At 45.8% G+C, this 71,318-nt stretch overlaps 4 protein-coding genes across 5 annotated transcripts; 3 read left to right on the top strand and 1 right to left on the bottom strand.

The window, feature by feature from the left end:
- Positions 1 to 8,004: 8,004 nt before the first annotated feature.
- LOC109774034 (uncharacterized) lies at positions 8,005 to 9,595 on the bottom strand. Its single transcript, XM_020332756.4, has one exon. The coding sequence runs from the start codon at positions 9,377 to 9,379 to the stop codon at positions 8,177 to 8,179; it is 1,203 nt and encodes a 400-aa protein (XP_020188345.1). The 5' UTR covers positions 9,380 to 9,595; the 3' UTR covers positions 8,005 to 8,176.
- A 4,295-nt stretch (positions 9,596 to 13,890) lies between these two features.
- Positions 13,891 to 17,220, top strand: LOC109774033 (uncharacterized). 2 transcript variants are annotated; one of them, XM_020332755.4, is made up of 7 exons: positions 13,891 to 14,199; positions 14,333 to 14,474; positions 14,925 to 15,026; positions 15,444 to 15,559; positions 15,953 to 16,215; positions 16,314 to 16,404; positions 16,471 to 17,220. In XM_020332755.4, the coding sequence occupies exons 1-7, from the start codon at positions 13,900 to 13,902 to the stop codon at positions 16,843 to 16,845; spliced, it is 1,389 nt and encodes a 462-aa protein (XP_020188344.2). In that variant the 5' UTR covers positions 13,891 to 13,899; the 3' UTR covers positions 16,846 to 17,220. The 2 variants fall into 2 exon arrangements, with proteins under 2 accessions (XP_020188344.2, XP_040255134.2); XM_040399200.3 differs by lacking the exon at positions 14,925 to 15,026.
- Positions 17,221 to 18,197: 977 nt separating this feature from the next.
- LOC109774036 (uncharacterized) lies at positions 18,198 to 20,866 on the top strand. Its single transcript, XM_020332758.4, has 5 exons — positions 18,198 to 18,556; positions 18,669 to 18,749; positions 18,883 to 18,950; positions 19,924 to 20,117; positions 20,376 to 20,866. Exons 1-5 carry the CDS (start codon positions 18,375 to 18,377, stop codon positions 20,496 to 20,498), a joined length of 648 nt encoding a protein of 215 aa, XP_020188347.1. The 5' UTR covers positions 18,198 to 18,374; the 3' UTR covers positions 20,499 to 20,866.
- Positions 20,867 to 24,074: 3,208 nt separating this feature from the next.
- Positions 24,075 to 29,658, top strand: LOC109774032 (uncharacterized). Its single transcript, XM_020332754.4, has 5 exons — positions 24,075 to 24,508; positions 26,094 to 26,225; positions 26,323 to 26,390; positions 26,496 to 26,686; positions 29,262 to 29,658. The coding sequence occupies exons 1-5, from the start codon at positions 24,321 to 24,323 to the stop codon at positions 29,337 to 29,339; spliced, it is 657 nt and encodes a 218-aa protein (XP_020188343.1). The 5' UTR covers positions 24,075 to 24,320; the 3' UTR covers positions 29,340 to 29,658.
- The last annotated feature ends 41,660 nt before the right edge of the window (positions 29,659 to 71,318 follow it).

A 71,318-nucleotide genomic window follows, 5' to 3' on the forward strand; every position in this document is an offset into this window, starting at 1 on the left:
GCAAGGAACACTCGACAGCGGTCAAGAATATCCTGAAGTACCTGAAGAGGACTAAGGATATGTTTCTCGTTTATGGAGGTGACGAAGAGCTCGTCGTAAAGGGTTACGTCGACGCTAGCTTCGACACAGATCTGGATGACTCGAAGTCACATACCGGATACGTGTATATATTGAATGGAGGAGCAGTAAGCTGGTGCAGTTGCAAGCAAAGCGTCGTGGCGGGATCTACATGTGAAGCGGAGTACATGGCAGCCTCGGAGGCAGCACAGGAAGCAGTCTGGATGAAGGAGTTCATTACCGACCTAGGGGTGATTCCCAATGCGTCGGGCCCGATGACTCTCTTCTGTGACAACACTGGAGCCATTGCCCTTGCGAAGGAGCCCAGGTTTCACAGGAAGACCAGGCATATCAAGCGTCGCTTCAACTCCATTCGTGAAAGTGTTCAAAATGAAGACATAGATATTTGTAAAGTACATACGGACCTGAATGTAGCAGATCCGTTGACTAAACCTCTCCCTAGGGCAAAACATGATCAACACCAGGACGCAATGGGTGTTCGATTCATCACAATGTAACTAGATTATTGACTCTAGTGCAAGTGGGAGACTGTTGGAAATATGCCCTAGAGGCAATAATAAATGGTTATTATTATATTTCTTTGTTCATGATAATTGTCTATTGTTCATGCTATAATTGTATTGTCCGGAAATCGTAATACATGTGTGAATACATAGACCACAACGTGTCCCTAGTAAGCCTCTAGTTGACTAGCTCGTTGATCAACAGATAGTCATGGTTTCCTGACTATGGACATTGGATGTCATTGATAACGGGATCACATCATTAGGAGAATGATGTGATGGACAAGACCCAATCCTAAGCATAGCATAAAAGATCGTGTAGTTTCGTTTGCTAGAGCTTTTCCAATGTCAAGTATCTTTTCCTTAGACCATGAGATCGTGCAACTCCCGGATACCGTAAGAGTGCTTTGGGTGTGCCAAACGTCACAACGTAACTGGGTGACTATAAAGGTGCACTACGGGTATCTCCGAAAGTGTCTGTTGGGTTGGCACGGATCGAGACTGGGATTTGTCACTCCGTGTGACGGAGAGGTATCTCTGGGCCCACTCGGTGATGCATCATCATAATGAGCTCAATGTGACTAAGGCGTTAGTCACGGGATCATGCATTGCGGTACGAGTAAAGAGACTTGCCGGTAACGAGATTGAACAAGGTATTGGGATACCGACGATCGAATCTCGGGCAAGTAACATACCGATTGACAAAGGGAATTGCATACGGATTGATTGAATCCTCGACACCGTGGTTCATCCGATGAGATCATCGTGGAACATGTGGGAGCCAACATGGGTATCCAGATCCCGCTGTTGGTTATTGACCGGAGAGGCGTCTCGGTCATGTCTGCATGTCTCCCGAACCCGTAGGGTCTACACGCTTAAGGTTCGGTGATGCTAGGGTTGTAGAGATATATGTATGCGGAAACCCGAAAGTTGTTCGGAGTCCCGGATGAGATCCCGGACGTCACGAGAGGTTCCGGAATGGTCCGGAGGTGAAGAATTATATATAGGAAGTCCAGTTTCGGCCACCGGGAAAGTTTCGGGGGTTACCGGTATTGTACCGGGACCACCGGAAGGGTCCCGGGGGTCCACCGGGTGGGGCCACCTATCCCGGAGGGCCCCGTGGGCTGAAAGTGGAAGGGAACCAGCCCTTAGTGGGCTGGGGCGCCCCCCTTGGGCCTCCCCCCATGCGCCTAGGGTTGGGAACCCTAGGGGGGAGCTTCCCCCTTGCCTTGGGGGGCAAGGCACCCCTTCCCCCCTTTGGCCGCCGCCCCCCCTTGGAGATCCCATCTCCCTGGGCCGGCGCCCCCCAGGGGGCCTATATAAAGGGGGGGAGGGAGGGCAGCTACCTACAGCCTTGGGCGCCTCCCTCCTCCCCTGCAACACCTCTCTCTCTCTCTCGCAGAAGCTCGGCGAAGCCCTGCCGGAGACCCGCTACATCCACCACCACGCCGTCGTGCTGCTGGATCTCCATCAACCTCTCCTTCCCCCTTGCTGGATCAAGAAGGAGGAGACGTCGCTGCACCGTACGTGTGTTGAACGCGGAGGTGCCGTCCATTCGGCACTCGGTCATCGGTGATTTGAATCACGGCGAGTACGACTCCGTCATCCACGTTCATTGGAACGCTTCCGCTCGCGATCTACAAGGGTATGTAGATGCACTCCTTTCCCCTCGTTTCTAGTAGACTCCATAGATGCATCTTGGTGAGCGTAGGAAAATTTTAAATTATGCTACGATTCCATCCTAGATGGATAATATAATAGCATGGAACAATAAAAAATTATAGATACGTTGGAGACGTATCACGCCGTAGTACGATTGATGCCGCTGGTCGTGCTCGTCGGTGAACTGTAGGGAACGCAACAGAAACAATTATTTTTCCATCCTACGCACCAGCCCAAAACCACTATGAAGATGCTTACAAGGTTAGATCTGATCCGACTTGGAGTGCAGCGGAAGAAGACTTGACGAAGATCGCCGCTGCAAACTCCCAAAGTTAGGATTTACAACCTCCCAATCGCAAGAATTTTCTCCCTCAAACAAAGATCAAAAGTACGATCTCTCCACCTAGTTGCACATATACGGTGTCACGGATTCAGCGGTGCTTCGCCGCCCACAACTCATCACCACCAAAGACTAGGCGGCCTTGCGACAGAAGAGTAGCTAGAGAGATAGAGAAGACAGACGATTACATGCCATTGTTTGAGAGCCGAAGTGTTCAACTTGTGTGTGAATTTTGGATGCCCGCCTCCTCTATGTATAGACGGAGAGGGGAGGGGTGGGGTGGAAGGAGGCAGCCCAAAGCCCCCCACAAAATTCCCCACAAAAAAATTACATCGTATGTCTATCCTCGTATTATATAATGGGCCTAGGGTACACTGTAAACATAATACAACTCAAAATCTAATTGTACCATACCTTGTACACAATATTCGACACAACTTCAACATGATAAGCGTGTATGTGTTATCTTCTCATGCTTTTACTGGTGTGTGTGTGGGCGCGCGCGCGTAAGAACCAACTTCATATGCTGGTCTGACTCATTCTTCATTAGCGTGGTGAGACTAAACTTTCACATCCCTTGCCGTGCGTTACGTTAATGAGTTAGATGGGCCTTTAGGACTTATTTTGCAGGATGGATGGGCCTTTAGAATTTAAATTAGGAATTGTCAATGGAAGATTAATAGGTTAGGCCCAATAATTTGAACATACTTATTTATTCGAGTATTTGACAAAAAATACCATATTAGGGGTTGTCAGAATTACCACATTCAAAAAGTGACTGATAACTACCAGAATTTTCTAATTTTATGACTAAAAACTACCACTTTTGGAAAATGGCCAGTTTAGACGATTTAAACACGTTTATGACATGCGGGACCCACCTATCAGGGCTAACGTGGCGGCAAAGTTAGCTCCGTTTATTTTGACCGTTAAGCTGACCGTTATGACAGGTGGGGCCCATGCGTCATTCTTCTTCTTCTCTCTATCTTTCTTTGGCATTTTACCAAACACCTCCTGTGCATGGGAGGGAAGCAGGTCAACTCCAGTGACGCGCCCGCCGTGAAGACGCCCACGCTGCTCCTGACCGAGGAAGATGGTCCACATGGCGCCCCATCCTCGCACACCCAGGACGACAGCGAGGTGCGCGCCTCACCTGCCCGAGGTGCTTCGCCAAGGTGCTCGCGCTGCAGGAGCTGCTCGCCATGATTCTTGTGCGCGCTGCAGGAACTGCTCACCGTGGTGCTCGCGCACTGTGGCCGAGCCTCGTGGCAGGCGGGAGCCTCTATGTCCCGTTCAAGCGAAAGGGGATGAGGGTGTTGCGGAGCTCCGGCTCACACGCGGTCGTCGCAGGAGGCGAGAGCGAGGCCGGAGACGGGTGTTGCTGCTTGCGGCCGCTGCTACTGCTCCTATGTTGGAGGATGTCGTGGTGGTCTTTTTGGAGGTGGCAGCAAAGGACACGGCTCCGGCGGCCGAAAACACGGAGTGGCCTGCGGCTCGGTGGCGTGGGCTCGGAGTTCGAGGAGCGACTCCTGGAATACGCCGTGCGCGTCAGAGAGATGCAGGAAGCCGTCGAGGAGGCAGTCGACGGTGTTTGACCCGCTGTGTAGTGCGGCGAGGGCTCCAGGATGAGCAGGAGCTCGGCGTGCGCGGCATGGAGTGCGTCGAGGCGGTCGAGGCCCGTGGTGCTGTTGCTTGCAGCCGCTACTGCTGCTCCTTGCCGCTGACCACGAGCTCCAGCTTGAAGGGAGACCGGCGAGGGTGGCGGCAGCAAGGCCTAGAGCTCGCAGCACCTCGGCTTCGCGTGCAGCTGCGCGGGCTTCTCCTCCGGCACCCTCTGGCATGGAAGGCCACTGGAGTGCAGTGCGGCAAAGGCCACTGGAGCATGAGTGGGCGGCTGGGCGCCGGCTGAGAGCTGCACAGGATGATGTTTGGAAAAATGCCAAAGAAAGATAGAGAGAGGAAGAAGGATGACGTGTGGTCCCCACCTATCATAACGGTCAACTTAACAGTCAAAATAAATAGAGTTGACTTTGTCGCCATGTCAGCCCTGGCGGGCGGGTCCCGCATGTCATAAACATGTTTAAATCGTCTGAATTGACCATTTTTCAAAAGTGGTAGTTTTTAGTCACAAAATTAGAAATTTTTGATAGTTATCAGTCACTTTTTTAAATGTGGTAGCTCTGTGGGACGGCAACCCCTAATGTGGTAGTTTTTTGTCAAATACTCTATTTATTCCAACATCCCTATTGTAATAACAATTACCTACTGATCCCTATGTAGCACTACATGCTCACATTTATCAAGTTATCACCATGTTGAACAACAATTGTAATATTGATGATAACAATAGCTACAATCAATGGAACAACCTAATCAAAATCGTTGTTTAAGAATGAATAATTCAGCAGAACCTTGCGATCTTACAAAAATGGAAGTAGTTCTGCGGTCGGTTTGTCGCTCTGCCGCGACAGGAGCACATAAGACTGAATCTGAGTGAACCATACTTTGAAGAAAATATCAAGTTGGAGATTCTTTGTTTGCACTAGTGCGCCGTCTTGTCTGCAATTGGTTTGATAGCTGATTAGATATGCCTAGCAACTGCAAGCTCTTGGGCAGACGTCTTCAGATTTTTCTTCCCTATCCCACGCAAACTCTCCTCTTCCTCCAAGCTTCATCAGTGAATCTGTGGATTCGTCTTCCGTCTGCCTATCGCTCCGACATTCGGTGGCAAGGAGGAGAATTCCAGTGCCCCCGTTCCGGTTAGTAGTTTAAGTTAGAGTTTGACCGGAAAAAAAGTTTAAGTTAGAGTTTTTTAGTCCTCGCAGGTGCAACGCTCGGATGAATGATGACACTTTTTCTTCGAGTTTGCCTTCCAAGCACCGATACTCCTTGAGTTCATTCATCTGGGCATACTCGACGAAGCTCTGGCATAGATTGTTGTCGTCTTCTTGAGGCGGTAAGGTTAGGGTTTCTCGTCATATGCTGAGATTTTGGTGTCAGGTGTTTCAGATCTATTCAAGAGTTCAACAATAATGGCTACAACTCCAGCCGCTGGTCCTTAGGGCACATGCACGAAGACTTTTAGGCTATCATCAACAAGGGTGTAAGCTGGTTCCGATAGGGGAGCGGCGACAACGACACATCGGCGGTAGTGGTCGTTCGAGTGTCTCGAAATCTCGATATAACTTTTATAATGTTTAAGATGCTTTGTACTTTCAATGAACTTTGGTAAGACATTTGCATCTTTTAAAAAAAAACAGCTACAAGCTTGTCATGTGCTGTCTCTGCACTTCTCGTTCAGACTAGCTACCGTCGTCAGAAAATAAAAAATGAAGAATAATACACAAAATCTTCCCGTGCCAACGACCTCCACGAGGCCATGAGAGCATCTTCAGCCGTTGGCCCCCCAGGGGCGCCTAAAAACGCCGCCTTGCGGGGAGCCGGCGCAAAAAATCAGCCTGGGGACGAGTTGGTCCCCAGCCGCCCGCCCCAGGGCCGACCCAGGCGCGTTCAAAAAAGGCAACTATATAGCAAATTTTGGCCAAAGTTCGGCGAAGTTCGGCATATATTACATAATAGTCGCGGCTTTTTATTACATAATATATCCAATTAAAAAAGAAACCGGCTGAACGCGGAGTAGTCGCCGTCGTCGCCGCCATCCTCGCCGCCATGGTCGTCGTCGGGCTTCTCCTCCTTGACGCGGCCGTCCCTGGTGGACCCCTGACCGGCGTTGCCAACGCGGACTAGTGGCGGGGGCGCGTCGCTGTCCTCGATGACGACGACTCCTCCTTCGTCGCGGCCCCGGCGCCGCTGCGCGAAGCGCCGCAGGGCGGCGCACTGGCGCTCCCTCGCCATCTTCAGGGAGTCCGCGCGCGCCCATTCCAGGGCCGCGTCATCGTCGAGCTCGACGTCGCCGCCGTGCTCCGTCTTCACCGCGGGGAGGCCCGGCTCCGTCTTCACCGGCGCGAGCCCCGGCTCCGTCTTGGGCTTGACGAAGCGCGGAGGAGCCGACGAGGAGGCGCGCCGGCCGCCCTCGTTGATGACGATGCCGGCGCTGCGAGTGCGCCGGCCGAGCGGCGTCTCCGCCGCGGGCTCGGCCTTGACGCCGAGCAGCGCCGGAGAGTCGGAGGAGTGCGAAGGAGCGTGATGAGGAGGAAGAAGAGGAGGCGCCGAACCTCTTGGGCAACCATTGCCCGTCGCCTCGGCGGTGAGCCGTGGCCGTGGCGGCCGCCCTCGCCGGGAGGTATGCCAACGGCGGGTCGTTGCCGCCCTCGAGGTACGTCAGAACGCCCTCGAGGGTGCGGCCGGGGACACCCCACCACAGGTGGCGTCCCTCGCTGTTCTTCAGGCCGGCCACCACCGGGGCGCCGTTGGTGGACGCCATCCTCTGCTGCTGCCGGCGCTGGAAGTACGCCGTCCACGCCGCTTGGTTGTCGGCGGCGTACTAGGGGAGGGCGAGCTGGGCGTCGGTGAGGGAGGCGCGCACGACCTCGACCTCGTCGGCGAAGTAGGAGGGTTTCGCCACGGCGTCGGGCAACGTGGGAATGGGCACTCCCCCGTTGCTGAGCCTCCACCCCGTCGGCCCGGCGCGCATGTCCGGCGGCGCCGGGATGTTCGCCTGGAACAGGAGCCAAGATTCCTGTTCGCGGAGCGAGCGGCGGCCGAAGCCGTTGGCCGCCGCCTCATCTCCGAGGAAACGCTCGGCCATCGGGAGAGGGAGGGCTCGACGGCAGCGCAGGGGAGAGGGAGGTCTCGGCGGCGGCTCTCGGAAGAGGTAGAGCTCGGCGGCTAGGGCTGGTGTGGCCAGAGGCAAGGGAGGCCACCAGCTTATATAGCCGCGCCGCGCCCGTGTGTACGCGTGCGAGGGAGGGGGCGTCGGCGCGCCGCCCCGTGACGCGCCGCCCGTGAGGAATCAATGGTAAGGCTGACCGGCGGCAGCCTTGCTATTGATTCCCCGCGGGAAACTGAGGCGTTTGGGGGAAGACGACGCGCGGTGTCGCTGACGCGCCGGGCCTGCGGCTCTTTCGCGCCAAAACCGCTCGCCCCGGCGCCCCCACCGCGTCGGGTTCGGCCTGGGTCCGCCTGCGCTAATTTCGGCCCAGGCCGACGAAAATCGGGCTCATGGGACGTGACTGGGCCGATTTTTCAGCGCCGGCGCGAAAAAATCGTTTGGGAAGGCCTTTCTGAGGCGCGGCTAGAGATGCTCTAAGAGCACGTTTTCCCTTCAATAAGTTTGGGAGGCGGATGATGCGATCCACTCCCATGTTAGTTGAAGAAAAGAAAATGTAGGGTAAAGCAAAGAAAAGAGCAGCCGGCAAAGTGCAGTGTCTGCTTCCTAGACAAGAATACAAGAACATCTTCCTGCACCTCTATTCTCTATTCTTGTTCTGGGTTGATCTCTGTTCTTAATTGCACTTGAAGTAGAACCAGACAACATAACATATTTCGCGTTTCTTTGCTGCATTTCGCGTTTGAACTCGCAATCATCGGTTTTGAGATTACAAGCGACAGGTATCACACACATTTGGGGCGTTGATCGGGTAACACATTATTGGCGACTAGGATCAAAATTCAGCTCGGGGTCTCGGCACCGTCACAGCGGCAGCACAGAGCTCCGGGCACGGCAGTGCCGCGCGAAGAAGGACCTCGGGAGACCGCCGGGCGCGGGCCTCTCGGTGCTCGGATGGCCGGTCGCACCGCTTTGATGCTTCTCTCTGCCATTCCGCTCCTCCCCTTCGGGGGCCGCGTCAGGCAGCCGGTCCAGCGCGGCCACGTCTGCCGCCGTTGAGACCATCGCCGCGTTCATCGACGCCGCGCGCCGCACATTCCGCGGCAGCGGGCCCGGGAGCTGCGGCAATGGCTCTGGCTCTGGCGAATTGGGTTGCTGCTGCTCGTGCTGGTCTTCTTCCACGCGCGGCGCTTCCTGGTCCTCCTCGTCGTCTTCATGCTCCAGCGTTGAATCGCTCGCGGCAGCCGCTTGCTCGGCTGCGGCGTTGGCGTTCACATCTGGATCAGCCGATGGGTTCGAGTCGGACTCGATGCCGGCTCCGGCGGTCGTGGCGGCGGGGTCGATCACGTCGGAGCGGCAGAGCGGGCAGTTGACGTGGGCGCGGAGCCAGGTGTCGATGCAGGGGACGTGGAACGCGTGGCCGCACTTGGGCAGCAGGCGCACGAGCTCGCCGTCGTTGAACTCGCCGAGGCACACGGAGCAGTCGGCGGCGCCGAGGAGCCCAGACCCCGCGCGGTACCGCGTCACCGCGATCGAGTCGATCGCCGCCTCGTCGAGCCCGACGGTCCGGATGTACCAGACGTGGTGCACCACGCCGCCGCTGCCGCCGCCCTCCGGGTCGTCGTTCCCGACGTTGGTCGCGGCGGCCGGCGGCTGGGCGAGGAGCGCCTGCCGCCGCCGCCGCAGCTGCCGACGACGGACGGCGATCGAGGCGCCGAGGAGGATGAGGGAGAGGAACGCGAGCGCCGCGGCGGCGCAGAGGACGTAGGTGACGAAGCGGCGGCGGTGGTCATCGACGGCGCCGTACCCGTAAGTTCCTCCTCCCTGGTCACTCCAACCACCGCCGCCGTCATGGACGGGCGAAGGGGACGGAGCAAGGTCCGGGGGGGAAGGGAAATAGAAAGAAAAGGAAGGCGAAGGAGGAGGAGGAGGCGATATGATCGGCGGCGGAGAGGAAGGCGAGGGGAATGGGGAAGGGGTGAAGAAGGGAGGGGCGGGAGGCGTGGGGCAGCCGTACCAAGGATCGCAGTCGTCCGAGAAGAGGATCCGGCGGTAGTGGGGCGGCATGGCGTCAGGTGGGCGGCGAGGCCGGCGGCATCGGCGGTGGACTGGCGGAGGGGGGCGGGGAAAGTGGGGGGAAGGTCGTGGAAGTGCGCGTGCGTGCGTGCGGGTGATTTTCCTTTGGAGGCGGAGGAGGAGGCCGTGGACCGGGGCGGCGGCGCGTCGACTCGACTGGGGGAGGCCGGGCCGGGCGGGGCGGGGCGGCCACTACTTGGCATCTGGCAAACGGGATAAGTGGATGGTTGGTTGGTGGCCAAGTTGGACTTGGCGCGTAGAAAACTCGGCCCGTGGGCAGCTTTTCCGGCCGAGTGCGGGGCACCGGATGCCGGGCGGACGGATGCTTGCCTCTCCCGTCAATCTTCTGACTTCTTTTCTTCCAACCTGACGAGACGATGACTTGAGGAGTGACGTGGCCAGCAGCCCAGGATGAGCTGATGTGATGTGATGGTGCATCGAATGGCTGGTGGTACTACTTGTCAGTCGATCTTCTATATACGAGCGATCTGATCTGAAGTTCTCTTCTTTTTTCTCCAACCGAGCTCCATTTTGCTACCCGAGCTGCTTCGTCAGCCAACCGACGCGCACACGCAGTGGAGATTCGGTACGCGGGCGTGTGATTGTGTGGAGATGTCCTCTGGCTAGCACTAAAAACTCGTGCAGACTTGATAAAAAAAGAACTCGTGCACTTGCGCACCGACGGCCGCTCAGGTTCGTGCACGAGGCGGCTTGGTGCCCCGCTACGAGCGCCAGTTAGTTGACCGCAGTTCAGTCCTGTCCTCTACCGTGTCTTTTTTTTAATTTTTTAAGGATAAACTAGGTTTTATTGATAAAAAACCACATACAGTGGAATAGATCGTGGGGTTAGTCTAGCCATACATGACGTCCCTGACTCAAGCTCGAGCGGCTGGACGGCCTCGGTGCGGGAAAAAGAACGGGAGGAGCAACGTGCAATTCACCCCGTCGGCCACATGATTGAAGAAGAAATGAAGCAGCAAGGCTGCGGTTGGGGTGGCTCTGTTGATCCAGACTTTTGTATTTGGGTGGCTGCTGTTGATCTTGTGACTGGAGGAGCAAGGCTGGACGAGCAAGCTGCATTTTTTGCTTGTAGCACTCAGATCAGATGCAGACTTTGTTATTTGGGTGGCCTTTGTTTGACTGAAATCCAATCAGATCAGCTGCGATTTGTTTTTGACAGAGTGTTTTTGAATCGTTGATGCCATATGATAGTATCATATTTCCTTTGATAGCCATTGTGGATGTCTCCAACGACTTGTTTGGAGTCTGAAGCCACCACAAAATTATGTAACAGAAGGTCTTCTGCCAACGATAGTGCTTCTCTGCCTCAAGTGTCGCTGGGTCGTGTATACCGTGGATAACCAGGGCCGAGCTCCCCCCCCCCCCCCCCCCCCCAAATTACCTTGATCATCTCGACAGGCCGCGGGTGCAGTCTCGCCTCTAGATGGCATCGATACACCAGCATCCACATATGGATTTTAGCAAAGCCCGCCGGTGGTGCCTTCTGCCTTCGGTCACCCCTTGGTGCAGCTCTTGGGCCCGTGTTATGTGTTTGCATTGGTTCCTTTAGGATCTCCAGTTCTGTAATGTACCTGACAATGAACATTTGAGTAGTTTGTGGGCTTTGGAATATGCCCTCATAAATTGCCTTCTCCTCGAAGACCAGATAGCCCATAATAACAGCTATTTGAATGAACTGCATGTGTGAGAGGGAATCCATCGGCGAAAATAGCCAATGCCTTGCATTGGGTTCTGTCGTGGCGATCAGCTGCTAGGCTAACCCATCGTCCACCAGGGCCCAAGTACACCTAGCGACTGTACACTATAGTAGCGAATGCCTCCATGAATCCGGCGAGCCACATAAAACGCAAGAGGTAGAGTTCGTCATATGGTGATGGGCTCTCACGTCTTCCGTCGGGATTGAGTGCTTCGACAAACGCCAAAGGAACATTCTGATTTTAGTAGGAACATGTGTGTCTTCCAAGCCTTTTCCTCATTGTTAGTGCTTGATGACCCAGCGGTGCCCTCTAGCCAGGCCTCCCGCCTCTAGCTAGGCCTCCCGCCTCTGTTTAGTCGCCACTATCATTGTATACACAGACCGTACAAAGAATACTCCGCTTCTCTCAAAGTTTCAACCCTAGAAATCTTCCATGTTCCTTGCACACAATGGTATCCCCAATATGATTGGTACATCCATTGGCATAACACCTCATGTGCCCGCTGCCTATTCCAAGTTGCGGAAGTAACATCGATCAAATCGGCAACCAGGGCCGGAGGGTTAGTAACCAAGCACCATAAGGCCTCAACATCTCATCGCGCGGCAACCGATTATCCTCTCATATAATTGTTGTATTGCCATTACCAATCTATTTGATCAAACCTTGTTTCGGGATATCTCTGCCTTCTATAATAGCTCTTCAAATTTGGCTAGGATGGCTTCCTAGATTTGCATGCAATATGGATAAAGATGGAAAATAGATGCTCTTCAACACATGGGCGCTCAAAGATTCTGGTTGTTGCAAAAGCCTTCATGCTTGTCTTGCCAACATTGCTAGATTAAATAATTCAAAATCTTTGCAGCCCAAATCACCCATACCTTTCGTTTGCGTCATAACTTTCCAAGATACCCAACGCGGCTTGTGTTGGCTATCCTTGCTTCCTCACCAGAATTTCCTTATCAACATGTTTAGGTGCTCACATAGACCTCTAGGCAATTTAAAACATGACATGGAGTAAATCGGTACTGCCTGAGCCACTGCTTTGACAAAAACTTCTTTACCCGCTGTTGACATTGTGTGCTCTATCCAGCCTTGAACCTTACTCCATAACCTATCCTTCTGATATTTAAAAGCCCCATTCTTTGAATTCCCAACATCAGATGGCATACCCAGATATCTCTCATTAAAATTCTCATTAGGGACGTTTAGCAGTACTTTGATCTCACCTCACACTGCTTCTGGGACACCCTTACTGAAGTATATAGAAGACTTGTCATAATTTATCCGCTGGCCCGTGGTCAACAACTGGGAAACCTCATTAGCACCCACACCATTCGCCTTGAAAAACAGCAGACTGTCATCTGCAAATAATAAATATATTTTTTAGAAGATCCTCCACTGTGTCTGTGATTTTTTGTGGAGAATCTCCACTGTATCTATGTGGGCCAGACTTGCGGCGGTTTCGCGAGTGCCATGGGCCTTGTTTCAGAGGCCCAGGAACCTCGCCCGCAAGGAAAACAATTCGCAACCTTTTGGGAGGAGGGAGGCGGAGAACGTATCGTGTACTCCGAAGGATGGAGTACTCCAGCTGTTCCGTACACAACACATCCCTTGGATGAAATATATATGTACAGGATGTAACCTGGACGTTCCCCATCATACAAATTTACAGAAAGCACCCCAATACAAAGATAGAATAACTGTAACGTTCCTATCACCTAGCTCCAAAAGACGTGATGCCATCAGTTTTGGAACAGAAACACCACACACATCTTGTACCTCTGGTAGCTGATCGTTTCAAGATGTTTTCAGTACCATGCAACACATCCCCTAAAAATAGTATCATTCAACACATGTAAAGATGACATCAGATCTTCGGTACAGATTTACACAAAAAAATAAAAAGCTCTATGGTATAGCCAGTAGCATGAATTTTCAATATAGTATACAAAAACAAACACATGTTCCATAGGAAGTGCACACGACAAACATTCAGCAAGCTGATAACAAGGTAAAGCTATTTTGGTTTTATTTCAATGGAAATACTGAACAAATACAGAGGGGACTCATTATTCAGGTGCTTGAACATGTAGATGAAATTAGTTCGTCTCATGTACAGTGGGAAGCCATAAGTAGCTGAAATTCCACAATCACTAATTGCTGGAACATCTAGTCCAAGTAGAACATATCAACTCTTCTCAGTGAGTAATTTTCTTTTCCGCCTGATAGAGAGAAATAGCCACATTTTACCCAAAACAGAATTAGCTACATCTTAGGAGATCATTATAAACGAACAATGGGATTAGAACCAAAAAGCACAATACTAATAACACAAGGTCATAAGATCGAGGAGATTTCCATCGTGAAGGATTGAATCCAGCACAACATACTTGAAGAGTTGAGTTCTCTTCTACAGCGCCGGCGGATGGCAGAGCTAGTCGCCGGATGGGGTGGGGTAGGGGGCCGATGTGGAGAATGGCAGATGCGGGGATGGGGCAACTGGTCCACTGGATGTACGTCAGTGCCGTGGCGAGCTCGTCCCAGACCTCGCAGCGTAGCACTCGGCGAGGTGCGCCGCCTGTTCCTGAAGCCCTGGTCTGCTTGTGTTTGTTTTGTTCCAAATTGGGGGCAACAGTGCAACACATCTAGGTAGGTGATGGGTAGGTCGCACTTATTATGTACTAATACGGGGAGTTTTTTACAAAATTTTAATGGTGGGGCATTCCAGCTGTATCCCGTGCCTACGTTGTGGATCGAACCGTCGTGCTAGCCCAGGAGCAGGCGGAGCACTCGATGACCTGGAGCACAGGATATTTTCCCGAGGGAGGCGGAGCACTCGATGACCTGGAGCACAGGATATTTTCCCGAGGGAGGCGGACCACCCGACCTCGCGCGGCGGCGGCGGCGCCGCTCCCGCCACAGTTCGGTCCGAGGGAAGACCCCAATCTACCCCACCGGCGGCGCGGCTGCGAACCTATAATGGCCGCAGTCGTGAGCTGGTACGGTCCGCTGATCGACCTGTCGGCGGCCGCCGGCCACGTCGGTGGATTCGTACAGCTCCTGGCGTCCGTTCGCCGTGTCCTTCCCCACCAGGTAACGAGCAATCCCTACTTCCACTTAGTAGAAATAATAATCTTCTCCAATGGGGAAAAAAGGGAGTGATACGATGTCAACGTATCTTTGGCCATGTCGCTCCGAGGCTTAGAATCTGCTTCTGCTTTCCCAGGAGCAAAATGCTGCAACCGGAAGGACGTATCACAGAGTTATTCTGGAGGTTGGTGATGACACGAGGTCGAGCTTCTCCGTCTCTCTATGGTCCAACACTACTAGCTCGACGATAATCGCTGGCGATGTTTTACTGTTGCAGAGTATGGAACTGAGGATCCGAGGGGTCTCTCTTTTAATCTCAATTTTACCTGTGTAATGCTTTCAGTTGCAATCTACTCCCTCCGTTCCCAAATATAAGTCTTTCTAGAGATTTCAACAAGTGACTACATACGAAGCAAAATGAGTGAATCTACACTCTAAAATATGTCTACATACATCCGTATCTTGTAGTCTATTTGAATGTCTAAAAAGACTTATATTTAGGAACGGAGGGAGTAATACTGTACCTTCTTTTAATTGATAAAAATTTACAGTAAGTGAAACCATCCCCATTTGGTCTTTCGAATGGTACTGTAATTAGTTGTGTTCTCGGAAACACTTTAGCATAGAATGGCCCTTTTTGGGTCAGCTTGTTTCCGATTTATCATGTCCACATAACTTATGTGCATGCAAACAGCATCTGGTGTGACGTTCTCGTTCCTTTGCTTCAGATATTAAGATAGTAGAGTTTAGAAATGGCTTGGAGGGAAGGGCTGCTCAGATGTCTGCAGTCCAAATTTTGATGAACTCTAAAGATTTAGTGCAATCCGAAGGTATGCGTTTGCATTTGTTTTATTCATTGGTGCTCTTTGATCTTTACTGGCACTGCCCTGGTTGTATTACTTCAAAATGCGGTGACCCAGGAGTAATTACAACAATGTTTTTACCATCTTTACTATTGAGGAAATTGGGAAACATATATTAGACTAACAGTGGTAAGGGCTTTGTTGATGGGAAAAGGTGGGCATTATATTTGAACATTGGCCAGGTCTTGAAATCGAGACCTTTCCAATTAATTGTTCTTTCCATCTTATAAAAATATTCCTCTCTGCAATATTTTATCTAGATATTGCTTGTTTTGTGGGGCTCATGTTTATATTAGCATCTACATTTATTTTCCAGCAGATAATTGTGTCTAGAAGAAAAAGAAACTATTACTGGATAACTTAACACATGGGCTCTTTTATTAGGAATTGATGAATTCATAATTAATTGTAAAGTCGGCAATGCTACAAGATCAAAATTAAGACGAGTGTCAGAGTGGATCGTACACACCAAACGTACTCATGCGGAAAATCATCAGCAGGTACAAATTTGCCAAGGCAGTGTGATTTTAGTTTGATTTGGATAGGTAGCAATCTACATCTCCAATTCTTTCCTTCTGCCCTTACATTCCGCTTAAAGGTTCAAAAAACGGATTTCATTAACATGAGCTTGTTTATAAGATGGTCATAAAAATCCTTTGAATGTCACTCCTGTGTTTTCACTTCATCTTACATCACAATTACACCTGTTATGTTGATGTTAATAAATGAACAACAAGATCAAGGCATTCATGGTTTTACTCCATAAGTTCTCTATTGATAGAAGTAGATCATGATTATTTAACTTGTCTTCTTGTGTGGATAACTTATAACATTAACATTTTCTTTTAAAAATATATACTATGGAAGCAATAAAACTCCTATATTGACTGCAGGTGATATCGAAGAATTGGAAAGAAAGAATGAAAAATGATTCGGCAGACTTCTTTTCCATCTCAGAACTACTACCTCAGAGCAAACCATGTAATTTGAATATTTCTGCATCTATTAGCAAAATTGTGTTAATGGGTTCTCTTGGCCCTGAAACGAAGGGGCAATTGTCAGTCATTGAGAAACATACCTTGAATGGACATAATGATATCATCAGAGATTTTATTGCTGCTGGATGCAAGTTATGTGGTTTACCTCTATACCAAAAGTATGCAAATGCATGTCATCTTGTCAACATTTCATCAGTTATATGTCCCAAAATCTATATTGCTCTGCTTGTCATGATTTATAAAAATCTCTATGCAGAAATCTTCATGGAGACAGTACTTATCCAATTGATTGCCCAGATAATCCAAAGTATCTCCATGTTGTTGGCCAGATATATAAACCATTCATGGTAAGAGATCAAACAGTTTCTTTTGTTGAAAATAGATTAGTAAAACCATATCTTCATGATCTGCAGATGTATGTGCAAGACCAAACTGGACAAGTTCCTGTGCTTGTGAAGAATAAAGTTGCAGAGGCTCTATTTTCTAATATTAACGCAGATGATGTGTCCGAATGCTACAAGAGCCGGCACTGCATGCTGGTAGATACTTGTGAATCTGGCCAGTCAAGCATTTCTGGGATGCTAGATGGCACTGGCAAGACAGGCACTGCTAAAAGGAAGAGAACCAAAAGAAAGCTTGATTTTCATCTTATCTGGCTCATTGTTATGAAATGCCTGCTGAACCAAGGCAAGAACAGTCCATTCTGCATCCAGATTTCAGTCAACCCCGGGAAAAATGTTGAGGATGGACGGTTTGAACTGGTTTCTTTGACAATGCCAATACCATGAGATGGGAATTCTTCTTTTACCTCATATGTCGAACCATACTAATGGTCATTATGTGCTTCTATCTACAAAAAGGGAGCTTTGCTGCTTTGATGGTTTGCACGGTGACATGGTTAGGATGACAGACCAGACCAGTAATCTTCAGTTTTAGCATGATCGTGTCACGCTCGCATCTTCCGTGCCGTGCTCAGAAGCTGCAGGTGACAAAGCAGGCAGGGAAGGTTCTCCGCTGTGGCCCAACGGGGTTAGTGGTTCGGTGTGCCTGTGGTGTAGTGGCCCTATGGGGGCTCGGCAGGTGGCTATCTATATGTGTCTGTAACCTGAGACAGGCATCAAATGTGTAGACTCTGAATCTCATCTACTGTTCCCTGTCTCTCATTCTTGTTCTCTGCTTTCCCATCCCCTTCTCCTGCGCGCCAAACCACCTAGCCCCAGATCTCTGCATGTGCGATCTGATCTGAGAAAGAGAGGTTCGTCACAGATGGATTTACCAGAAGCTAGACCTGCCTCATTTATTGCCAATAAAATAGGGACACAGCCATTTGTAACAGACACGTAAGGAGCGACGCATTATGGTGGTGATGAAGATCTGATCTGGATCAGCTCAGCTCTGACAAACATGTTACTCAGTAGTTTTGGTCATTTTGCCGATGGTACACTGCCTGCAAAGAGAGCTTGTTTTTGCCTCTCCCCCTCGCAAAGAGGGCCTATCCATGGGTGGGGGCTTTTGGAGGCCGAGCTCCACGGAGCTCGTTTTCAAAATACAAATTTCCACAAGGTGAAAAAATTTGAAATTGTTTGTATACACTTTCACACATGTGTATTGCGTCTGTGCAAAAATTCAAAACCAAATACTTTCACACGTGGCGTATAGAAAAAAGACAAAAACGTATTTCTAAAATGGGCCAATTTTTGTTGTTGGGCCGGATTTTTGTTTTTTTGTACAGCCTACAAATCACACCAAATTCAAATAATTTTCTTACACGTTCGTGCGGAAATCTATTAAGTTACCGTGGATTTTTTTTTTGAATTTTTCTGAAACTTTGAAATATAAATTTTGATTTTTTCAAAATACTGAGCTCCCTGGAGCTTGGCCTCCGTTGGCATTTTCCGGCCTATCCATGCACTTCTCTATCTGTGGTTACTTATATTGCTAGCTTGGTAAAAGAAGAAGACACAACTCATACAAGAGAGACGCTGACAAGAGATGAATATGAAGTGGCGGTGGGTCTCCTCGCGGATGACGCGCGCGAGTGTCGGGTCCGGTCCGACTGCGTGCGGCGGTCAGACAACGAGGAGCGCGTGCTCTGCACTTTATGTTATCTTCGTGCGATGCGTATCGGTTGTCATTTTGTCCATTTATCATGGTTGGTACGCAGACTAGTGCACAGGAGCACTAGTATTTAAGCTGATGAGTAGAACTCCGCAGAAGAAAGCAACCCCATGAGATCGCCACAAGTTTATAATAAGCTCATAAAAGAGTAATTCAACTTCGAAAAAGAAGAAAGCCAGGCTCCTTTTAGATCTCACTCATGGCGATAGCCGTAAGCTCCTTGACCTCCGGATCCTTGGCGCCATACAGTCCGGAGGTTTCTCGGCAACGACGGGGCTCACTAGTGTCTGCATCGCCTCGTCGCCGGCAAGCCGTCGCCGGCATAGCGATCAAGTCGCGGGGCATCAACCGTGTCCAGCCGACGACCAGAGGAGCAACACAGTGAGTGTACTGACGTTGTGAAGACCCTGTCTAAGCTTCCTACTAGCTAGTATGTTGATGGCAGTATCTTACAAGATTGTTACACATGATGACATTCACCTATTTTGTTCAGGATCCCCGCAGCCGCAGCCGGTTCAAGCTCCTCTGGAGACCGACCAGGAGGAAACTTCCCAGTTCCCAACGTGCCTTCATGGTGAGTACGGAAGTGTTAACATGTACTCCCTTCGTCCCATAATATAAGAGCGTTTTTGACAGTACGAGTACTACCGTATTTCTGAATCTGTTGTCGATTTCCTTCACACATTGACGAGCTACGAGTTTCTCAGGGTCAAGTTGCTCGTCGGCGTCTTCTTTGCTGCAGTGCCTCTTTACAGACAGATGAGAGCCCTGGAAGGTAAATCCAAATCAGATAGCTTTACCACCTGATGCTCGTGGGCTACTACCTTTTCCATTAGTTCCGTAACAGACATAACATAGTCCCACGAGAAAGGAAAAGAGAAAGAGTGCCAAAACCTGATAGAGTACCAGCTACTACCGTCCAGAGAGCAAGACAACTGAAAAGAATCTGCGAATCAGGTACCGATATATTACCAGGTGCTACCGTCCTGAGAGGCTAAGGGCCCTAGAGATCGCGCGCCTTCTGCACCACATTCGGCGCCCATCTTCAGGATTCCTTTGTGAGCCTCCTTCTTCAGTCCTATCAGGAGGAGCACATAGGCAGAACCATTTTCAAAGGTGGGCAAACCACGCGATGTTCCAAACATACCTTGTTCCGACAATTCCAGATCACCTAGCAAGTAGCAAAGTGTAAGCGAGCACCCCAGGAAGGAAAGCCTGAGGCTAACCATGATACTGCCACAAGGAGTTAGGAGTTCGGACACGCATTAGTGCTCAAGAGTGATCTGATCCCACAATACCTCACACTACCCTAGACGTCAGGCGAGTAAAAGGGTTACCCTTTCTCACAACGGTCACAAAATCACAAAAAGGAGACCCTGGGCATTTCCTCTCTACATATTGTTTTTTCATGAGGACAAAATTTAGATACAGGTGCATAGAAATGTTTGAATTTTAAGAGGAATTTTATTCGTTTGGAGATACAAGCCAGCATTGTCCACACGAACTCATGAAAAGCTTGTCACACAGTAAAAATTGTTAAAAAATGCTTAAAAATTGATTTTTTTCAATCTTCAGTACATGTTTATGCCTTCTATGTGCATGAAATTTTTCATGATGAAATAGCACATTTTACTTGGAAGAAAAGAAATACAGTAACAGTGCTCTGAAAATAATATTCCCAAATTATGTCGATCTTACGTGCATCTTGATTTTAACTTCACTCCATGTGTGTAAATCACATACAATAGATAAGGTGGAGCAGACGGCAGAAGTTGCAATTGAGGTGGTCGAAAAAGTGGCTGAGGCGGCTGAGAAAATTGCTGATGATGTATCTGAAGCATTTCCCGGTAATGATAACCTCAAAAAGGCAGCATCCAGGATCAAGGCCGTCGCAGATGAAATTGAGAAGGACGCAGAGAAAGCCGAGGCCCTAATTGAGAAGGTTAGGTTAACTGCCTACTAATTTATTACTCCCCGATTTTAAGCTCAATGGCATTTTTAATTAGAAAAAGATCAATGGATTTTTAAAGGGAAAATCTTAATGCACTACATGACAACTAATCTCTATTTGGTTCGAGGAAATTAATTAAAATGTGTAGTGCTTACTATGTCAAGATATTTGACCTTTTATGTGTGGAGCTACTAACCTTTTTCCCTTTTTTTTGGAAGGACTAACATTTTTTTCCCTGGTTCAACGCAGGTCGATGAGATAGAGAAAGAGATGGATTCCGTAGTGGATTCTGTAATTGAGAAGGTCAAGAAGGAGAGATCATTGAGAAAGAACTCCGTGAGAGGAGACGATGTCAATAGGAAACAGAAGTAACACTTACTATTAGTAGGTGTTAACAGAGTATCGAGGCAAAATGCAGATATTACTTTGTACTATTCTTTTCCCTGTTTAAGATCATCACGGACCGGATTCCCGATTCCATTTCATAGAAACCAAACCAATGTTCAAGCACAAGGCTAACGCTTATCCGACTTTGAACTATTTTCGTAAGTGGTAGCTTTATTGGACCACTTTTAGCCTCCCATTAGGGACGAAATGGTTAGCTGCAATGTCTGTTCTTTGATCAGAAAGCGTCGCATTTGAATGATGGTCTTGCATCCATCAAAGCTTGCCGAGGAACAGTCTACACTTGTGTACCAAGAACAATCCATGACATTATATTATGTGCTTGAATTTTAATTGGGTCTCTAGCCACTCCTTTGGTTAGAAATAATGTACCTTACATACTCCACTTGATCATGTGCAAATGAGTATATTTTTCAGTTTAGCAAACATCTTATTGATTATAAGTGTTTCAAACATAGTAGACAGATGTTGCATATGTTCTTTTGGAGAAACACTATATATTAGTATGTCATAAAAGAAAACAATTACAATTCTTCGTAGATAAGGAGTTAGCACTACATTCATTAAGGACTGAAATGTGACAAGGGCATTTGTGAGCCCAAAGGGATCACAACATATTCATAATGCCCCACATGAGTAGAAATGCAGTTTTTGCAACATCCTCGGGTCTCATTTTGATTTGGTGATATCCATTCCTCATGTCTATCTTGGAAAATACTTCCGCTCCTTGCAATTCATCAAGTAAATATTCAACAATTGGGATTGGATACTTGTTTTAAATAATTTGAGAGTTAAGCTTTCTATAATCAATGGATAGCCTCCAAGTTTCATCCTTATTTTTTCACTAGCAAAGCAGGGGAAGAATAAGGACTGCAACTAAGCTGTATACCACCAACTATCAGGATTTCTTTAATTATTGTTTGCAAAATATCCTTAAGATGGTGTGGCATTCTATATGCTCTCTGAGTTACGATTTTAGTATCAGAAGTAAGTGGTATAGCACAGTCACAAGGAGGTGAAAGTTCTGTGAGCTCCTGAAATAAATCATTGTAATAAATCCAATAATTCCTCTATTACTGGTGGAAACTGTTGCTTGAAAGTTGACTCCTCTGAATTCTGATGTAGCAACAATGTACAAAAACAGCCCACATATTGCTTGCTCTAGTGACTTTTCAGGTGTGTTGGTAGCTTGTATTGGAGGGGATAGAGGTATGTTATCATCCACAACAATAGTAATCTTGTTCCTCCAAGCTTGTGATCTGCATCACGCCATCACCATTGTTATATTAATTAATTTCCACTGGACTATATCTCTTTAACCAACCAGCTCCCAAAATTATGTCATATCCTTCAGTACTAGAATTCTGAAAGTGTCAATAAAATTCTCTACCTGGATATGATAGTTTCAATTAAAGCAAGTGAATTCACTCCAAAGAACATCTCCACTAGCAATCAATACTTTAATTTTGGCAGTAGAAGCAGGAGAGCAATCTAGCTTGTTTACTACTTCCTCTGAGACTTAATGTAAGATGTTCAACTTACACTGTAAAAACGTCTTACATTAAATTACAGATGTAAAAGTAGAAGTACTTCCACTATCAATCAGGGCAGTTGCAATAATATTGCCGACCTGCACATTCATTGTAAACGTATTTCCAGCAGCTCCAATTTCCGTGGCAGCACACATAGATACTTGTAATACAACTCTTTCATTAGGTGGTTCCCCTTATTATTGTTCTGCCTCATATAATGTCACACAAATAATTTCACCGTCTGCATTTTCATGCATTGCAAGGCCTGAATCTATGCTCTTTGGCCCATTTTCGTTTGCGTTCAGAGTGCACTCGTTCCACACTCTTTTCGCATTTCACGTCCTCCTTAAGAACCGAGGGAGGATTACATTCACCGATTGGCCGGTCAATTTCAATCATTTACATACAAGTATTTGCCCCAATTGCATAGTTAGAAGGTAAACCACATGAGAGCCATTACTAGTGCCTCCATCTCTTTCGCATATGACAAGAAGCGAAAAGGGAAAAGATTGAAATCAGCCGACCGGCCGGACGATCGCGCCGGTCGTGCTCTCGCGCGCGTAGTTGTACACGAGACCCATCATGGCTCTTTCCCCCTACTTTTCTTCCTCCTGTAACGACCCGCATCAAACTCTCCTTCCCCTCATCTCCTTCCCCAGCTGCACCAGCACCACTCGCCAAGCGCTGCACAGGACGAGGCACCAGATGCTACAGGTGGGTGGATTTGCCGGTGCTGCAGACATCAGTGCCGCTCGCCGCGGGGATGCAGTAGACCAGGAGCGTTGCTTCTGCAGGGGCGGGGGTCACCGATGCTGTAAGAGAAGACCGGTGGCGGTGGCGCAACACGCGATGCTACATTGCTGTCTCATGATGTTGCGACCCTACGTGCGAGATGTGGCGCGCGGCGTGCGGCGCTGCGCGATGCTACGAGCTGAAGCGGCGAGGTGCAGTGTGTCTGTGTGTGTGAGCTGTGCGGAAGGCGAAGCTACAACCGACGCACTGGGATGTTGCGACCGTCAGCGACATGAGCTGCAACTGGCGATGACGCGAGCGACAAGCAACAACGGCCGTGCTGCAACCATGACAAGGGGAGCTATAACCATGACGACCGGAGCTGCAAGGCGGTCGACACATGAGGGATGAGTGCTGCAACCGCGACCCGATAGTTGCAAGTGGCAACATGCGGAGCTGCAAGGTCGTCGACACATGGGGGATGAGTGCTGCAACCACGACAACGAAGCTACGAGGGCATCAACGTCGGGATGGATGCTGCAACCATGGTCCGACGGAGCTGGGAGCGGTGCGGCTGGCGGAGATGCAAGCGACTGTACACGGGCTGCACCCGACCGGTGATCCTTTTTTTCCCGGCATCATAGGGTGCGCCCGAGGGGATACCCGAGCTTTGGGAGAGGACGACTCAGTGCGATTTATGAGATTTCATCTAATGACCATGGGCGCTTTAATCCGATGGTGGAAATGATGACCGTTTGGGAGCTGGTGGCGGTGGGCCGGCCCCTAGCGCCCCCCCAAACGAAAATGCTATTTCTTACATAATAAAGCGTTGTACAGTAAAGCACGCACTAGTGTGTTCCGATCTGTAATTGCTTCCCTAATTTTAGCTAACTGCCACAAAATAAACTACTCCGATCCCTCAATTTCATAATATAAGAGCGTTTTTTACACTACTCTAATAAAACTTTTTGTAAAATCCGAATGTATGAATAGCATTGCTGGGGCTGGCCCTGCCGGCTCCCCTGGTTCTGCCACTGCATGGCGTCAAGGACGGAGAAGGTGGGCGTTGAGAAGCTTGCGGTTCCATGGAGACGGAGATGAGAGTGCTGTCCTTGTTAGACCAATTCTAGTACACACAATTAATGTTTTTATTCTCTTTTGTGGTATAACATAATTATTGATGTTGTGAGAACGCCCCTTTGGCGGCATACCGTCGTGTTACACGCGAGTAGCCACGGGTACTTCCATATATAGGCAAAGGAAAGGAGCTGGAAAATGCAAGCTGTATGCATGGCCACAAGTGTGTGTGGACCCCTTATCTCTATCGTGCATGTGTACGTACATGACCTCGTGTTTCTCGCTGCATTGTCGTTTTATACGTACGGTTGGCGCAGACTGATGAGATATAAGTTGAGCAGAACCCTGCAGAAGAAAGAGAAAAATAAACGAGAAGATTGCCACAAAGCAACGTCGTCGAAGATATAGCTTCAACGTTGAACAAGTTAGCAGACTCCTTTGAAATCTCATGGCGATCCTCATGTCATGCGTTACTTCCAAAACGTTGGCGCCATGCACTCCAGAGGTTTCTCGGCAACAACGGCACACATGTATTTCTGTATCAGCTCACCGCCGGCAAATCCGAATCGGCTTAACCATGAAGTCTTGGGGCACCAGCTGTACCGTTCCACCGATGCGGATAAGAGGAGCAACACGGTATGTTCGTATGTTTTCTCTCTCTAAGCTTCTTTTTCATGATGCATCAGCTAGCATTTGTCATTCACACCTTTTCTTTTGTAAACATGTTGTTCTTAGGAGCCCATGCAAATTTATTCTTATTTTATATCTGCTGTTAACATGATACAAATGATATCCTCAAAAAAAGAAAAACATGATACAAATGAGTCAAGCAATCGCGATCTAGGCAAAACTGAATTAGGTGAACTGGATTATCACTTTTGCAGTGAACTAGAGAAATGTTAACTTTTGCCGGCATGATTATGATATATTGTTCTCCTTCCATATTCATCTAAATTTATAACTTTTTATGGGAAATTTTACAACTTTTTTTGGCCATGCATCACATCTAACCTATAGCATATAAGCAAGTTCGATATGATTGAGTGAGATTTAAGATCTTGTGGATTTATTAAGATGTTTCTACAACATACTATGTGACAATAGGAGAAAATGTTGTTCGCCCTATTTGAATGAAACCAAAACCAAGCGATGATATAGTAAATAAATTGGAACATGTTTTTAGATGAAAAGAGTAAGTAATATATGTATGAGTTTCTAGTAAGACGGGCACTACACATATTTTAATTGCCGTGAAAAATGCATGTGACTAGAGGCTAAAATCCGCTTGGCCACGAGATTAAATTATTTTTGTGTAGCAGGTTATTGTTGCCGGTTGTTTCCTTTTGGTTTTATCTATGTTGGTTTAGTTTCTAATTATGTTCTGGTGGTATTTTTTTATTTGTATATCGTGTTGGGTTGTTGTTTAAGATGATATTTATTCTGAGAAGAGGAGAGTGGAGTTGTTAGGTGTGTGATTGTGGTGTCCATACACATTTTGGTCTCTATGTCAACTGGTAGTTGTGAGCCCACTGGGAGCTCTTATTCCACGTTGAAACCGTGAAATTGCTGCTATAACACTCATATGGCGGCCATGAAGTTTTCGCTTGTTCACCTCAGCTTCCCACTCCGCTCGCCTGCTTAGTTTTTCTCTCGCTCCACTGCTAACTTATAAAAGGTGGGCTATCCTATTTTTTATTTGAAGAAGTTCATTAAATGAAAAGAAGTTTACATATTTTTTAAAATGGATTTGTAAAATGTTGTGAATTAAAAATTCATTTTTAAATCATTATTTTTGAAAGTATTCGTGGATTTCAAATAGTGTTTGCGATATTGAATAAGGTTCGCAAATTTAAAAATATTTGTGAACTTTAAAAAATTTCACGGACTTAAAATAATTTGATGAATCCAAAAAATATTCGTGAATTCTAAAAAAATGTTCATAGTTTTTTTTATAAACATTCACTACTCTTAATAAATATTGATGAATTAAATGTGAAAAAATAAATAGATAACTACAAGAATAGATAAATAAATAAAGTTTTTTTGTCTACATAGATAGATAGTAAGTCGTTTGTTGGCGAACAAGCATCTTATTAGCTTGTATGTATAATTATCTAAAAACAAAAACATTTGCGTACACTAGCATGTATGAAAAGTATAAATAAACTTTCCATCCTACTGTGCAAGGTCATTCCATAAACTTTCACCTGCTTTGTTTCAGAATTACTGCAGTTGGTTCCGGTCCTGGAGAACTGCCAGAAGAAAAATCACCAATACCCAACAAAGAGGCTGCAATTAGTTCAGACCCTGGGGAATTACCAGGAAAATCCCCGCTGCCCAACAAATCTTCATTGTGAGTACAGAAAAGTAATGAGCATTTCTTGTCCCATATGATGGAATTTGCTTGATCAAATTCCTTCTCACATTCACAAGCTATATGAGCTTCTCAGGGTAACGGTGGTCGTTGGTGGCGTCTTTGGAGCAGTATCCTTTTACGGACAGATGAGAGCAATGGAAGGTAAAAAAGTTCAATATATATCACCACTTGACGTTTGTATTATTTGGATCTTAATGTGCATTCTTACTTCAACTTTTCTCTTTGCGCATAAATAACATACAATAGAGAATGTGGAGAAGACAGCAGAGGTAGCAATCGAGACTATCGAGAAAGCGGCGGATGTGGTTGACAAACTTGCAGACGAAGTCATAGCATTTCCTGGTAATGAAAACCTTAAGAAGGCAGCCTTCAGGATCAAAGCCATCGCGGAAGAGATAGAGAAGGATGCAGAGGAAGCCGAGGCCCTAATCCACAAGGTTAGGTTAATTGCCTATGAACGTCTTACTTCCCTATTTGTCTTTTCGTTAAGTGCATTTTTTAGTTGCGTCAAGTATGCATCTTTGGTTTGTAGGAAAAGTGAGAAAAAGAAAAGGTATAGGAAAATTTTCTTTATTGACACTACTTAATTACCTGTTTGGTTCAATGAATGGGTCGAATGACAATAGATGATTCTTTTTTCCTTTGCTCTTCAGGGCCTCTTTGGTTTGCAGCTTTCTAAAAACATAAGAACATAAAATATAAGGAAATATGATAAAAATGTATGTGCAAAACATAGGATTGAAAAATACAAGAATTTTATTAACATGCATGTTTGGTTCACATGAATAGGAGAATCCTAATAAGCACATTCAGATCAAGGTTGAACCACTTGAGAATGTATAATTAGAAGGATATTATGCCACTAAAAACCTTGGTTTCATAATTCACGTATAGGATTTCCAAAAGGTGGTCCAAGTGCATTGGAAAATTTCCATTATTTTCTATTAAAGTTGAGATCAAAGGGAAATTCTATTTGTTTTTTCCTTTGCTTAATTTGTTTGAAAATAATGTGCATCATTGAATGAAAAATTGATGCTACTACTATTTTCCTCCATTTTACTTATGAACCAAATAGATCCTCAATGAAAATTGCCGGAATTTAACATTCATTTGGACCTTTTTTTGAATCCCACACACAAAGTATGAGGATGATTGGCCATTTCCATCCTATGATGCAAAGGCCGGTGTTATCCCCTTTTCGAAAACAAACAGGAGGATGGGTCTTTAGTGCCATGAGAAAATTTTAATTATATATTTTCACGTGGCTTGGTTTTTATTTGACTGTGTTTATCAGGATTTTCATTTTCTTCTGTCTTCATGTAATTCATTCATGTGTTTTCAAATCTTCTGTTTTTCATATATTTCTTTCTTATTATTGTTTTTATCTTCTATTCTTACCTTTTTTGAATTGAACTAAATATATCCTTAATCCAATGTCCGAATTCCTCTAGGGAAAGTTTTGGTTGTACCTCCATACCAGTGTACCCTCTATCCTCACCGTTCATTTTTGCATCAAAGTTCGTGCAAGAAAACTTCTCTTTTTTTGTTTATCCCACATAAATGAACATTTGAAATCGAAACTTTGCAGATCAACATCACACAAGTGCTACCATGTGCAGAAAAGTTTTCAGATTTTTTGGCGCAACATAAATTTTAAAAATGATACAATTCATCCAAAATTAAAAATTTGACAAATTTATGTTTCATAAAAAACACAGAGACATTTTATATAAAGAGTGACACTTGTGTAAAGTTGATCTACAAAGTTTCAAGGAAAAATGTTCTCTTGTTTGGAAGAAATGATAAAAAAAGAAAATTCTATATAAGGATATCACAAACCTTGACGCAAACAAAATGGTCTAAGTAGATGATACACTGGTATGGGGTAAAAAATCTACACTCAATCCTCTGACGTATGGCACCTTGCCATTGGGTGGCTGACATGTGGACCCGTATGCCAGTCACGCAATGGCAAGGTGCACCAAGTTGGGGAAGCTGTGTCCCTGCTTCTTAATCCAAGGAGTACCTAGCTCATGGTGTGGTGGTACCGGTGCAATCGCGCACAAGTTACCTGTTTGCTGTAGTCGTTGTCTTTGCTCGCAAAATTGATTGTACTGTATTTATTGTTGCTTAACTAACTCATGGTATGGTGGTGCAAATCACTACCTAGTGTAGTTCCTTGCTAAATTTGGTAGTTGGAGACACATGTTGATTTATGAGAATGTAGCCTACTCTTGCCCGGCACTGTGAGACATGCATAGAGCACATGTAAATATCAAAATGAATAAACCCATCTAATAAAGAGTAGAACAATAACTTTCCAGCAAAAAATGGTAAAATAAATATCGTCTGAAGCTCAATGGCATTAGATGGCAACTAATTAATAGCACTAAGAGTGTACTCTAGTTTTATCCTCTACTTAAACATTTTTTACATTAATAGCCCTATTTAGCAATTTTCACCTAGATTACCCCACTTAGCGAAAGTTTGCCCACTTTTACTCCTTTTAAATTTTTGAGAGTGATCTAGCAGGTATTTCCTCCTACCTTTTCTTCCATGTGCACGTAGAAAGGCTTAGTCAGACCGGGTTTTTTTACGGTCATCAGGTGTACATATACACCGCATTGTGCAACTGGGCAACTAAATAGTTGAACAGGGTTCATGAGGCGGGTCCAACTTAGAGACGAGAACTGGTTTAGGAGTAGAAAAAATGCAAAAGGTGGCACTCCATGTGTACCCAATGGCCGAGACCCACCTACTAGATCACTCCAAAATAATTAATGGAGTAAAAAATGGTAAAACTTTCACTAAATGGGGCAAAGATTGGAAACCACTTGTTAAATAGGACAATTCAAATGAAAAACTGTTACATGAGGTAATTATCGTATAAAAATGTCAATGTAGAAGGTAAAAATTGAAATTCACTCTAAAGCGTGAGGTGGTTACTATGCAAAGATGTTTGCTGACATACATCATTGATTCTATTCTAACTTTCTGCTTGGTTCAAACCAGGTTGAAGAGATAGAAAAGGAGGTGGATGCTGCAGTGGATACTTTCATGGGGAAGGGCATGAAGAAGGGATCGAGATGAATGGGATAAGAAATAAAAGTAACAGTTACTAATAGTAGAAGTTAACAAATAAATATAGGATCATCTTCTCATCGGATTGTAAGCCAGATCGATGCATGCAGGCTTGCACACCCCGGTTTTGAGTCCATTGTTTACCTGTGTCCACCTTCTATGTTAGAAAATACGGGGGACACAAGCATAGTTTCTACCGTGGCTATACCGAAACATACATGAAAAGTAGTCATATATGTACGAATAGAGCTTTCTTCTTTGTTGTTCAGATCTCACAATGAGATTGAGTGTGTACAATCTACCATGCGTATGAAAGTAGAATTCCACATGCCCTTCTTTCAGAGAGGGAAACTCTTTAGCGGGAGATCTGAATCCTAACACTCTTTTTTTTCTAAATCCTAACACATTGTTTCGTCCCCTAAATTCTGGACTTCTCTAAGCGTCGTCGTTACAATTCCTTGCACAAGTTTCTTGAGTGTGGATGCTTGGAGCAGTAAATATATCTGTTGGATTATCATATGGCTTAGTATGTTGTATCTTTACCTTTTTCATCTTTGCAATTCATGAGCACAAGAACATGTATGCCTCATGAGTGTAGTATTCACATAGCTAGTTTGAAGTTGTATAACACAAGCTGCATTATCTTCATAGATAGTGGTCGGTGCTTTGGCAACAATATGTTCACATGATGTTTTTATTCGGCGTGTCATTATCCAAAGCCATATACATTCTTGTGATGATGAACAATACAGTTTATTTTTGAAGTTTTCTATGTGGATGCAAAACTCTGTTTTGATGAATTCTAGAAAATCATAGTTCCTCCAATGAAATTACAGTACTCTAGGAAAAGTTTTCAGTGACAGGCCCTTAAACCCCTCCAACGACGGGTATCAGGACCTGTCAGTAACTTACCGTCAGTAGTGACTTACACACCACTGACGGGGGAGTGACATGTTCGGCGGGGATTGCTCATCTTTGATTGGCAACAAGACCTTAAGTGGAAATTCTTCTGAGGCTAGCTAGAAATCAACAATGAGGTTCACCATGGATGGGCATGCGGTGAAATCCCATCAACTACCAAAAACTTGGTGATCCATGATGGAATGTCAGTGAAAATTCGGGGAAATGTCATGTACATGAAACCATCTATGATGATCCATGTAGTGTGATCCTTTCTCCAAGCAATGGAATGCATGCCCCGCCCCATGTGATGGTGGTTACACAACTACTCCCTGCTTTGCTTCGGTTCCCATGAGACCGTGGCCTCTCATCCTTCTCCTCCGGTGTATCACTCTAAGCTCCTCTTTCCGTAGTGATGTACATGTGTGTAACTTTGTTCACAACTTACACATCCTCTAATGTACAAATCTACAAAATTATCACAAAGTGTTGTCTAATTGAAAAAATATATATGGCTACACACACATGTGAATAGTTGTACAATCTCTAAGAAACAATGGTCAAGTATCCAATTCAAATGGTTAGCTAGTAGATTACATGATTACTAGGAACTTAGTGTACCCAAATGGTATGTTTGCTGTCTATAGCCATACGGTAAAACAATGATGGCAACAATAGGAACATTTGAATTTCATGCCCAGTAAGTTGAAATTTAGTACCCTTTCGTTTTGCATGTTTGTGTGTCAATGAGCTTAGGTATATTTTACTTCTTGTTGTATGAATCTTATGCACTGAAATGGCATGAAACAATCAATGTGCAATTCAAGTAGCTTAGCTAAAAATGCTAGAATTAGCATACTTTAATTGCCATATTTTGTTGTAGCCTAGCTCAAAATTAATCATCTGTTATGGCAACTTAGTATTTTTCTCATTATTTTTGCTACAATTACATTGCTCCATCTTACCAAAGTGCACATTTTGTGTACACTACACAACTTTGTTGTGTTGTGAATTGCTTGAATGTATGCTTGTGAGAAAACTATTTGTATTAATTCATCTACTGATAAATTGATAAACTAAATGTTGTATCAGATTATACTTAATCTTGCATATTTCTATATGTATGAAGGTTATGCAAATCTAAACCTCGTTGATCTTTTATCGTTGTTGACACATTTCCTAAGGAATACATGTAAGTAGACGTATTTACTATTGTAGTCTGTATTACTTCAAAAACGTCAACCTGTATGTCCAATTTATTATGAAATATTTTCACTTGGTCCAAGCTTGTTCTTCTATTTTGATTGCTTGTGATAGGACCTTTTCTTATACACACACTCCACGATATCATATATAATTTTATGTTACTATGAAATTCTCACAAGGAACTAGTTCATATTTTAGTAAGTTGAAGAACGAAGATGTGAGCTGTAGATTCAAGATAGTGATGTTGACAAGGTGCTGAAGCAACCAGAGGGTGTTGGGATTTGGCAAAGTTAGACACCCAGAATGGGATCTGGCAAGATATTGTCAGGGCTAGATACTTGCGTGATCAAACTGTTGCGACCGTGGGGCCTCGTTTCTCTGACTCACCCTGCTGGAAAAACCTGCTGAAAATTAAGAAATTATATATGATAGGCAGGAAAATACATGTGGGGGCTGGCAACCTGACCAGGCTTTGGAAAGATTCTATCAATGGGCTGGCTCCCTTTCAGGAACAATTCCCTCGCCTATTTGACATATGTGTCGATCAGAACTGCACTCTGGATAAAATGGGGGATGTAGTTTGTTCCAGCTTCTTTCGTAGAAGACTGGACTCAGATCTTATGGATCAATGGGCGAATCTCCGCGATCAGGTCCGCGGCATGCGCCTGTCGGACACCCCTGACTCTGTGTACTGGGGCCTGAGCAAATCGGGCAAATACACTACTAAATCTATGTATAAGTGGCTAAAAAAACCCCTTAGTCGGTGCAACTTTAGATGGATTTGGAAGGCTAAGATTCCGCTTAAAATCCAGATTTTCCTCTGGCAACTCTCGCAAGATGCTATTTTAACGAGGCAAGTGATGCGACAACGCAAGTGGCCAGGGAACCCAATGTGTTCCTTCTGCCAGCAAGTTCAAACCTCTCAGCATTTGTTCTTTGATTGTCCTGTTGCCAGGATTGTGTGGCGATCTATTGGAGTGACACTCGGGACTGACCTTTGTCCTAGAAACCAATGGCAGTTCTTTGTGTGGTGCTACTCCTTCCTGCCCGGATATGAGTCTTTTTATACTGTGGCCTTGGGTGCGGTTACTTGGTCCATCTGGCTAGCACGAAACAGTGCTACTTTTGAGAAGAAGATGATCAAAACTCCTTTCGAGATTGTTTTTAGGGCGGTTTCCTTTCTTATTTATTGGGCAGGTCTTCAGGGCGGGGACGACGTCAAACAACTTCGAGCAGGGGTGGAGATGATTCGCAACGGGACTCTGATGCTGATGAGGACCTGTGATGCGACTGTCAAGATCGGAGATTCGAGCTGATCGTCCCAAGCGCCATGTCCTGCTACCTCCTTTTTCTTGTTCGTCGTTAGTTGCCAGCTGTGCGGTTTACAAACTCCCCTGGAACTTACTTGTTCTCAAAGACTTGTGGCTTTTGGTTGCCTTCTGTAATAGGGCTAGTTGTATGGTGCTACTAGGTTTTCGCCCCATAGCACTCGTTTCGATGGCGGGCGAGTGCGGTGGGTTTCCTGGTAGTGCGTCGAACTCGCTCTCCCCTTCTCCCTGTCCTTAGACTCTCTCTGTTTTCCAGACTGATGTATTTCCGTTCTAAGTAATGGAAAGGGGGTTAGCCCGGTTCGAAAAAAACCAGAGGGTGTTGGAGTAGCTAAAGTATTGTGACTGATGTTGTTGGTAGGTAGTATGCACGACCAGTGGACCTGATAGGAGGCATGTTAGTGATAGTTTCGTTATCTCTGACCTTAAACTACCAACAGGTGGCAGACCTGCTAAGTAGATGCTTAATGGCCTGCAAGCTCAAAAAAAGAAAAGATATTACATCACACCCATGAAACATGGCACCCTGAATGACTTGGATATCCAAAAACCCATGTGTCGTTGAGAAGAATAACAACGTCGAGGTTGTCTACCAACTGTCCTCGTCACCCCTTCTCCTCGATAAAACAACTCTGACTACAACACAGACGGGGCAACCAAGACCCCCCACCTCGTACGACGCACCTGATCCATGTCCACCTAAGCGAAACAATCAATCGAACATGTTGAGATCTAGGCAACTCTGACCTCAGTAATGATACTTGTAGTGGAAAGTAGCGGCCCTTACACCAATAGAGCCCAACCTATCCATCGCATGACATTGCTGATGTTTTTACCCTGGGCCGCTACAATTCCAATTTGAAGCTCAATGACACACCTAATGGTCGACAATGAAGGACATTTCATGGCCCCACTTCACTAGTCATCACCATTGCTACCACATGAGTCGCAACACCACTAGATACGAGGCAGCCGCACCCACATTATCGCCCGATCGCCTACCGACTGCAATTATGGGAGCGTCCATCCCTCAAAAGTGTGAGTGATTTTCAAGGCGATGCTGCAAAGGGGAAAAACATCGCGCGTACGACGCTGTCGCCCAACCCAAATGTGTCTTAGGTTTTCACACGAGAGCCATATCCCAAGGTAGAACGGTTGAAGATAGTCCACGGTGGCGGCTCCAAGAGGACAACGGTGCCCATAGGTGCAACCACTACTAGTCGACAAGAGCAAGGGAGGCTTTCGCCTAGAGCATCTTGACAATCACCCTCACGTTGTTGACCAATGCCGGTCCAAACCTCCATAGTTCTACACCCCCTCTTTCTGTATCAATCCCGCCACCACCATGCAAAAATCACCTTTGCAACCTCGTTGGCAACAATGCCAACGAGCATCATGGGTGAGCTGATTTGGATTGTAGTAATATCTTTTTTCTCCAAAGGCCTAGGATTTATGATAAATCTAGGTAAGGTTTGTATAAGCAAGCCATTGTTATCCCGTAACGTCATAGTCCAAGGACTAAACACAGACGTAAATTGAGCGGTTGTAAATAATAAGAAAAATAGGGCAGAGCAAAGGTTTCACCGGTAGTTGTGTACACTTGCTTGGGATAAAAAATAGAAAGTTTACATCAGTATGAATAATAAATAAATACTTTTTATATAGATAAGTGCTACTTCTTGAGTTTGCGCTGGTTTTTTCCTTTAAGAGGAAAGAGTGATGCAGCAAAGCAGAGATAAGTATTTCCATCAGTTTGAGAACCAATGTATCAATCCAGTAGGAGGAACACCCAAGTCTCCAATAATTGCACCTACACAAACAAACAAATACTTGCACCCATTGTGATAAAAGGGGTTGTCAATCCCTTCACGGTTAATTGCAAGGATGAGATCTGATAGAGATATGTATAAAAGATAAGTAAGTCCAAAATAAAGTAAAGATAAATAAATTGCAGTAAGATATTTTTGTATTTTTGGTTTTATAGATCTGAAAATAATATGGTGGTAAATAGACCCGGGGGCCATAGGTTTCACTAGAGGCTTCTGTCTTGAAAGAACGCATACGGTGGGTAGACAAATTACTGTTGAGCAATTGATAGAAAAGCGCATAGTCATGATGATATCTAAGGCAATGATCATGAATGTAGGCATCACATCCGTGACAAGTAGACCGACTCCTGCCTGCATCTACTACTATTACTCCACACATCGACCGCTATCTAGCATGCATCTAGTGTATTAAGTTAACAAGAACGGAGTAACGCCTTAAGCAAGATGACATGATGTAGAGGGATAGATCCAAGCAATATGGTATGAACCCCATATTTTTATCCTTAATGACAACATACAAATACGTGCCTCGCTAGTCCTACTGTCACTGGGTGAGGACATCGCAAGATTGAACCCATCACAAATCACCTCTCCCATTGCAAGAAAGATCAATCTAGTTGGCCAAACCAAGTCAATATTTCGGAGAGAAATACAAAGCTAACTTAATCATGCATAAAAGAGTTCAGAGAAGACTCAAATAATAATCATAGATAATCTGATCATAAATCCACAATTCATCGGATCTCAACAAACGCATCGCAAAAGAGTATTACATCGAGTAGAACTCCAAGAACATCGAGGAGAACATAGTATTGAAGATCAAAGAGAGAGAAGAAGCCATCTAGCTACTAGCTATGGACCCGTAGGTCTATGGTAAACTACTCACACATCATCGGAAGGGCAGCAAGGTTGATGTAGAGGCCCTCCGTGATCGAACCCCCCTCCAGCAGAGTGCCATAAAAGGCCCCCAAGATGGGATCTCACGAGAATAGAGGCTTTCAGCGATGGAAAAGTATTTTTGGTGTGCCCTCTGGTTTAGGGGGGATATTTAGGTATTTATAGAGCTGGAACTAGGGTTAGAAGAGTCCCGAGGGGCCCAAAAGCCTTGAGGGTACGCCCCCTGGGGCGCGGCCTCCAGGCTTGTGGCCACCTCGTGGCTCTTCTGGCCTCCTCCCGAAGCTTCGTGGTTGTCTTCTGGTCTAAGAAAAAACCTAAAAAAATTTCGTTCCGCTTGGACTCCGTTTGGTATTGATTTTCAGTAAAAGACAAAAATAAGGAAAAAGTAGCAACTGGCACTGGTTAATAAGTTAGTCCCAAAAATAATATAAAATAGCACCAAAATGCATATAAAACATCCAAGATGGATAATATAATAGCATGGAACAATAAAAAATTATAGATATGTTGGAGACGTATCAATAAGTGGGTGAAGTTTCCTTGTGACACCATGATCAACTCCCTTTGAATCGAGAATTGAATGTTCCAACCTTGGCTTTAATCCATATCGCGGGGTTATCTTGGTTATTAAGGAAATACCAGACTAATGCAATAACATTTAATGACTTCACTTTGTCCCCCAAGGAATTAGGTTCGGCTACCGTACTAGCCTTATTATCACCGTTGTTCGGCATAACCTTCCACTCTTCCTTGCATGTTACCTCTCCTTGTGCCATTCTTTGGTGCCTCAGGTACCGATGAATCCCAGGACCGAGAACAAGAGAAGAAACACATCGTTGTGCAAAAATATAAAGGAAAATAGTACCATTGGTCCCTTAAGTGCGAGTACACAGGGTTGCAAAGCTACACCTCGATCCTTAGCCCAAGGGGATTACTCCAAATTGCAATTGAATCACAATCATAAGACATTGTATAAAGGTTTACTTGAAGATGCATGCTTGATAGCCTTAGAATGTTGCTAATTGCAATGTGATCTCAATTATAAGTAGAATCTAATGGAATATGGAGATGGTGGCTATGGCAGCGGTGAACATGAATATGACATCTGCTAATGTGGAGGCGAGAGAAGGCTTATGAGAGTCCTTATCGTTTACAATGTGTAGATGGGTAGGATAGGGTTTCAGAGTCCTTATTACCTTCTGCTCATGTCGAAGACGTGGCGGTGCTACTATTGGTTGTCTTTTATTCTGCCAACTTTGTTAACGCCCAATTTTGTATGGAATCATTCATATCCTTGGGTACATTCCATTTATGCTTTGATTTCCACCTAAATATGTCCCTATATGCATGGGATAGAATAAACAAGCAGACATTCCAATCTTTGAATTATTAGTGATTAGCAAACAAGTTACAATAATAAACTCAACAATATATATATATATATATGATAAAATGCGGTTAAAATGAGGGTAAAAATGCATATAAAATTCACTCATCATCCTCCTAATCTGGCCCACATATACCTCTATGCAGCTACAAGTGGCACTAGCGTGCATGTCCCATAGACATGGAAGGCGGCAACCACCTCGTCTCACCTGCCAGATCTAGCTCGCCACTACACCTCCAGTCGAACGACCGCCAGAGCTGCCGCTTGGCCAAGGTAGAGGGGGAGCACCGACCCACTAAAGGACGCCACTGGGACATCGCTGCCACGGATTTGCACTGCCCGGGGAGGAGAGAGCCTCCTCTACAATGAAGTGATCTCAATTATAAGTAGAATCTAATGGAACTAGATGATACTCCGCGCATTGCTGCGGGAATTGTAGTAAGAAAAATTAGATAGATTAGACAAATGAATTATAAATAATTTGGGTATACTTGTTAACCATTTGGTCTCTTGGCTAAACTAAAACAATTTGATTAGATCGAATTGAACAATGCACGACGGGCTAGAAAAATAGAACTATTTTCCCTTTTCCTTCTAAAATGCAAATTTAAAAACACAAAATGCAAAGCAAATAATGTAATTGCTTAGTAAGGTGCCTTCATTGTTATGATCTTCAATGTGAGGAAGCATACGAAATGTACTATGTGAAACGAAAGAATAATTCACAAAGATGGAGCACACATCAATGGTCATTCTGACTCCTTAACTTAGCTAACGAACTAACCCGCACACTCATGCATTGTACTGAGAACCACTAAGAAGCACACCGCAGAATAAATTACTCAAATCAGCAAATGTTATGACAAAAAGAACAACTAAAGGAAGAATCTTATTATCACGTGATTTTGGGACATGGCTAGGAAGATGACATCATTTGTGTATATGCCTTTCAAAATCTCAGTAACTAGATAACATATCAAATATATAATTTGATCGAGACATGGTACCTCTTGGAAGATAGCAAGACGACAAAAATGCATCCCAGCCTGCCGGGAGAAGGTCATAACTTTTTCTCATTCAAGTACACAAATATAGATTACTATGCTTGCTAAAGAAGAAGATAAGAGAAGAATATAGATCACTAAAAATTATAGATGTACAACTACGGAGTAGAGTTCAGAAAACGATGTGACATCTTCCAACGTATCAATGTAGGCTCATGAATCATATGGTATGTTCCCATAATGGTGACATAACCCATGCCCTCAGGAGTAGGTAATTTCATGCTTATATGTTGGTAAAATATTTTCAATAATAAAAATTCATTTCAGGGTGACACAGTTTGCTAAGTTTAGTTACATTGCATGATATCAAGATGGATTAGACACCAACACTACTGCAGGATGCTTCTAACGCAACACTACGACCAAAGACCCTTCGACGAAACTGTGTGCGATGCAATAATCGCAAATGGTGGTGTAAAAAACCTGTCAAAAAAGGTGCAAAATGTTTGCGATGACGGATGCATCAAACACGGTTCAGATTTTAGTTGCGTGTGCGATGCAGGGCATACGGTTCAGTTAAGTTAACTGTTTGCAATGAGGAGGAACAAAAGAAACTGGTAGCCAGATGAAGGTGTGTGGGATATACAACATACGGTTCACTCGGATGAACTGTTTGTGATGAGGAGGAACAACAAAAACGGGCAGCTAGATAAAGGTGTGTGCGATTGAGGGCATACGCTTCAGAAGGATTAATTGTTTACGATTAGGCAACATAATAGAAACGGTCAGCCAGACCAAAGTGTCTGCGATTGATGGCATACACTTCACACAGATGAACTGTTTGCGATTAGCCACAACAAACAGAAATAGTTAGACAGATCAACGTGTGTGCTCTAGATGGACACACATTCTAACTAAAAGAAGCGTGCACGTTGGTAATAACGAGCACGCACGGTTGTTGAAACAAGACGTGTGGTGACATTGCCTATTGCGGTGCACCCTATGGTGCAAACGCCACGTACGTGGCCGAGAAAGCGTGCCCACGTTACGCCTTCCGGGAATAGTGCCGCACTTAGAACCGTCAATAAATTTTGAGCCTGCATCCCATCACATTCCAAATTACTACCACGCTATATTTAATTGCAAACCTGTTCACACCAATCAAAACCTAAACGGTTTCCCACTTAGAAGCGTATTAGTACTCGGTTATAAATACTACTACTCCAAGATGACTGCACATTCCTCCTCAACTCCTCATCCACAAAAACAAACAAGTCATTCATCATCGTTCCCTTGCGTCTGCCATGGCCAGCGTGAGTTCTGGGTCGAGAGATTGCCACGAGGGAGAGGCGAGCATGGAAGCGGAAGCACGAGAGATGTTCCGCCTCGCCGCGAAAGCAGCCGACATGTCCCACCGCGTGGCCGTAGCAGCACAAAGGTCCCGCCGCGCCGCCGAAGCAGCACGGAGGTCCCACCGCGCCGTCAATGCAACAGAGTGGTCCGGTTGCACCGTGGAAGCAGAAGAGATGTCCCGCCGCGCCGCGAATGCAGCAGAGATGTCCTCCCGCGCCGCGGCGGCCTGCAAAAATGTCTCGCGGGCAGGCGATGACTCTTACAGGTGCATGCATGCGTTCGTCATAGCCAGATGGATCAGATCTCTGGCTGGGCGAGGGTGCAGGACGACATGAAAGCCTCGTTTGAACAGGCTACCGGCGTCATCCAGCAACTAAATGAGAGAAATGCGAAGCTCCGGGCCGAGCGCAACCTGCTGAGGGCAAAGATCGTCGGAAGTGCGGAGCAGGAGGAGGAGACCACTGCCTTGTTGAAGAGGACTGGCGTCATCGTCGAGAAACTTATGGACGAGAATGCCATGCTGCGCATCGAGCACAGAAGGCTGGTGGAGGAATCTGTGGATCCTCTCGAGCAGCATCTTGAGGACAAGAAAGAGCGCATCGCTGCTCGCTGCGGAGACTAGTTCCCGCGGCCCGCAGCAACGCATCAAGAAAGTAGAGATCAGCGAGCCAGATCGTTGTCTTCCTTCTTCTTTTGCCCTTGTGTATTGCGTGTGTTGCCGCATGTGGCTTTTTTAGTTATGTTTCTAAATATGTAAGACAATTATTATGCACTGTCATCGTCCTTATATTCATCAGTCTTACTATAAGTCGCATTCGATGCTATATAGGTCCGTCGGATCTTACATCAAGATCCGTGCAAAACTTTCTTTTCAGATTTTCTTTTCTCTCTCTTAAATCTCAGTCCAGTGAGACATAGCCACGTCGTGAAATAGGGGCTCAGGCGCCATTAATGGAGACGTTGGGAGGGAGGTGCGCAGTGGATAGAGGTCAAAGGGCTCTCCTCTCGATGAGCACGCGCAGGGGTCTGATCGCACACCTCCCGTACTCAAATAGCTACCCCACACGACACCTCCTAGCCAATAAAAAAAGGGACGCGTGGCGGCACGTAATTTGTAAGTAGAACGCCCATGGTTTCAATAATAGTTATGTTTCCGATTTGTAATGTGACAACACTTGTTCCAAAATGACTTTGTTGATTGCTAATGTGTGCGCCTTCGCAAATCGGACAGAAAAATTACCACATCATGTTGATGCCATGTCATGACACCATGCCAAGTTTCATGATTTTCAGGCGTGTTTTGCTTTTACAGGAATTAAAAAACCAAGTTTCTCAATATTTCCAGCCGAGCCACGACGCCCAGATGTTTGATTTCATTCCCATTTCTTGCATCGGACCTAGAAATTCACCCAAGGACGCACATGTGATTTTTCAACCAACTTTGGTGCACTGGAGCATGTGCTTGTAGTTCAAATTTGAATTATGCACATTAAATGCCCAAAAATTCAATTAATGTATAAAAAGGCCAAACGAACCCGGAATAATTCCAAAATTTAGCATGATACTTTAATTTGGTCTAATATACCTGTGTAAAAAATTAAGGCAGCAGAAGGCATTGTATGTCATTTCGCACATGGAGGTGACACGTTCCCTCTTGGAACCACGAGCCTTCTTGAGAGAAGCTCCGGTTTGCAAGAAGCTTATACCAAAGCTTGTCCCAATTCGGCCAAAAAATTACCTCAGCATGTTGGTGCCATGTCATGACACCATGCCAAGTTTCATGATTTTCAGGCGTGTTTTGGATTTACATGAATTAAAAAAATCAAGTTTCTCAATCTTTCCAGCCGAGCCACGATGCCCAGATGTTTGAATTTCATTCCCATTTCTTGCATGGGACCTAGAAATTCACCCAAGGACACACATGTGATTTTTCAACCAACTTTGGTGCACCGGAGCATGTGCTTGTAGTTCAAATTTGAATTATGCACATTAAATGCCCAAAAATTCAATTAATGTATAAAAAAGGCCAAACCAACATGGAATAATTCCAAAATTTAGCACGATACTTATATTTGGTCTAATCCACCTGTGTAAAAAAATTAAGGCGGGAGAAGGCAGTGTATGTCGTTTCGCACACGGAGGTGACACGTTCCCTCTCGGACCCACGAGCCTTCTTGAGAGAAGCTCCGGTTTGCAAGAAGCTTATACCAAAGATTGTCCCAATTCGGCCAAAAAAATTACCACATCATGTTGGTGGCATGTCATGACACCATGCCAAGTTTCATGATTTTCAGCGTGTTTTGGATTTACAGGAATTAAAAAACCAAGTTTATCAATCTTTCCGGCCAAGCAACGACGCCCAGATGTTTGAATTTCATTCTCATTTCTTGCATGGGACCTAGAAATTCACCCAAGGACACACATGTGATTTTTCAACCAACTTTGATGCACTGGAGCATGTGCTTGTAGTTCAAATTTGAATTATGCACATTAAATTCCCAGAAATTCAATTAATGTATAAAAAAGGCCAAACGAACCCGAAATAATTCCAAAATTTAGCACGATACTTCTATTTGGTCTAATCTGCATGTGTAAAAAAAATTAAGGCGGGAGAAGGCAGTGTACATATGTCGTTTCGCACACGGAGGTGACACGTTCCCTCTCGAAACCACGAGCCTTCTTGAGAGAAGCTCCAGTTTGCAAGAAGCTTGTACCAAAGCTTGTCCCAATTCGGCCAAAAAAATTACCACAACATGTTGGTGCCATGTCATGACACCATGCCAAGTTTCATGATTTTCAGCCGTGTTTTGGATTTACATGAATTAAAAAACCAAGTTTCTCAATCTTTCCGGCCGAGCCACGACGCCCAGATGTTTGAATTTCATTACCATTTCTTGCATGGGACCTAGAAATTCACCCAAGGACACACATGTGATTTTTCAACCAACTTTGGTCTGGAGCATGTGCTTGTAGTTCAAATTTGAATTATGCACATTAAATGACCAAAAATTCAATTAATGTATAAGAAAGTCCAAACAAAGCCGGAATAATTCCAAAATTTAGCACGATACTCATATAGTTCTATGTTGCCTCTGTAAAAAATCAAGGGGGGGGGGGGGAGCCAGCGTATACCGTTTCGCACACAAAGGTGACACGTCCCCCCTTGGGAACCACAAGTCTTCTCGAGAGAAAGCTCCGGTTTGCAAGAAGCTTATACCCAAAAACTTGTCCAAATGTGGCCATTTTTTTTACCACAGCATGTTGGTGCCATGAAATGACACCATGCCAAGTTTCATGATTTTCAGGCTAGTTTTGAATTTACAGGAATTTAAAAATGAAGTTTCTCAATGTTCCCGGCCGAGCCACGACGCCCAGATGTTTGAATTTCATTCCAATTTCTTGCATGGGACCTATAAATTCACCCAAAGACACACATGTGATTTTTCAACAAACTTTGGTGCACTGGAGCATGTGCTTGTAGTTTAAATTTGAATTATGCACACTAAATGCCTAGAAACTCAATTAATGCATAAAAATGCCAAACAAACACAGAATAATTCCAAATTTAAACACAACACTCATGTAGTTGCATGTTCACTGTACATAAATGTTCTAGCATACACTTCACCATCCTTTCCCTCCGTAACACCATTTTTTCTATCAAAACATAATGAAAAAAATCAGGTATACCACAAACAGTTTACTAGAAAGAATCGTGTGGGACGCGATATAAAATATCTTGGCGCACCGTCTTGTTTGGCTTACGCGGGAAGCTAGCTTCGTCGCCTACCGTCCATCGCCCCCGCTTGAACCACACTTGTGCGTCAGTTTCTCGTGGCACCGAGCGAAATTTTTCTGCCACCACAGAAATATCTATCTCCCCGCCCCCTCCCTCCCACCAAAAGCCACATTTCCACTATTCCTCCTTGCTTTCCAAGTTCAAACCTTCACTGCTGCTTACTGGCAGCTCAGCCTCCTCGCTGGCGACCCTTCTTCTTGCAGTGCCGCTTCCTCGCCGGCTACCCTTCTTCTTGCAGCGCCGCCTCCTCACCGGCGCACCTTCTTCTTGCAGCGCCGCCTCCTCGCCGGCGACCCTTCTTCTTGTTGCGCGGCCTCCTCGCCGCCGACCCTTCTTCTTGTTGTGCAGCCTCGTCGATATGGTCAGGTAATCCATGCTACCTCTTGAGCATGCGTTGGTTTTCCCTTGAAGAGGAAAGGGTGATGCAGCAAAGTAGCGTAAGTATTTGCCTCAGTTTTTGAGAAAGAAGGTATCAATCCGGTAGGAGACTACTCGCAAGTCACCTAGTACCTGCACCAACAATCAAGAACCTTGCAACCAACGTTATAAAGGGGTTGTCAATCCCTTCACGTCCACCTGCAAAAGTGAGATCTGATAAAGATAATAAGATAAATATTTTTTGGTATTTTTTTTGTATAGATTGGAAAATAAAGATTGCAAAATATAAATAGTAAACTAGAATTATAGATCGGAAACTTATATGATGTAAAGTAGACCCGGGGGCCATAGGTTTCACTAGTGGCTTCTCTCATGGTAGCATATATTACGGTGGGTGAACAAATTACTGCCGAGAAATTGATAGAAAAGCGCATAGTTATGAGAATATCTAGGCATGATCATGAATATAGGCATCACATCCATGTCAAGTAGATCGAAACGATTTTGCATCTACTACTATTACTCCACACATCGACCGCTATCCAGCATGCATCTAGAGTATTAAGTTCATAAGAATAGAGTAACACATTAGGCAAGATGACATGATGTAGGGGGATAAACTCAAACAATATGATATAAACCCCATCTTTTTATCCTCCATGGCAACAATACAATACGTGCCTTGCTGCCCCTACTGTCACTGGGAAAGGACACCGCAAGATTGAACCCAAAGCTAAGCACTTCTCCCATTGCAAGAAAGATCAATCTAGTAGGCCAAACTAAACCGATAATTCAAAGAGACTTGCAAAGATATCAAATCATGCATATAAGAATTCAGAGAAGAACCAAATATTGTTCATAGATAATCTTGATCATAAACCCACAATTCATTGGATCTCGGCAAACACACCGCAAAAGAATATTACATCTAATAGATCTCCAAGAACATCGAGGAGAACTTTGTATTGAGAACCAAAGAGAGAGAAGAAGCCGTCTAGCTAATAACTATGGACCCGAAGGTCTGTGGTAAACTACTCACACATCATCGAAGAGGCTATGGTGTTGATGTAGAAGCCCTCCGTGATCGAATCCCCCTCTGGCAGATCGCCGGAAAAGGCCCCAGATGGGATCTCACGGGTAAAGAAGGTTGCAGCGGTGGAAAAGTGGTTTCGTGGCTCTCCTGGATGTTTTTAGGGTACAAGGGTATATATAGGCGAAAGAAGTACGTCGGTGGAGCTACGAGGGGCCCACGAGGGTGGGGGGCGCGCCCTCCTGCCTCGTGGCTGCCTCGTTGCGTCTCCGACTTCATCTCCAAGTCTTCTGGTTTGCTTTTGGTCCAAGAAAGATCATCGCGAAGGTTTCATTCCGTTTGGATTCCATTTGATATTACTTTTCTGCGAAACCCTAAAATAGGCAAAAAAAACAACAGAAACTGGCACTCGGCCTCCGGTTAATAGGTTAGTCCCAAAAATAATATAAAAGAGCATATTAAAGCCCATTAAACATCCAAAACGGATAATATAATAGCATGGAACAATAAAAAATTATAGATATGTTGGAGATGTATCAGCAGACAGACCGATCGACCGGTATGTACACAGACAACGATACGTACGCTTCAACCGGGTGGGTCCCAGCTGTCATGGAGGATAAAGACACACTTTCTTGCGTGCGAAGATATAGCTGATGGGTCTCAGCTGTCAGGGGGAAGAATCATTTTTTTGCCCGTAATAAGGACGCACTTCCTTGCGTGCAAAGATGTAGCTGGTGGGTCCCAGTTGTTAGGGGGAGAAAACATTATTTTTAGGGTAAAAAGGATGCAGTTGCATGCATGTGTCCATGGGCGTGGTGCGTCCCCACTGTCAGCCTCTCCACGTAAAGTCATCTTCCGATGACTCTCGTTTGTTGACCACATTGACCACACCGTGCGGAGCGCACCAAGCCGGTGGACGACGGCAATGCCCCAGACTGGAACACCCCGGAGATGGGGAAGACGCGACAGTGGAGTCGCAGACGGAGAGGAGTGGGAAGCTTGACTGGTTCGGGTGCGGGGTGGGCCTACACTCGGTAGAGAATAATAGGAGGTGTGGAGGAGTGGAGGGATGGCCTGGCCGTCGGCTGGGTAGCGTTTCGCTATGAGGTGTGCAAAACAGCGCCGCTGGATGTCGGAGGCTGGAGCAGGCGGTCCCGGCAGCGTTGGGGGGAAGAAGATGAGAGGTTGAAGAAGAATGTCGACCGTTGGATGTAAATCCAATGCCTTGCTTAGGCTTCGACCTTTGTATTTTTATTTTTTACGAAAGTTCTTAGGCTTCGACCTACTGGCCCACATGTCAGCCAGTCCATTTGGTTTTTTAGTCCATTTGGTGGGTTGGGTGAAACAATGATGTAGCATCTATGCAGCCCGTTTGAAACCTTCGCGATGATCTTTCTTGGACCGAAAGCAATCCAGAAGACTTTGAGTTGAAGTCTGGAACACCACGAGGCGGCCACGAGGCAGTAGGGCGCGCCCAGGGGGGTAGGCGCGCCCCCACCCTCATGGGCCCATCGTAGCTCCACCGATGTACTTCTTTCGCCTATATATACTCTTATACCCTAGATCGATCAGAGAGAGCCACAAAACCACTTTTCCACCGCCGCAACCTTCTGTACCCGTGAGATCCCATCTTGGGGCCTTTTCCGGTGATCTGCCGGAGGGGGAATCGATCACGGAGGGCTTCTACATCAATACAATTTCCTCTTCGATGAAGCGTGAGTAGTTTACTACAGACCTTCGGGTCCATAGTTATTAGCTAGATGGCTTCTTCTCTCTCTTTGATTCTCAATACAAAGTTCTCCTTGACGTTCTTGGAGATCTATTCGATGTAATACTCTTTTGCGGTGTGTTTGCCGAGATCCGATGAATTGTGGATTTATGAACAAGATTATCTATGAATATTATTTGGTTCTTCCCTGAATTCTTATATGCATGATTTGATATCTTTGCATGTCTCTTCGAATTATCGGTTTAGTTTGGCCTACTAGATTGATCTTCCTTGCAATGAGAGAAGTGCTTAGCTTTGGGTTCAATCTTGCGGTGTCCTTTCCCAGTGACAGTAGGGGCAGCAAGGCACATATTGTATTGTTCCATCAAGGATAAAAAGATGGGGTTTATATCATATTGCTTGAGTTTATCCCTCTACATCATGTCATCTTGCTTGATGCGTTACTATGTTCTTTTGAACTTAATATTCTGGATGCATGCTGGATAGCGGTCGATGTGTGGAGTAATGGTAGTAGATGCAGAATCGTTTCGGTCTACTTGACACGGGCGTGATGCCTATATTCATGATCATTGCCTTAGATATCTTCATAACTATGCGCTTTTCTATCAATTGCTCGGCAGTAATTTGTTCACCCATCATAATACATGCTATCTTGAGAGAAGCCACTAGTGAAACCTATGGCCCCCGGGTCTCTTTCTTATTATATTGCATCTCATTTATGTCACATCCCTAGTTCTGGTTTGCTCTAGGCTAGCTAGTCATGTGTGCATCATGTTTAAATTTCAATGAATTTGAAATGGGGACATGTGAAAGCCTCAGAAATCATTTCTGAAAAAGACCAAGATAAAAATTGCTTCAAATAGGTCCCAGAAAATGTTCATGTTTCTCTATGGAAATATTGGCCAGAATTAAAATTCAAACCAATATTTTTAGGAGCTCATAAATATTTATTTTGGGCATTTGAAGCTAATGCAATAACTATTTGCATTGGATTTATATTTGCTATATATCGAATATGTGTCCAATAATTCTGGAAATTGTGAGGGGCTTTGGGATAATCCTTTCAGTCCCTGCAAAATTATCAGAAGAAAGCAAAATGGTTTAGTGCTTAAAACTAAATCAAAACAAATAACAGAAAAGGAAAACAGAAAACAGAAATAAGAGAGAGAGAAGGACTACCTGGCCCACCTACCTGTGGTCGGCCCAGCCCGCTGGCCCAGCCCACCTCCAGCTCCCCTGTCGTCTTCCTCCCCAGGCCAGTAGGCAGGGCGTGTGGCCGCCGTGCGAGCACACGCACCCCGGCCACCTCCTGCTTGCCGCTCTCCCTCGACGCCCTGGCCTTCTCTGGTGACGCCACGCAGCCGCCTCGACCCCTCTCACTCTCCCTGTGCTCCTCCCCCCTCTGTTACTTTCTCCCACGAACGCCCGAGCGCGCTGCCGCGCGAGCTCGACGCCAGCATCACTCCGGTGACCATTTGGTCACGCGCGGGTGCCTAACACACTCACCGCACCTCGTAGCGCCTCACTAGTCCATCCATTCACCCACTAGCACGCTACAGCAGCAAAACCACTGACGCCCGAGCTCCGGCCGCCGCCGTTTCGGTCGCCGCCGTTGATCCTAGCCGCCGCCGTTTCGGTCGCCGCCGTTGATCCTAGCCACCGCAGCTCCGGCCACCACCACTGGTCGATGCAGCTCGCTCCCAGGAGCATGCAGGAGCAACCCCCGCCTCAAACCGTTGGCCGTAGCGGAGTCCCGACGATCTCCGCCGCGCGAAATGGTCGTCGCCGGCGAAACTCCAGCGACTGATGACGTGGACGTCATTAGGCGCTAACCCAACCAGCTAATCACCCTAACAGCCACTGACAGCGGGCCCTACCGCAGGGTCAAACCCAGTCAGTATTGGGTTTGACCGGGTTTAGCCCCTGTGTCACTGACATATAGGCCACACCTGTCAGGTTTGACTCTGGTTAGGCGCTGTTGACTGAAGGAAATATGCCCTAGAGGCAATAATAAAGTTATTATTTATTTCCTTATCTCATGATAAATGTTTATTATTCATGCTAGAATTGTATTAACCGGAAACATAATACTTGTGTAAATACATAGACAAACAGAGTGTCACTAGTATGCCTCTACTTGACTAGCTCGTTGATCAAAGATGGTTATGTTTCCTAGCCATAGACATGAGTTGTCATTTGATTAATGCGATCACATTATTAGGAGAATGATGTGATTGACTTGACCCATTTCGTTAGCTTAGCACTTGATCGTTTAGTATGTTGCTATTGCTTTCTTCATGACTTATACATGTTCCTATGACTATGAGATTATGCAACTCCCGTTTACCGGAGGAACACTTTGTGTGCTACCAAACGTCACAACGTAACTGGGTGATTATAAAGGTGCTCTACAGGTGTCTCCGAAGGTACTTGTTGGGTTGGCGTATTTCGAGATTAGGATTTGTCACTCCGATTGTCGGAGAGGTATCTCTGGGCCCTCTCGGTAATGCACATCACTTAAGCCTTGCAAGCATTGCAACTAAAGAGTTTGTTGCAAGATGATGTATTACGGAACGAGTAAAGAGACTTGACGGTAACGAGATTGAACTAGGTATTGAGATACCGACGATCGAATCTCGGGCAAGTAACATACCGATGACAAAGGGAACAGCGTATGTTGTTATGCGGTCTGACCGATAAAGATCTTCGTAGAATATGTGGGAGCCAATATGAGCATCCAGGTTCCGCTATTGGTTATTGACCGGAGACGTGTCTCGGTCATGTCTACATAGTTCTCGAACCCGTAGGGTCCGCACGCTTAACGTTACGATGGCAGTTATATTATGAGTTTATATGTTTTGATGTACCGAAGGTTGTTCGGAGTCCCGGATGTGATCACGGACATGACGAGGAGTCTCGAAATGGTCGAGACATAAAGATTGATATATTGGACGACTATATTCGGACATCAGAAATGTTCCGGGTGATTTCGGAGAAAACCGGAGTGCCGGAGGGTTACCGGAACCCCCCCGGGAGAAGTAATGGGCCTTATGGGCCTTAGTGGAGAGAGAGGGGCAGCCTGGACGGGCCGCGCACCCCCTCCCCCTCTGGTCTGAATTGGACAAGGAGAGGGGGGGCGGCGCCCCCCTTTCCTTCTCCCTCTCCCCCTTCCTTTACCCCTCCTAGTAGGAGTAGGAAAGAGGGGAGTCCTACTCGTACTAGGAGGAGGACTCCTCCTCCTGGCGTGCCAACAAGGGCCGGCCGGCCTCCCCCTTGCTCCTTTATATACGGGGGCAGGGGGCACCCCATAGACAAAACAATTGATCTATTGATCTCTTAGCCGTATGCGGTGCCCCCCTCCACCATATTACACCTCGATAATATCGTAGCGGTGCTTAGGTGAAGCCCTGCGTTGGTAGAACATCATCATCGTCACCACGCCGTCATGCTGACGAAACTCTCCCTCAACACTCGGCTGGATCGGAGTTCGAGGGACGTCATCGAGCTGAACGTGTGCTGAACTCGGAGGTGCCGTGCGTTTGGTACTTGATCGGTCGGATCGTGAAGATGTACGACTACATCAACCGCGTTGTGTTAACGCTTCCGCTTTCGGTCTACGAGGGTACGTGGACAACACTCTCCCCTCTCGTTGCTATGCATCACCATGATCTTGCGTGTTCGTAGGATTTTTTTTGAAATTACTACGTTCCCGAACAGTGGCATCCGAGCCTGGTTTTATGCGTTGATGTTATGCACGAGTAGAACACAAGTGAGTTGTGGGCGATATAAGTCATACTGCTTACCAGCATGTCATACTTTGGTTTGGCGGTATTGTGAGATGAAGCGGCCCGGACCGACATTACGCGTACGCTTACGCGAGACTGGTTTCACCGTTGCGAGCACTCGTTGCTTAAAGGTGACCGACGGGTGTCTGTCTCTCTCGCTTTAGTTGAACCGAGTGTGGCTACGCCCGGTCCTTGCGAAGGTTAAAACAGCACCAACTTGACAAACTATCATTGTGGTTTTGATGCGTAGGTAAGAACGGTTCTTGCTAAGCTCGTAGCAGCCACGTAAAAAACTTGCGACAACAAAGTAGAGGACGTCTAACTTGTTTTTGCAGGGCATGTTGTGATGTGATATGGTCAAGACATGATACTGAATTTTATTGTATGAGATGATCATGTTTTGTAACCGAGTTATCGGCAACTGGCAGGAGCCATATGGTTGTCGCTTTATTGTATGCAATGCAATCGCCATGTAATTGTTTTACTTTATCACTAAGCGGTAACGATAGTCGTAGAAGCAATAGTTGGCGAAACGACAACGATGCTTCGATGGAGATCAAGGTGTCACGCCGATGACGATGGTGATCATGACGGTGCTTCGGAGATGGAGATCACAAGCACAAGATGATGATGGCCATATCATATCACTTATATTGATTGCATGTGATGTTTATCTTTTATGCATCTTATCTTGCTTTGATTGATGGTAGCATTATAAGATGATCCTTCACTAAATTATCAAAGTATAAGTGTTCTCCCTGAGTATGCACCGTTGCGAAAGTTCTTCGTGCTGAGACACCACGTGATGATCGGGTGTGATAGGCTCTACGTTCAGATACAACGGGTGCAAAACAGTTGCACACGTGGAATACTCAGGTTAGACTTGACGAGCCTAGCATATAACAGATATGGCCTCGGAACACGGAGACCGAAAGGTCGAGCGTGAATCATATAGTAGATATGATCAACATAGTGATGTTCACCATTGAAACTACTCCATCTCACGTGATGATCGGACATGGTTTAGTTGATATGGATCACGTGATCACTTAGAGGATTAGAAGGATGTCTATCTAAGTGGGAGTTCTTAAGTAATATGATTAATTGAACTTGAATTTATCATGAACTTAGTACCTAATAGTATTTTGCTTGTCTATGTTAATTGTAGATAGATGGCCCGTGCTGTTGTTTCGTTGAATTTTAATGCGTTCCTTGAGAAAGCAAAGTTGAAAGATGATGGTAGCAATTACACGGACTGGGTCCGTAACTTGAGGATTATCCTCATTGCTGCACAGAAGAATTACGTCCTGGAAGCACCGCTGGGTGCCAGGCCTGCTGCAGGAGCAACACCAGATGTTATGAACGTCTGGCAGAGCAAAGCTGATGACTACTCGATAGTTCAGTGTGCCATGCTTTACGGCTGAGAACGGGGTCTTCAACGACGTTTTGAACGTCATGGAGCATATGAGATGTTCCAGGAGTTGAAGTTAATATTTCAAGCAAATGCCTAGATTGAGAGATATGAAGTCTCCAATAAGTTCTACAGCTGCAAGATGGAAGAGAATAGTTCTGTCAGTGAGCATATACTCAAAATGTCTGGGTATAACAATCACTTGATTCAACTGGGAGTTAATCTTCCGGATGATAGCGTCATTGACAGAATTCTTCAATCACTGCTACCAAGCTACAAGAGCTTCGTGATGAACTATAATATGCAAGGGATGGATAAGACGATTCCCGAGCTCTTCGCAATGCTAAAGGCTGCGGAGGTAGAAATCAAAAAGGAGCATCAAGTGTTGATGGTCAATAAGACCACTAGTTTCAAGAAAAAGGGTAAAGGGAAGAAGAAGGGGAACTTCAAGAAGAACAGCAAACAAGTTGCTGCTCAGGAGAAGAAACCCAAGTCTGGACCTAAGCCTGAGACTGAGTGCTTCTACTGCAAGTAGACTGGTCACTGGAAGCGGAACTGCCCCAAGTATTTGGCGGATAAGAAGGATGGCAAGGTGAACAAAGGTATATGTGATATACATGTTATTGATGTGTACCTTACTAATGCTCGCAGTAGCACCTGGGTATTTGATACTGGTTCTGTTGCTAATATTTGCAACTCGAAACAGGGGCTACGGATTAAGCGAAGATTGGCTAAGGACGAGGTGACGATGCGCGTGGGAAATGGTTCCAAAGTCGATGTGATCGCGGTCGGCACGCTACCTCTACATCTACCTTCGGGATTAGTTTTAGACCTAAATAATTGTTATTTGGTGCTAGCGTTAAGCATGAAAATTATATCTGGATCTTGTTTGATGCGAGACGGTTATTCATTTAAATCAGAGAATAATGGTTGTTCTATTTATATGAGTAATATCTTTTATGGTCATGCACCCTTGAAGAGTGGTCTATTTTTGTTGAATCTCGATAGTAGTGATACACATATTCATAATATTGAAGCCAAAAGATGCAGAGTTGATAATGATAGTGCAACTTATTTGTGGCACTGCTGTTTAGGTCATATCGGTGTAAAGCGCATGAAGAAACTCCATACTGATGGACTTTTGGAACCACTTGATTATGAATCACTTGGTACTTGCGAACCGTGCCTCATGGGCAAGATGACTAAAACACCGTTCTCCGGAACTATGGAGAGAGCAACAGATTTGTTGGAAATCATACATACAGATGTATGTGGTCCGATGAATATTGAGGCTCGTGGCGGATATCGTTATTTTCTCACCTTTACAGATGATTTGAGCAGATATGGGTATATCTACTTAATGAAACATAAGTCTGAAACATTTGAAAGGTTCAAAGAATTTCAGAGTGAAGTTGAAAATCATCGTAACAAGAAAATAAAGTTTCTACGATCAGATCGTGGAGGAGAATATTTGAGTTACGAATTTGGTCTACATTTGAAACAATGCAGAATAGTTTTACAACTCACGCCACCCGAAACACCACAATGTAATGGTGTGTCCGAACGTCGTAATCGTACTTTACTAGATATGGTGCGATCTATGATGTTACTGATTTACCGCTATCGTTTTGGGGTTATGCTTTAGAGACGGCTGCATTCACGTTAAATAGGGCACCATCAAAATCCGTTGAGACGACGCCTTATGAACTGTGGTTTAGCAAGAAACCAAAGTTGTCGTTTCTTAAAGTTTGGGGCTGCGATGCTTATGTGAAAAAACTTCGACCTGATAAGCTCGAACCCAAATCGGAGAAATGTGTCTTCATAGGATACCCAAAGGAGACTGTTGGGTACACCTTCTATCACAGATCCGAAGGCAAAACTTTTGTTGCTAAATTCGGAAATTTTCTGGAGGAGTTTCTCTCGAAAGAAGTGAGTGGGAGGAAAGTAGAACTTGATGAGGTAACTGTACCTGCTCCCTTATTGGAAAGTAGTTCATCACAGAAACCAGTTTCTGTGACACCTACGCCAATTAGTGAGGAAGTTAATGATGATGATCATGAAACTTCAGATCAAGTTATTACTGAACCTCGTAGATCAACCAGAGTAAGATCCGCACCAGAGTGGTACGGTAATCCTGTTCTAGAGGTTATGTTACTAGACCATGACGAACCTACGAACTATGAAGAAGCGATGGTGAGCCCAGATTCCGCAAAATGGCTTGAGGCCATGAAATCCGAGATGGGATCCATGTATGAGAACAAAGTATGGACTTTGGTTGACTTGCCCGATGATCGGCAAGCCATTGAAAATAAATGGATCTTCAAGAAGAAGACTGACGCTGACGGTAATGTTACTGTCCATAAAGCTCGACTTGTTGCGAAAGGTTTTCGACAAGTTCAAGGGATTGACTACGATGAGACCTTCTCACCCGTAGCGATGCTTAAGTCTGTCCGAATCATGTTAGCAATTGCCGCATTTTATGATTATGAAATTTGGCAAATGGATGTCAAAATTGCATTCCAGAATGGATTTCTGGAAGAAGAGTTGTATATGATGCAACCGGAAGGTTTTGTCGATCCAAAGGAAGCTAACAAAGTGTGCAAGCTCCAGCGATCCATTTATGGACTGGTGCAAGCCTCTCGGAGTTGGAATAAATGCTTTGATAGTGTGATCAAAGCATTTGGTTTTATACAGACTTTTGGAGAAGCCTGTATTTACAAGAAAGTGAGTGGGAGCTCTGTAGCATTTCTGATATTATATGTGGATGACATATTGCTGATTGGAAATGATATAGAATTTCTGGATAGCATAAAGGGATACTTGAATAAGAGTTTTTCAATGAAAGACCTTGGTGAAACTGCGTATATATTGGGCATCAAGATTTATAGAGATAGATCAAGACGCTTAATTGGACTTTCACAAAGCACATACCTTGACAAAGTTTTGAAGAAGTTCAAAATGGATCAAGCAAACAAAGGGTTCTTGCCTGTGTTACAAGGTGTGAAATTGAGTAAGAGTCAATGCCCGACCACTGCAGAAGATAGAGAGAAGATGAAAGATGTTCCCTATGCTTCAGCCATAGGCTCTATCATGTATGCAATGCTGTGTACCAGACCTGATGTATGCCTTGCTATAAGTCTGGCAGGAAGGTACCAAAGTAATCCAGGAGTGGATCACTGGACAGCGGTCAAGAACATCCTGAAATACCTGAAAAGGACTAAGGATATGTTTCTCGTTTATGGAGGTGACAAAGAGCTCATCATAAATGGTTACGTCGATGCAAGCTTTGACACTGATCCGGACGAGTCTAAATCGCAAACCGGATACGTGTTTACATTGAACGGTGGAGCTGTCAGTTGGTGCAGTTCTAAACAAAGCGTCGTGGCGGGATCTACGTGTGAAGCGGAGTACATAGCTGCTTCGGAAGCAGCAAATGAAGGAGTCTGGATGAAGGAGTTCATATCCGATCTAGGTGTCATACCTAGTGCATCGGGTCCAATGAAAATCTTTTGTGAAATTACTGGTGCAATTGCCTTAGAAAAGGAATCCAGATTTCACAAGAGAACCAAGCACATCAAAAGACGCTTCAATTCCATCCGGGATTTAGCCCAGGTGGGACACATAGAAATTTGCAAGATACATACGGATCTGAATGTTGCAGACCCGTTGACTAAGCCTCTTCCACGAGCAAAACATGATCAGCACCAAGACTCCATGGGTGTAAGAATCATTACTGTGTAATCTAGATTATTGACTCTAGTGCAAGTGGGAGACTGAAGGAAATATGCCCTAGAGGCAATAATAAAGTTATTATTTATTTCCTTATTTCATGATAAATGTTTATTATTCATGCTAGAATTGTATTAACCGGAAACATAATACTTGTGTGAATACATAGACAAACAGAGTGTCACTAGTATGCCTCTACTTGACTAGCTCGTTGATCAAAGATGGTTATGTTTCCTAGCCATAGACATGAGTTGTCATTTGATTAACGGGATCACATTATTAGGAGAATGATGTGATTGACTTGACCCATTCCGTTAGCTTAGCACTTGATCATTTAGTATGTTGCTATTGCTTTCTTCATGACTTATACATGTTCCTATGACTATGAGATTATGCAACTCCCGTTTACCGGAGGAACACTTTGTGTGCTACCAAACGTCACAACGTAACTGGGTGATTATAAAGGTGCTCTACAGGTGTCTCCGAAGGTACTTGTTGGGTTGGCGTATTTCGAGATTAGGATTTGTCACTCCGATTGTCGGAGAGGTATCTCTGGGCCCTCTCGGTAATGCACATAACTTAAGCCTTGCAAGCATTGCAACTAAAGAGTTTATTGCAAGATGATGTATTACGGAACGAGTAAAGAGACTTGACGGTAACGAGATTGAACTAGGTATTGAGATACCGACGATCGAATCTCGGGCAATTAACATACCGATGACAAAGGGAACAACGTATGTTGTTATGCGGTCTGACCGACAAAGATCTTCGTAGAATATGTGGGAGCCAATATGAGCATCTAGGTTCCGCTATTGGTTATTGACCAGAGACGTGTCTCGGTCATGTCTACATAGTTCTCGAACCCATAGGGTCCGCGCGCTTAACGTTACGATGACAGTTATATTATGAGTTTATATGTTTTGATGTACCGAAGGTTGTTCGGAGTCCCGGATGTGATCACGGACATGACGAGGAGTCTCGAAATGGTCGAGACATAAAGATTGATATATTGGACGACTATATTCGGACACCGGAAATGTTCCGGGTGATTTCGAGAAAACCGGAGTGCCGGAGGGTTACCGGAACCCCCCCGGGAGAAGTAATGGGCCTTATGGGCCTTAGTGGAGAGAGAGAGGGGCAGCCAGGAGGGGCCGCGCGCCCCCTCCCCCTCTGGTCCGAATTGGACTAGGAGAGGGGGGGGGGGCGGCGCCCCCCTTTCCTTCTCCCTCTCCACCTTCCTTTCCCCCTCCTAGTAGGAGTAGGAAAGAGGGGAGTCCTACTCCTACTAGGAGGAGGACTCCTCCTCCTGGCGCGCCAACAAGGGCCGGCCGGCCTCCCCCTTGCTCCTTTATATACGGGGGCAGGGGGGCACCCCATAGACACAACAATTGATCTACTGATCTCTTAGCCGTATGCGGTGCCCCCTCCACCATATTACACCTCGATAATATCGTAGCGGTGCTTAGGCGAAGCCCTGCGTCGGTAGAACATCATCATCGTCACCACGCCGTCGTGCTGACGAAACTCTCCCTCAACACTTGGCTGGATCGGAGTTCGAGGGACGTCATCGAGCTGAACGTGTGCTGAACTCGGAGGTGTCGTGCGTTCGGTACTTGATCGGTCGGATCGTGAAGACGTACGACTACATCAACCGCGTTGTGTTAACGCTTCCGCTTTCGGTCTACGAGGGTACGTGGACAACACTCTCCCCTCTCGTTGCTATGCATCACCATGATCTTGCGTGTTCGTAGGAATTTTTTTGAAATTACTACGTTCCCCAACATTGACCAGCTGACGTCATAGTGACGCAGTGCTGACGCAATAATTCATTTTCTGGATTTATTATTATTCAAGAAATTCCAGAAAATACCCTAAACTTCTAAAATTCATAGATATTAATCTGTAACTCCAAATGAATTAATTTATATATGAAAAATGATCAAAAAAATCCAATCTATCCATCTGTACTGGTTTCATGCATGTTAAAGCAACTTAACCCTGCTGTTTATATCAAAACATGATAAAGCACTATATAAATTCGTAAGATGAGTTTGGGGTTGAATCTTTGGTTCAAAATGGCTCAAACCCATCTGGTTGTAGTTGCATTAGCCCAACACACTCATTTTGCTATGTCATGATCATGCATCATATTGTGCATTGCATTGATTATGTTTGCTTCTCTGTTGCCGGTGTTTGTCCCATCTCCGTAGACGTGGTTTCGACGATGAGTCCGATGACACTGATGAAGAGTTATATATCTTCAGAAGTGCTAGGCAAGCAAAACCCCCTTGTTCATTCCGATACAATCCCACTCTCTCGCTCCTGCTCTCTTTTACTGCATTAGGACAACAACGATTCATCTGTTACTTGCTGCGGTAGCTGAACCCTTTATCCTCTGCATGACCTGTCATTGCCACAGTAAATAGATGAAACCCACTAGCATGAGTAGGAGTTGGTTGAGCCCTGATGTGCCTACTCGTTCATGCTTGTTTGTCATGCCTGCTACTGCTTAGAGTTGAGTCGGGTCTGATTCATCGGGAATGAGTTGGAATGGTGTATGAACATGTCCTACTGTGTGTGAGCTAAGTGTGTGAACACGATTTGGTAAAGGTAGCGGTGAGAGGCCATGTAGGAGTACATGGTGGGTTGTCTCATTGAAGCCGTCCTCAGGAACTGAGTTCTGTGTTTGTGATCCATGAAACAGTTACTACCACGCATTGGGCCCAAAACCAATGGACCCTCTCAGCTTCTTAATCACCCTTGTCCTCTGTCCAGGAGTTGCAAGTAGTTTCTGTTGTTTGTAGTATGCTGGAGGCCGTGGGCAGCGCTGACCCGAGGGGTTGGCTGTGATGCGGTAGGCACGTGGCCGGGTATGCCGGGCGCCCGTTTGGTGTTGCGGAACCCTGTACACATCGTTCGGGGCCGTATGTGGAAACCTCGGCCGGACTCCCTGCGGATGGAACCTGAATAGGTGATAAACCTGGACTAGAGACTTGAGTGTTTAGGTAGGCTGTGGCCGACACGCATGTTGGGCTTCCGCTTGAAGGTTGCCGAGTACATGTCGTGTAAACGGCGGTAAGTGGTGAGAGCGTGTGTGTCGAAGTACACCCCTGCAGGGTTAATATGATCTATTCGAATAGCCGTGTCCGCGGTAAAGGACTTCTGGGTTGCCTATAACAGTTCATAGACAAGTGAAAGTGGATACTCTAAAATGCGCAAGATAAGCGTGAGTGCTATGGATGGCGTCCTCGTAGGGAGACGGGAGCGAATCCATAGTGGTGTATTGATATGGTGAATATGTGGACTCGTGTGCGCCACCTCAAAAGAGTTACTTGCAGTCGTAGTTCAGGATAGCCACCGAGTCAAAGCTGGCTTGCTGCAGTTAAACTCCACCACCCCCTTTGTTGATACCGATGCATATGTAGATAGTTCTGATGTAAGTCTTGCTGGGTACATTTGTACTAATGTTTGCTTATTTTATGTTTTGTAGAGAGACGCCAGTCTCGCTAGTAGTTCCATGTGGACTTCGACGTTTAGCTTGATACCTCAGCTACGATCTTGTGCCCTCGGCAGGATCTGGTAGATAGTCAGGCTTCTCAGCCTTTTTCATTTGTAGATGTCTGTACTCAGACATGTTAAGCTTCCGCATGTGTTTGACTTGTATGCTCTGAATGTTGGGTCATGAGACCTATGTTTGTAATATCTCGCTCCTCGGATCCTAATGAATAAATACTTGAGTCGTAGAGTTATGTTGTGATGCCATGTTGTATTTACACATATCGAGCATATAGTGTGTATGATTGAAATGCTTGGTATGTGTGGGATCCGACAACCTAGTTGTTTATCCTTGGTAGCCTCTCTTATGGGGAAATGTAGTCTTGTGCTTCCATGAGCCATAGTAGTCCGCTACAGCCCGGTTCACCGGAGTCCTGCTAGCCCAGCACTACTGCTCCGGAACACTTGACTGGCCGGCATGTGTTTCACTTCGTTCCTGTGTCTGTCCCTTTGGGGAAATGTCACGCGGTGACATTCGGAGTCCTGCCTAGCCTGCTACAGCCCGGGTTCCCGGAGTCCTGTTAGCCCAGTGCTACAGCCCGGATTCGCACGCTGCTGACCGACATGCTCGATGTTGATTCACGTATGCCTGTCCCCGTAAGTTAGTGCCACTTTGGGTTCACGACTAGTCATGTCGGCCCGGGTTCTCTGTCATATGGATGCTAGCGACACTATCATATACGTGAGCCAAAAGGCGCAAACGGTCCCGGGCCATGGTAAGGCGACACCCGTGGGAATACCGTGCGTGAGGCCGCAAAGTGATATGAGGTGTTACAGGCTAGATCGGTGTGACTTAGAATCGGGGTCCTGACAGCGTTGGTATTAGAGCCTGACTGCCTGTAGGATTACCAAGCCAAACTGGTCGAAGTTGAGTTAGAAATGCTTTAGTTATATAAGGGAATTGATTGTGGAAGGGAACGTAAGGCTCTTTTTAATCCTTTACCTTATGCCCTTCTGATCTGAGTCACCCTCTTCTTTTCTGCGGGGATTAAGAACTAGGTTTCTCATCTTCTATCAGGATCACGTGTTACTAATCCGTAGTAACTTATAGGACTGTTGGTTACAAGCCCCAATTCAGTTTCTACTACTTCCGTGTGTTCATAGTTGGTCTCGGAACCTTGATATTGTGCTTCTAAGTGGTTATGCCACCATTTTTGCAGGATGTCTCAAATCCTTTGAGCATTTACAGCCGTTATGCTGTCCGAGTCATCCCAGGCTTCTAAATAATCTGATGCATTTGCAAATCCCTTCTTTCCATTCTCGATGTTCCTTTGGGCCAGATTAACCACACTAATCGTTGAGTTGAGGTACTCTGTTGCCTTGACATATATGTTGGAGTTATTATTATGACCCTAGGTGTTTTAGAGAACCACTCAGTAATCTAGCAATGCTTTGTATCCCCAGTGTGATGATTCTGGCCATTATTCTCGAAAGCATTCCGTGATGCCATTTAGTTAGTAGGTATTCTATTCCTGGGTTCTTGGACTCGAGATTCATCCTACTTACCTCATGTTGATAGTGTTTGCTCGTTCCTTTAGGTTATTAGTAACCTTTGCATTAGTCCTCGAGGTCCGTGGTATTTCCTTCTTCCAAATACTATGAACCACTTATGGCAGAAGTTTGTTGGATCAAAGGAACACAACAGGAGTGCTCTCGATGAGTTCTCCATTCTATATTGTGACTCTGCCAGTCCTTCCTCCTCTGCATGGGTTATCCGGAAGAAATATGTTGAATTTGTTCGACATACTAATCCATGCATCCACAACTCAGAAAAACATATGTTCCTTTGGGTTGTCCCTCTTTAGTTATTTTCTGGCCCTCGTCTATTAATTGATAGTCAGGAGTAATTGTGCATTTGTGTTATCGGTGCCTATTATTCTTGTGGTCCGTCAAGCCATTCTAATCCGGAATGACTAGGAGAAACAAACTCCAGTACCTCGTCCATCTCTGGGATTGGGTCAAAATAGTTGTATTCCGCAGATCAAATGCCAAACCAGCTTTTGTTCTGTTCTACGTTCGAGTATTACCCCCTTTATGTCGAGAATATCGTAGGAATTGCACCACCTTTTGTGAATTCTTGACGCAGTGATACTCCTCGCCATCATTATTCATTTCTCGGTCCCGTGTTATTGTAACCGAAACACCGACAAGTGAATCGTGATGCGTGAAATCAATACTCCTAGCAACTCTGTTGCTTGGTAGTTAAAGGACAATAATTTCATCCTTAGCGTGTTGGTTACTGAATCACATCCTAAGGTTGATCGTGCTACCTAGTCCTTATTTCTGGTGCACTTTTCGATCAGTGAGTTAGGATAGTGTCAGTTCTTGCTTATTCGGTCATATCTTCTTGCCCTGAAAAGCAAGATTATTCTCGAGCTTAGCAACATATCGGTGGTACGTGATTTTCCGAATATCTTCTCGGAAGTATCACCAGGTTGTCACCTGACCGCTATGTTGAATTCGTGATCAAGTTGGTTTCCTGTAAACCACCCCTTCTCCAAGAATCCGTGTTGGATACCCCTGAGCTAGTTGGTCAAGCTAAACAACAACTTGGAGAGTTGGAAGATAAAAGCTTGCCAGCTTAGTTCATTTCAAGGGATATATTTGCGTGTGTTGAAGATAGACGATATCTTCATCGATTGGTCCCTGTGATCAGTTGTTGGACCTATTGTCGTATCAAGACTTTGATTTGAGTATGGGCTATCATCAAATCAAATCAGAACCAACGATGGTCATAATGTTGTCTTACTCGTGGTTGATCCCTCGAGCATACACCATTATATCTTTTGGGTCTGACCAATGCTATCACTTGTTCACATAATTATGGAATTCCATCTCCATTGGAATTTTGATAAATCGTTGCTGAGCCCATCGGCAACATCCTTATCTTCTCCATGACTCGTGTTGAACATTACGCTAGTGTTGTAAACTTGTGTACGAATTTTCTTCATGTCCCATTCATGAAGGATATGTTGGATGAAAGAAGTGACTTCCTCTAATTCATGTGCATTAGATGCAAGTTGCCGCCGTGAATTCGAGAAAGTTTGTTTTGCTTCCTCTGGAATCATCCCAAGTCAGTCATGCATACGTGCGAAGTATTCTGTGGTCTGGAGACTTGCAACCTCCATTCTATATGAATCCCTAGCACATCAAGCCACTAACTGATTTGTTCAAGGAGAAGAAGTTCCTTCATAAGAGCTAGTCATATGACTTATGCAAGGACTTCGTTATCCGCAATGATGGTTCCCAACCAGAACTCGGTAGTGTTTTATTATAAGACTACCATGTGGTCGTGCTTGTCTAGGACAGTGTGTTCATAGGTGTGTAGCAGGACCAGCTCATGTTTTGGAGCTTGCTATCATAGTTCATCTCCCTGAGAATCTCGCAACGTCATCTCGTCGATTTGTGTTGCAATCTTTCATTTTTCTCTCTAGACTGGATGAGTCTGGAATATCCTGACACCAACCAGATCTGAATCTCAGGCAGATATGATGGTTGGAACATTCCCAACATCTACTTTTGTTCCCAGCTTGCACCGCCATTGTGCCAATTTCCATGGGCTTCCCTCTCAGTAATTGTTGTTTAGGATCACCTTCAAGAGTGGTCCTACCATGGGTCCCATCCATTTCCGATGACAAGCAAAAATCTTTCCTTGTGTTGTCTCCAACAAGGTAGTCCACATCATCCATTCTAGCCCGAGTGTGTTGTTCTCCCGAACTCCGCCAAACGATTGTTGTGATTTGCCTTAAGCTGGTATAAAGAGTTTCAATGATCTCCGAATCAAAAGTAATTCTTTTTGCCACTTAAGGGAATATTTCTACGAGTCACCTTTCCCAAGGTGCCCCATTATGGAATCATGGCAATTTTCCTCGCTGCTTTGAAACCCTCGTCAAATTGTTTCTTCCGCCCCTCCTGATGCATGTTTTGCCTCTCAGCTCCAGAGATGCTTCTATATCTCATTCCGTGAATTTATCCTGTGATCATTAAGATGATCCTAAGTTGCTCGAATCTCATAAAGAACGATTCTTCTAAAATTCTCTCTCTCTATTCGTTGTTATGTTGGATGTAGTTCTCAAAGCAAGACGTTGAGATCAAGGTGATGCAATGAATCAACATCTTCGAGAAGAGCAATTGGATCATGAAGATTGTGCTAGTTTGTGTCCCCTCTGTCTTCTTACCCCACGTCTTGAATCTCGGGACGAGATTCTTGTTTAGTGGGGGTGAGTTGTCACATCCCTAGTTCTGGTTTGCTCTAGGCTAGCTAGTCATGTGTGCATCATGTTTAAATTTCAATGAATTTGAAATGGGGACATGTGAGCCTCAGAAATCATTTCTGAAAAAGACCATGATAAAAATTGCTTCAAATAGGTCCAAGAAAATGTTCATGTTTCTCTATGGAAATATTGGCCAGAATTAAAATTCAAACCAATATTTTTAGGAGCTCATAAATATTTATTTTGGGCATTTGAAGCTAATGCAATAACTATTTGCATTGGATTTATATTTGCTATATATCGAATATGTGTCCAATAATTCTGAGAAATTGTGAGGGGCTTTGGGATAATCCTTTCAGTCCCTGCAAAATTATCAGAAGAAAGCAAAATGGTTTAGTGCTTAAAACTAAATCAAAACAAATAACAGAAAAGGAAAACAGAAAACAGAAATAAGAGAGAGAGAAGGACTACCTGGCCCACCTACCTGTGGCCGGCCCAGCCCGCTGGCCCAGCCCACCTCCACCTCCCCTGTCGTCTTCCTCCCCAGGCCAGTAGGCAGGGCGTGTGGCCGCCGTGCGCGCACACGCGCCCCGGCCACCTCCTGCTTGCCGCTCTCCCTCGACGCCCTGGCCTTCTCTGGTGACGCCACGCAGCCGCCTCGACCCCTCTCACTCTCCCTGTGCTCCCCCCTCTGTTTCTTTCTCCCGCAAACGCCCGAGCGTGCCGTCGCCGCCGACGAGCACCACCGCGCCCAGAGCCACTGCCTCGCCTCGTCGATGTGCTCCGAAGCTTCGCCTCGACCCCCCTCTTCCTCCCCACCGAGTCACGCCCCGCCGGAAGCCCTGCAGCGTTGTTCCCGACCTCGTCTTCAACCTCTGGCCGTCGGCGACCTCAACCGGGGATTCGCGAGCTCCAGCCCGTCCCCGGCCTCGCCGTTGCCTCTACTGGATCCGCTGTGAGCCCCTGCATCCAACCCCCCTCTTCTCTGCTCCGTTTGCTCGTTGTAGACGCCGCCCCCTTGCTCACCGTAGCACGCCGCCACGCGAGCTCGACGCCAGCATCACTCCGGTGACCATTTGGTCACGCGCGGGTGCCTAACACACTCACCGCACCTCATAGCGCCTCGCTAGTGCATCCATTCACCCGCTAGCACGCTACAGCAGCAAAACCACCGACGCCCGAGCTCCGGCCGCCGCCGTTGATCCTAGCTACCGCAGCTCCGGCCACCACCACTGGTCGACGCAGCTCGCTCCCAGGAGCACGCAGGAGCAAACCCCGCCTCAAACCGTGGGCCGTAGCGGAGTCCCGACGATCTCCGCCGCGCGAAATGGTCGTCGCCGGCGAAACTCCGGCGACTGATGACGTGGATGTTATTAGGCGCTAACCCAACCAGCTAATCACCCTAACAGCCACTGACAGCGGGCCCTACCGCAGGGTCAAACCCAGTCAGTATTGGGTTTGACCGGGTTTAGCCCCTGTGTCACTGACATATAGGCCACACCTGTCAGGTTTGACTATGGTTAGGCGCTGTTGACCAGCTGACGTCACAGTGACGCAGTGCTGATGCAATAATTCATTTTCTGGATTTATTATTATTCAGGAAAATCCAGAAAATACCCTAAACTTCTAAAATTCATAGATATTAATCTGTAACTCCAAATGAAATAATTTATATATGAAAAATGATCAGAAAAATCCAATCTATCCATCTATACTGGTTTCATGCATGTTAAAGCAACTTAACCCTGCTGTTTATATCAAAACATGATAAAGCACTATATAAATTCATAAGATGAGTTTGGGGTTGAATCTTTGGTTCAAAATGGCTCAAACCCATCTGGTTGTAGTTGGATTAGCCCAACACACTCATTTTGCTATGTCATGATCATGCATCATATTGTGCATTGCATTGATTGTGTTTCCTTCTCTGTTGCCGGTGTTTGTCCCATCTCCGTAGACGTGGTTTCGACGATGAGTCCGATGACACTGATGAAGAGTTATATATCTACAGAAGTGCCAGGCAAGCAAAACCCCCTTGTTCATTCCGATACAATCCCACTCTCTCGCTCCTGCTCTCTTTTACTGCATTAGGACAACAACGATTCATCTGTTACTTGCTGCGGTAGCTGAACCCCTTTATCCTCTGCATGACCTGTCATTGCCACAGTAAATAGATGAAACCCACTAGCATGAGTAGGAGTTGATTGAGCCCTGATGTGCCTACTCATTCATGCTTGTTTGTCATGCCTGCTACTGCTTAGAGTCGAGTCGGGTCTGATTCATCGGGGATGAGTTGGAATGGTGTGTGAACATGTCCTACTGTGTGTGAGCTAAGTGTGTGAACACGATTTGGTAAAGGTAGCGGTGAGAGGCCATGTAGGAGTACATGGTGGGTTGTCTCATTGAAGCCGTCCTCAGGAACTGAGTTCTGTGTTTGTGATCCATGAAACAGTTACTACCACGCATTGGGCCCGAAACCAATGGACCCTCTCGGCTTCTTAATCACCCTTGTCCTCTGTCCAGGAGTTGCAAGTAGTTTCTGGTGTTTGTAGTATGCTGGAGGCCGCGGGCAGCGCTGACCCGAGGGGTGGGCTGTGATGCGGTAGGCACGTGGCCGGGTATGCCGGGTGCCCGTTTGGTGTCGCGGAACCCTGTACACATCGTTCGGGGCCGTATGTGGAAACCTCGGTCGGACTCCCTGCGGATGGAACCTGAATAGGCAATAAACCTGGACTAGAGACTTGAGTGTTTAGGTAGGCTGTGGCCGACACCCACGTTGGGCTTCCGCTTGAAGGTTGCCGAGTACATGTCGTGTAAACGGCGGTAAGTGGTGAGAGCGTGTGTGTCGAAGTACACCCCTGCAGGGTTAATATGATCTATTCGAATAGCCGTGTCCGCGGTAAAGGACTTCTGGGTTGCCTATAACAGTTCATAGTCAAGTGAAAGTGGATACTCTAAAATGCGCAAGATAAGCGTGAGTGCTATGGATGGCGTCCTCGTAGGGAGACGGGAGCGAATCCATAGTGGTGTATTGATATGGTGAATATGTGGACTCGTGTGCGCCACCTCAAAAGAGTTACTTGCAGTCGTAGTTCAGGATAGCCACCGAGTCAAAGCTGGCTTGCTGCAGTTAAACTCCACCACCCCCTTTGTTGATACCGATGCATATGTAGATAGTTCTGATGTAAGTCTTGCTGGGTACATCTGTACTCACGTTTGCTTATTTTATGTTTTGCAAAGAGACGTCAGTCTCGTTAGTAGTTCCGTGTGGACTTCGACGTTTAGCTTGATACCTCAGCTACGATCTTGTGCCCTCGGCAGGATCTGGTAGATAGTCAGGCTTCTCAGCCTTTTTCATTTGTAGATGTCTGTACTCAGACATGTTAAGCTTCCGCATGTGTTTGACTTGTATGCTCTGAATGTTGGGTCATGAGACCTATGTTTGTAATATCTCGCTCCTCGGAGCCTAATGAATAAATACTTGAGTCGTAGAGTTATGTTGTGATGCCATGTTGTATTTACACATATCGAGCATATAGTGTGTATGATTGAAATGCTTGGTATGTGTGGGATCCGACAACCTAGTTGTTTATCCTTGGTAGCCTCTCTTATGGGGAAATGTAGTCTTGTGCTTCCATGAGCCATAGTAGTCCGCTACAGCCCGGTTCACCGGAGTCCTGCTAGCCCAGCACTACTGCTCCGGAACACTTGACTGGCCGGCATGTGTTTCACTTCGTTCCTATGTCTGTCCCTTCGGGGAAATGTCACGCGGTGACATCCGGAGTCCTGCCTAGCTTGCTACAGCCCGGGTTCCCGGAGTCCTGTTAGCCCAGTGCTACAGCCCGGATTCGCACGCTGCTGACCGACATGCTCGATGTCGATTCACGTATGCCTGTCCCCGTAAGTTAGTGCCACTTTGGGTTCACGACTAGTCATGTCGGCCCGGGTTCTCTGTCATATGGATGCTAGCGACACTATCATATACGTGAGCCAAAAGGCGCAAACGGTCCCGGGCCATGGTAAGGCGACACCCGTGGGAATACCGTGCGTGAGGCCGCAAAGTGATATGAGGTGTTACAGGCTAGATCGGTGTGACTTAGAATCGGGGTCCTGACAATTTATTTACATCACATCTCGTTTACTATTTTGCAATCTTTACTTTCCAATCTATACAACAAAAATACCAAGAATATTTACTTTACTATCTTTATTAGATCTCACTTTTGCGAGTGACCGTGAAGGGATTGACAACCCCTTTATCACGTTGGTTGCAAGGTTCTTGATTGTTTGTGCAGGTACTAGGTGACTTGTGCGTTGTCTCCTACTGGATTCATACCTTGGTTCTAAAAAACCGAGGGAAATACTTACGCTACTTTGCTGCATCACCCTTTCCTCTTCAAGGGAAAACCAACGCATGCTCAAGAGGTAGCAGCAATCACTAGGAGTTAACTTGCCAAGTTATATATAAACAATTATTATTATTATTATTTTGTAAGAACTTTCGATTTACGAAATAAAATATCATTTTAATTTGATGAGTTAATAGGACGTTGGGTATTATTATTTTTTAGGCTAGACGCGGGACAGTTGAGTTGGTTCTCGAGAAAAGTACTGGGAGAAAACTTAGATTACATCGAAAAACAAAGTGGGAGAAAATTCAGATATAGGATTAATGAAAACAAAAAATAAAGGAAGTGGGAAGGTCTATAAAATGGTTGGACGAACGACAGGTATCACGGAACCTTATGTTGTTTCTATTATATATATGAATATATATATATATATACTACTATAGAAGGAAAAACATAGGTTCAGTTTTGCATTCTTAAAGAAAAATAGAACAGAGTTGTGCGTCGTCTTGAAAAAATAAACATAACTTGGGCTGCTGATGTTATAGACAAGCTAGGCTGGGAGGCCCAGAGGCCGCTTGATACCTGCTGGATCCAAAAAAAGTTGAAACATGTCGTGGGCTGCCCATGTTAAACAACAAAACCTAGCCCCTAAAAAAAAGTTAAACACCAAAACCTAGGCCATGGACCTGGTACGCCCGGGACTGTCAGCCTCTCGACGAACAGTCGTCTCCCGATTCCTGTTATTTTGCTGACCATGTTGGGAACGACAGACGGCGGCGTCGCGGCGAGAGCACCAAGGCGGAGGACGACGTTGAGACCTCGGACCGAACGAACCGGAGCGGGGGAAGGCGCAGGCAGAGGGAGTACGAGGGTTGATGTGACGCCCCGAGACCGATGCTCTAGTTGCCTTCCATTTACTTTGTTGTTGCCATGTATGGATTGCCATGATTGTCTTAATAAATTGTTGCATCATCATGCTTGTGTTATCTTTTATTCTCATTTTGTGCATTCCATCTTCATGTATGTTGCCATGTGCATTTGCATCCATCATGTTCATGATTGCTTGCTTGCTTGTGATGTTTGTTTTTATTATTATCATTTTTGCATCATGCATTCGCCTCCATATTATTGTTGTGCTTGTTTCCTTTTACTTGTTCATGTGCATTACAACTCCTTCTTCTTGTCCTTGATCCTTTCTCTTTTACTTATTGCTCAACTTCAACTTGGTTTCACCCAAGTTTCTATCCCATCCAAACTTATCCTTTTCCCTTTCTTTCAATTATTTCTCTAGTGGCTTTTTCTGCTCCAGATTAATGTCCACTATATTCTTATATTCTCTACACTATGCCAAGACCACCTCCTCCAGTTTTCAAGTCCTTTGGAAGTGTTTTGGTTGGGCTAAGGGCTTATTCAAGCTTGAATTATTTTCAAACTTGTTTGAATTTGCAGTCTCTTAAAATTACCAGAGCATTTTTATTCAAATGCTGCATAATTCCTGGTGTCCATGGATATTTTGTTCTTAGCCTATTTCTTCTCAAAACTCCCTGGATTTTTCTTTTTCTAAACCTGGAGATTCAAAGTTTTAGAAAAGAAGAAAATGGAAGGGATCTCCCAGCAGCGCACCTTGGGCCTTTTCCCTCACCTGCAGCCTAGTCAAGTCACCGCAGCCCGCCTGGCCCGACTCTGTTCACGACCACCTGCCCCGTTGCGTCGCCGTCTCTGTTCCAGAGACAGAGCGCTCGCGCTCGCGCCGTGAGTTTCACGGACGCCGAGGTCGCGCCGTCTTCTCCCCTCCTTTTTAAGCCAGCAGCCACGCCCTAGGGTTTCCCCTTCTCCCTCGCGTTTCCTCCGCCGCCGCCAGCCAGGAGGGCAGCTCCTCCCAGCTCCATCTTCCCCTTGCAGCCACCATGGCCGGCCCAAGCAAGAGCTCATCACCTGAGTAGGAGCATCGCCGGCCTCCCCACCGTCGACCCAGAGCACCTCAGTGCCTCCCCGAGTCTGTTCTGACGCCGATCCGAGCCCTAGGACGCCTTCCCCGACGTCCTCTTCGTCCTCTACTTCGTCTTCTTCACGGACAGCAAGTCCACCGGAGTTTCTCGCCTCCTATCCGTTGATGTTCTGCGTCCCCGGCCGCATCCTCATGTCACAGGTATACTAGGTATACCCAAATCCAATCCTGCTCTTTTCCATCGCGATTCGATCGCCGGAGTCATCGCTAGATCCATGCCATCTTCGTGTTCTCGGTGCTCCGACGAGTTCTGAATTTTGTTGTGTAGTTGCAGTAGTCGCCATGGTTCCTCGCACTTCGCCCCTGCTCTGAATCATCTCTAGCACACGCCGCCTTGTCGTGCCACTCCCTGCTCGCCACCGCTCCCGGCAGCTTCGCTGTTTGCCTCGCGTCGCCGTCGCCCGAGCCGAGCCATGCTCGTGCTCGAACAGGTCCTGCTGCTGCTTGCCCCGGCTTCTCCTCGCCGCGCTTCGTCGTGGCCTGAGACGAGTTTCTTCTCGAGGCTCATGCTGTGGACTCCTCCTGCAGCCCTCCGCACGCCCGCGCACCTGCATGCCTCGTCGCGTCGCTGGTTTCGGCCGCCATGGCCGTGACCTCGGGCTCGAGTTCGTGCTCGTGCACGTCGCCGTACTTCCTCTGTTCTGCTCTTTCCTGAGTTTGTTCTCGAGCCCTTGCTCATGCCGTTGCTCCGCCGCTCGCACAACCGCACCCAGACAGGTTTCCGCACGCCCGCTGCTGTCCTGTAGCGTCGATGCCCGCTGCTTTGCTCGCTTGCGTCGCCGGCGAGCATCTCCGTGAGCCATGGCTCCAAAAGCTCGACCTTCTGTAGTTGGCTCAAGTAAGATGGCGTCCTCATTTCTGTCACAAGCTCAGGCACAGCCGAGTTGGCTAGCTCAGCTGGCATTCAGACAAGAGATCCTGTGTTCGAGCCCCAGGCGCCCCAATTTTTGCCCTCTTTACCATTTCTTTTGCCTGCACACATTCAGCCGCTTGGGCCCGATTCCATTCTGGGCCGATGCACTGCGTTGCTTTTGGCCCAAGTATGTTTTTTTCTGCTTTGTTGGTCTATCATCTTCCAGTGCATGCATAATTACAGAAAATGCCATCATCTTAAAATGCTCATAACTAAATGTCCATGCATCAAAATAAAACATGTTATATATGTAAAATGTTCAGAAATTTGTGTAGTTTAATAATATGCTGCTTGCACCCATGTTTAATATGTGTAAAGTGCTGTTTATTTAATTTGCTCGAATGCAATGTTAAAATGATTTAGTTCATAACTAATTAACCGTAGCTCGGATTTTAATAAACTTTATATGTAAATGGGGTAGAAAAATGCCTAGTTTAACTTGGTGCACTTCATGTTGCTGTTTAACAATATAAAATATGGTTTTAGGCAGAACAGTACCAAATCTAAAATATGGACATGAGGATTTTCCAGAATTGTTGTTTGTTGTTCCGGCCTCATTTAAACTTGCCTAGATAGATAGTCTTACCATGATTCACCTCTTGCCATGTTTAATAACATTTAATATTGTTGGGTACATAAACGAGAGAGAACTAAATAATTGATGTGGTGTTTCGTCAATATGTAACTCGTTGCATATTGAGCTCCACTTAATTTGTAGTGTTGTTTGTTGCACTTTGCCATGCCATGCATATTTAAACCGGACATGCATCATACTTGATTGTGCATCATGCCATGTTTATGTGGTGGTTGTTTACTATGTTGTTTGTTTCTTTCCGGGTTGCTTCTCTCGTTAGCTTCGGTTTCGTTCCGGAGTTGTGAGGATTCGTTCGTCTACGTCCGTTTGTCTTCTTCATGGACTCGTTCTTCTTCCTTGCGGGATCTCAGGCAAGATGACCGTACCCTCGAAATCACTTCTATCTTTGCTTGCTAGCTGTTCGCTCTATTGCTATGCAGCGCTACCTACCACTTGCTATTTCATGCCTCCCATATTGCCATGAACCTCTAACCTTTGTCACCCTTCCTAGCAAACCGTTGTTTGGCTATGTTACCGCTTTTGCTCAACCCCTCTTATAGCGATGTTAGTTGCAGGTGAAGTTGAAGATTGCTCCATGTTGGAT

This window comes from Aegilops tauschii, chromosome 2 (assembly GCF_002575655.3).
Source record: "Aegilops tauschii subsp. strangulata cultivar AL8/78 chromosome 2, Aet v6.0, whole genome shotgun sequence".
Classification (NCBI taxonomy): domain Eukaryota; kingdom Viridiplantae; phylum Streptophyta; class Magnoliopsida; order Poales; family Poaceae; genus Aegilops; species Aegilops tauschii.

Excerpts from the sequence above, each read along its gene's own strand:
- LOC109774034 (XM_020332756.4), bottom strand. The coding sequence starts at position 9,379 with ATGCCGCCCCACTACCGCCGGATCCTCTTCTCGGACGACTGCGATCCT.
- LOC109774033 (XM_020332755.4), top strand. The coding sequence starts at position 13,900 with ATGACCTGGAGCACAGGATATTTTCCCGAGGGAGGCGGAGCACTCGAT. Across the intron at positions 15,027-15,443 it reads AGATTTAGTGCAATCCGAAG|GAATTGATGAATTCATAATT; the intron begins GTATGCGTTTGC and ends CTCTTTTATTAG. Across the intron at positions 15,560-15,952 it reads ATGCGGAAAATCATCAGCAG|GTGATATCGAAGAATTGGAA; the intron begins GTACAAATTTGC and ends TATTGACTGCAG.
- LOC109774036 (XM_020332758.4), top strand. The coding sequence starts at position 18,375 with ATGGCGATAGCCGTAAGCTCCTTGACCTCCGGATCCTTGGCGCCATAC. Across the intron at positions 18,557-18,668 it reads ACGACCAGAGGAGCAACACA|GATCCCCGCAGCCGCAGCCG; the intron begins GTGAGTGTACTG and ends TATTTTGTTCAG. Across the intron at positions 18,750-18,882 it reads GTTCCCAACGTGCCTTCATG|GGTCAAGTTGCTCGTCGGCG; the intron begins GTGAGTACGGAA and ends CGAGTTTCTCAG.
- LOC109774032 (XM_020332754.4), top strand. The coding sequence starts at position 24,321 with ATGGCGATCCTCATGTCATGCGTTACTTCCAAAACGTTGGCGCCATGC. Across the intron at positions 26,226-26,322 it reads CTGCCCAACAAATCTTCATT|GGTAACGGTGGTCGTTGGTG; the intron begins GTGAGTACAGAA and ends TGAGCTTCTCAG. Across the intron at positions 26,687-29,261 it reads CCGAGGCCCTAATCCACAAG|GTTGAAGAGATAGAAAAGGA; the intron begins GTTAGGTTAATT and ends GGTTCAAACCAG.